Source organism: Diadema setosum, chromosome 7 (genome assembly GCF_964275005.1).
Source record: "Diadema setosum chromosome 7, eeDiaSeto1, whole genome shotgun sequence".
Taxonomy (NCBI): domain Eukaryota; kingdom Metazoa; phylum Echinodermata; class Echinoidea; order Diadematoida; family Diadematidae; genus Diadema; species Diadema setosum.
Window position 1 is genome coordinate 24,121,526 of NC_092691.1, and position 72,089 is coordinate 24,193,614.

Genomic DNA, 72,089 nt, shown 5'->3' on the forward strand with positions numbered 1-72,089 from the left:
TGACCACGGACTAGGAATCTTAAGTTCAGAGTTTGTATCTCGATGGCCGTAGTAGTGATGCCGCTATGTGCCTATAGGTGTTTATTCCTCTCCCTGCTCCTCTGGAAGGAATGTGTAAAGCCATCGGCCCTCATGTTCCTTGCAGATAAGGATTTAGGTGTTTACTTGTTGGCTACTGCATAGCCACTCTTAAACGTAAGTTCAGTCCCCACAACTGGATCATTCCTCTTATTGTTTGAGAATAAAAACTGTCCCTTCATTAGTTTGCAGTCTACTAACTGCGCTCTATGATCAGGAGTTCAGATAGACTGTGGTAAGTTTACTTTAAAAAATATATATATTTTTCTTGACTCTGACTGTTATTATTTGTAAGATATAGTGTCACCTTCGGCTACTTGTACGGTATTAGCTATCGGAACAAACATTTCATAAACAGCTTCGATGCTCTTAACAATGAATTCCCTTTGTTGCAGACGATCACCAACGCGCCAAAGTGGTCCCGCGATGTCTCTAAACTCCTCAACCCGGAACATGAGCATGACTGGCGGTTTCTTGCAGTTCGACTCGGATACTCGGGTGAGGATATCCGTAACTGGGCCCTGTCCCCCGATCCGACAATGGCTATCTTGGCCGAATGGTATACCACACACAAGAGTAGTGACGCCACGTACGCCATCCTGAGTGCTCTGGAAGACATGGGACGAACAGACGCCGCGGAGATCATCACGCAGTCTCTGGAGGAAGCAGGTATATATTTACATAATCCTTTGTAAAATATGTAAGACAGCCATGTTTTCGGTCTCCTAGAGAACATTAATTGTATATCTTTCAAGGCAACCTATCTCGTTATTCTAGAGATGATTTATAACAATTGGGTGACAATAGTCTATCAAGGATATCAACGATTTAACGTTTGTGCTCTCCATGACAGAACTGCTGGTTCCTCAAGCCCCGTCCGACGACTCCGAGAAACCACCTGCCATCTTTCTCAGCTACCAGTGGGACCACCAGCCCGAGGTTAAAGCCATTAGAAAACATCTGGAGATGGCGGGATTCCCCTGCTGGATGGACATCGGTCAGATGGGAGGAGGAGACCAGCTCTTTGCTCGCATCAGTCAGGGGATGCGATCCGCCAAATTGGTCCTCTGTATGGTGACAGAGAAGTATTCTGGTTCGGAGAACTGCAACAAGGAGGTAAGAAATCCTAGTATGTCAAGGTTTATTCGTCATATTGTATTTGTATTTCGGTAAAAAGAATTGTAACTCTCTTCTAAGATTGAAACTGACATTAGAGTTGACACAACCATCAAGGGGACTGACAACTCACTATATCTTCTTCTACCCATTCTCCAACAAGGTAAACCTTGCCAACCTGCTCAACAAACCAATTATACCGATTCTCATCGATCGGACTCCTTGGCCACCGGAGGGCGCAATGAGTATGCTCTTCTCTCAGCTTCTTTACATCCAGTTTTACAACGAGAAGGAGTATGTGAGGGGAGAGAAGTTTTGGGATGACGCAAAGTTCTCTGAGCTCCTGGGACAAATCTCGTATCACGCCAACCCAGACGAAAGCATGGTGACCGAAGGTAAGTGTTGTTTCTAATCCACGTTGATGAGTGAGTGTCAATAGCCGTCATTACGTATTTGCGTGTTGTAACTCTTTTTTTTAATAACTTCCCAAGTTCATTTCTCCCCTTTTGTGTTCTTCTGCTTCAAGATCTCCCATCTCGCATGAACATGAAATATATCTTAATTTGATCATCACTTGTCTTTTTTCTCCATAATGATACCTTTCATTTAATGTGCGCATTACCATGTATTCATATAATGAGGAAGGTCCATGGACCACAATTATCATATTAAGCATTCTTCATCCTGACGTCCAGACTAATGTTATTAATAATCATACGAAGAAGATTACTATGAGTAACATATAATGATTATCACCGTAACTTCTCTTGTTTCATGCATGGATTAGGAATGAATCATGATGATCGTAATAATCATAGATATAATCACACTAAAGTGGTTTCTTGAGGACACTGGCTCCACCAATAAGTATGTCTGGTTCCATTGGAGCAACTTTTAATCTTTTGTTGTCATACAGAGTACCGAAACTGGATCCCTCAAGTGGAAGACAAACCTGCCATCGTGAAGAAAGTTGAAGAAACCAAACCAAACTCCCAGCCAAAGTCTAATCATCAGGTACAGTACAGCAAGAGAAACCTTGATCCGAATTTGATAGAAACATGTGTGTGAATTAAAAGTGAACTGAATGCGTTTAAATCACATGAAGAACAGGCAGAAAACATAGGCACTGTAGCTGACTTTGCATACCATATATTTTTGCGGTATTTTCCAACAATTTTTGGGTATTTTCCAACAATTTTTGGGTAGAAAATATTTGCGGTCTCGATGTTTGCCCTCGGCAACTTTCAGTTGTAAACTTCTGGCAGAATCAGAACAATATGAAACATAAGATATTGTTACTTGATTTGTCAAGAACTGACATTCATCTGTGGTTCCCAATTTGTTATAGATATGCAAAGATTGCGAACTCTACTTCAAATTTCCTCCTGTTTTAATATTGTCATTGTAGTAACACTTACTCCTAAAGGTAATTCATAGTAATAAAAGAAAAATAACATATCAATGGGAAGATGATTGGTTTCATGAAACATTCTTGGCTTGATGATAAGGCTTATACCACGCTTAAACTGTAAAGGCGGTGATCTTCTGCATAAAATCTGCTATTCGTGTTACAAAACGCAACAATTAAGCCACCTGCACTTGTTCATTGTACTTATTTTGTACTCATCAGGATTCTATATAATAAGGTATTCGTCCGTCTTTATTTCGCACCATCCTGAAAATCCTATCACGGAAAGCATCACTCAATTCCTCTGACGTCATTTTCTGTGTTCATTGTTATTTCAATTCATCAGGAACATTTAGAGCATCCGTCCGTCTTCATCTCGTACCAATGGGGCAAACAACCTGAAATCAAGAGACTGTTCTCACGTCTCACCAGTTTAGGCTACCACTGCTGGCTGGACATCAATCAGATGGGTGGTGGGGATCCACTCTACTCCAAGATTGACAAGGGGATCAGGAATGCAAAGGTCGGGGCAGATGACAGCTTGATTACTGCTTAGATATCCCACTCTCAGTCAACGTATAAGTACAAAATAATTTAGAGCCAATATTCATCTTTTGATTACTTGTCACACAATACCAATAGTAAGAAAACACACTAACTGACTTCCCTATAGTTACTGGCAGAGCAAAGGTTACCTTAAAGTTGATAATCCTTTCCTTGCGTCTGATATACTGACATTTAAATTGTTTATGCCCTTGTTTGTCCCTGCAGGTCGTTGTATCCTGCGTCACACCGAAGTACGCTCTCTCTGCCAACTGTCGTCGTGAGGTGAGTCTGTCCGACGCTCTGCGGAAACCCGTCGTGCCTTTGCTCATGGAACAAATGACATGGCCACCAGAAGGACCGATGAGTATGACCTTCACTCAGCTCCTCTACATCGACTTCACCAAAGAGACGAGTCAGGCCAACTTTGACGACGAAAAGTTTGACGAACTCCTGTTGAAGATCCAGGAGCATGCCCAGCCCACGCTCCAGCTGGAAACAGCGGGGGATGAAGCCGACAAGAGCCCTGGTCAGAATGAAGAGGAAGGAACACAAGATGAGGTCAGTCAAGAAGAAAAGCCTGATGAAGAAGGGCAATCCCAGGAGGGAGCCACCTCGGAGGAGTTAAATGAATCTGAAAGGCCAAGCTCCTCTGAGCAAGAGGAACCACAGAGGCAAGATTCTCCAGCTCAGGTGGAGAAAACAGCTTCTTCACCCTCGGTTAAGTCGCAGTCACAGGAGAGCAATGGCAGCACTGGGTCAGGAAAGAAGAACAAGAAATCGTCATTCTGCATCATCATCTAATTTCTTACCTTGGAATCTCGTAGTAAAATAGCTTATTTGAAGCAATAAATGCATACTGCTGCTCTGTATATTGTAAGCCCTGATATTTCTTGCGCTGTACATGGAAAACACTTTAGTGAGAGCATGTCGTGGGTGTGTATGTTTGTTGTGTGTTCGTATTGCAGTTCTGCAAGTACATTGTATACACTCCATGGATCCACCACAACATCTACTCACTAATTAAAGTTGAATACACTGTGTAGAAAAACAAGACATCAGGCACTCCGGGCGTACATTGTAGATTGGATGGTTTATTAGAGGCTCTGCACCAAGTTGTGGGAGCCAGTCACTGATGTGACGACGGTGAAATTGTAACACACTCTGCATCTTTCACACAAAGAGCAATTGGTATTTATACATGTACAGGAGGTGACTCACCTCTCTGGTATCAGACAGTGAAACAAACAAGTGGTCAGTGTTGTCAAGCGGTTACCTTGGAATTGTTTTGAAGAGAACCAGAGGGGAGGATAAATGACCCAGGGAGAGAGGAGGAGAGAGAGTGGGGAAAACGGAGAGATCAGAGCGGAGAGAAGGAGATTGAGGAGGAGAGAGAAGCAGAGAAAGTTGAGCTGCTACAGTAGCTCCCCCCTAGTGAGCTTCTCGAAAGGTGGAAGAGAGAGATGGGAACGATAGAAAATGTAAAAGTATGCAGCGAGGCTAGAGCACACATGGAAATTATAAATTGTACTGAATGGTTTGGAAAACGTACATGCACACATTCGTTATGTTGAATTTCGTGAACCGTTGTAAGGCATAAAACGCGCTATGTAATCGTATACAAGACAATGCCAAAGTGAACGTGGTTCGAGAAATGCGAACGGAACAAATGTTAATTATGCTGAACGTTTCAAAGCAATGAACTTGTCAAACTGTATGCGTCGTGTACAGTTAAAATGCATGTAAGGCAATAAACGCATGAACTATTGGAATTGGCACTCAATAATTCTGTCAATTTACATGTTTTCGTTTCAAGATGACGATACAAAAATAATCACTGGCAGTTGACGCGTGTCATTGCAGGCAGTGTTTATAAACCGTGTTATCGCATATCGAAAGGCAACATATAATTTTAGAGAATTAAAGCATGATCATAGTACAATAATTGAAATGTGCAAGGTGATGCTTACTTGACAGATATGATATAGTAAACATGATACAAACGGTGAAATGACTGTCCAACACGAATGTCCTGAATATGACTGAGTCTTTTTATCGCTTGCGATTATAACGTGCTCGGGTAAAGTCGGGCCATCGCGGTTGACGAAGACTAACTGTAGCCAATAGGACGTGGCGTGGACGAGTGTCGGGATGAGCGGATGGTCGATGTCGATGTCAGATTGTCAGCTACCAACGGTCGCTCGACAGGACAGTGAGTCGCCTGGAGATGTCGTGTTGATAGTTGGCAAGCGCGAGATGGCCAGCGGCAGCAGCGAGTCGTGCCGGTAGAAGCCGATGCGCGATGTGTTCGAGGTCGAGCCAAAGTTAGGCGGAGGGCGATCGAGAGTTCGTGGCGGCCGATGCGGCAACGTCGAGTCGTATCGTGGCGTTGCGAGAGTTGAGCGATTCGTATCGCGGTGTGTCGTATCGTGTCGAAGCGACAGCTGTTGAGCAATTCGTATCATATCGTGTCGAGAGTTCGAGCGATTCGAATGGCGTTGTGCGGTTGAAGGCGGGTCGATGCTGGCAGGTGTCGGTGTCAGTGCGGCGATTAGGCGGTCGTGGATGTCGATCGTGCCTGCCTGCCGAAGAAACCGTCGAGGCGTGCGGTGGGTGAAGTAGACGGCGGCCGGGCGGCATCGTGGCGGGCAAAAACATGCAGCGTGCTCGTTGCGATGGCATGTTCGAAGATGATTGGCGTTGGCACGGCGGGCGATATGTCGTCGCATCGACTGCGTTGTGACGTGCAAAAGATAGGCGTACGTGCCGGCGTAAGTGGCGGGGTCGTACTCGTGAAATAAATGTCAGTTCGTCATGGGCACAATGAATTTCCCTGACAGTAAGCGTAACATGGTTCAGAGAACCAGTTGAGTCGGGGAGTAGCTCATGACCAGAGAAGCGTGGTTGAAATGTCGATAGGTGTGTCGATGAAATGCGTGCACGAGATCGAGGGAAAGTCCTTTAGGTGAATGAATTGACGGAGTGGCCGCGGGCTGGTCGAGTGCATGTCGTGATGTGGCAGCGGGCCGGTGACGAGAAAGGAGCAATCCCGTTGATGCAAAGTTGAGTTGTGCATGTTGCAAGGTAGATGACAGAGATGCAGAAAATTGGCTCCGAGAAAGGGGAGATGGACTTAGGCAATCAGGAAGGCATGCAGCTGCGGCAAGAGTGTCGGCGTCCTGTGTTGAGGCAAGCTCGGGCGTGGTTGGAGTTGACGTCGTGTCAGTCATGATTTGCTGCGTTGTTGTTCGTAATACGGGGTCACCAATTTAGAGAGTGAGGATCGTGGGTGTGTATGTTTGTTGTGTGTTCGTATTGCAGTTCTGCAAGTACATTGTATACACTCCATGGATCCACCACAACATCTACTCACTAATTAAAGTTGAATACACTGTGTAGAAAAACAAGACATCAGGCACTCCGGGCGTACATTGTAGATTGGATGGTTTATTAGAGGCTCTGCACCAAGTTGTGGGAGCCAGTCACTGATGTGACGACGGTGAAATTGTAACACACTCTGCATCTTTCACACAAAGAGCAATTGGTATTTATACATGTACAGGAGGTGACTCACCTCTCTGGTATCAGACAGTGAAACAAACAAGTGGTCAGTGTTGTCAAGCGGTTACCTTGGAATTGTTTTGAAGAGAACCAGAGGGGAGGATAAATGACCCAGGGAGAGAGGAGGAGAGAGAGTGGGGAAAACGGAGAGATCAGAGCGGAGAGAAGGAGATTGAGGAGGAGAGAGAAGCAGAGAAAGTTGAGCTGCTACAACACCTTGGAAATAGATGGATTAACTTTATTCTCACGGACTGAGCATAACGTATGTTATAGGCTGTTTTATTGTGCATTCAACGCGTGATGGTAAGGTAGCAAATCGAGATAATACAACGAAAGGCCCTTGAAATGCATTCGCATGGAACACGATCTAGCAGCTTCAGTAAGGCTGCTGGGATAGACGGATCAGAGAGCGAGCAGCGAAAGAAAGATATTGGACAATCGTCATAAGTACGTTGGAGTTTCACTTCTGGTCCTTACAGTGTTGCGTGCCTTTGTTGGATCATACTAATGTCTTTCATAAGATTTTTTTTTTTTTGGTAACCCTATAATTATCTTTACGAGTAGTGTGAGAGCGCAATCTACTGTGTTGTATTCATTGCCAAATGAAAATGACAGAATTAGGGTAACACGGTAATTCTGTCTTTTGAAGTCAATGACAGTCACTTTCCTGTCTGAACATTCACATCAAAATTATCGAGCCTTTCAATAGGTGACGAGAATATCGGGTTAAATTTTCCCAACAGGTCCTTAAAATGTACAAAACAAAGTCCTCCTGGGAAGCATATTATGAATACTTTGCAGACATTTGAATATAGAATAAATATTCCATTACACGATTCTTTTGCTGCAATATGAACGAAGAAAAAAACAAACAACGGAATATGTATACCTGACAAAAGAAGTTCATATATTATTATATAGTATTTATTCTTTTTAAACTTGAATTGAGCTTTACCAAGAATCTACTTTATAGAATGAACAAAAAAAAAAAAAAAAAAGAGAGAGAAGTCTCAATTGATTTGATGCTTACTATTTTCCGGATCTGACGGGCTGAGGTTCCAAACCGTAAAAGTTTAACAAATAGACGTCTTTACAAGAAATCGGCTGTTTCGACGTGACCCCATTGAAAAAAGGACATTCATAGCATCATATCGCTTTTATTCATAAGTGCAATCATTGTCATCATATTTTATACACAAGCGATATGAAAACAACAACAATGTCATTATGTCTTTCAGGGAAGAAAAAAAAAAGAAACCAAAGAATATGTTCTATGGACAGGACTCATTTCATTTTGTGTTGCTGGGGTAGAATGGGAATATCATTTCTTTGATTACAGTGGAATGTTCTCCATCACATAACAGCTGCTTGTATTAATCAGTGATTCATCTTTGACGTATAACTGTTTGTATGTATGTGTGTGTGTGTGTGTGTGCTCCGTGATTACGCGTTTGTTTCAATTCTTCCAGTAAACCATTGCTTTTGATATGTGGTGATCCCTGTGCATAAGACTATATGGTGAATGCGTTCTACATTGTTTTGATTTTATGTAAGTGTGTGTGCAAATCGTTATTGGAAAACCCTGGATAGTCAGTTCATGTTGACACAAAAACACCAAAACATCCCGAACTTGCAATGTCACTTTATGTTATTTTGTGCTCGATTTGTCACTAATGATGTCCCAGGAATGGCATTTCAAAGCACTGTATGTCGTGTGAAAAAGAAAGCACAGTATAAGTACCAAATATCGATATGACATGACAAATGAGCAAAGAAAATGGGATTCCATCGGGATTTTAATCTGAGACCTTTGGATTGCCAGACCGGTGCTCTTACCAACTGAGCTATGAAAACCTGATTTGTATCATCGGTCTGGCTCGAATAGCAATGAAATCCCATTTTCTTTGCTCATTTTTCATTTTTATTATATTTCTGTTCAGTTTCTCTTTGTTTGCATTCGTCAGATATCATTACTACTACAGTGAAACCCCGTTATAACGAGTTCGGTTATAACGAGGAACCGCTTATAACGAGGTGATCGCGTCGGTCCCGTTTTCCTTTGCGTGTAAACCTATGGCAGAACGAATCGGTAATAACGAGTTCGGTTATAACGACATTCCGGTTATAACGAGGACAATTTCGGTGCATCATGACAAAGAAAAACATAAGCAATTAGTTATTTTGATCGGATATAACGAGGTTCCATTTCTTAACTGAATTGCCGCTTTCAAACACGCGACAAACGAAACATTGAAAACTGAATTCACGCAATCCACGTCTTTTTCCCGTTTTGTAGAGAACTGTTCCTTCCATGTTTTCTTCTAAACCTTGCGATAAGACACAGGAATGCCTTCCGATGTTCCTACTAAATTATCAACATAATCATTCGCTTTTCTTTTTCGCGAGATACGCGTGCGTGATATTAGGTCAGATCACAGCGCATCGAGAAAAAAAAAAGATAACGGATCCAAAAACTTTGCATGTAGCGACACTTGTGGCCAAAAGTGGACAATTGGAATGCGTGTGCAACTCATCATTATATCCTTTCCATTTGTAGTTCCGACTTCCAGTTCTTTTGCTAGTTAGCAAATATGAGTGTGGATGATTAAAGCCGAAATAATTAATGAAAACATCGCGATCCCGCCCGGCTGACAGTAGCGTAAAAATAGTTGAATAACGCATGATATTAACGTAATTAAACGGTGTTCAGAAAAAGAAACAAACGCATCTATTACTTTGAGTAGATCTAGATTTGTTCATTATAATTTAACAAATAAAATTAAATATGAGTGTGTGTGATTAAAGCCAAATAATTCATGAAGTCATCGTGATCTGGCTGGGTGACAGTAGCGTAAAAATACTTGAATAACGCATGTTAACCTATACTTAATCTGTGTTCAGAAAAAGAAACAAACGTATCTATTAATTTGAATAGATCTGGATTTGTTCATTATCATTTAACAAATAATGATTTAAATATGAGTGTGTATGATTAAAGCCGAAATAATTAATGAAATCGCGATCTCTCCGGGTGACAGTAGCGTAAAAGTAGATGAATAACGCATGTTAACCTGCTTAATCGGTGTTCGGAAAAAGAAACAAACGCATTTAACAGTTCAAGAACGGATGTACAAAACGCGAAGAGATTTTCGGAAGAAAATAAAGAACGCATTTTAATCCCTTCGGGCGCAACGATAATACATTGTATAAAATTACAGCCGAAATGATTCATGAACTTATCGAATTCCCGCTGGGCACCAATAGCGTAAAATACCCCGCAAGTTAACGGTAAACAACGCATGTTACTCTGAAATCATCGCGATCTCGCCAGGTGACAGTAGCGTAAAAAATATTATAGAATGACGCATATTAACCTAAATCAGAAAAAGAATCAAATACATTTATTAGTTTGAATAAATCTAGGTTTGTTTATTATCACAATTTTAACACTTCATTTCACAATGAAGATTTTTCTTGCTTTCAGAATGGTCTACCAGGTACAGATTTGCGTAAAAAGGATCACAACCTTCCACATTCAATCCTGTCGCATATTTTTCAAGAACGGATGAACAAAACGCGAAGACATTTTCGGAAGAAAATAAAGAACGCATTTTTGATCCCTTCGGACGCAACGATCACACATTGTACAAGATTACAGCCGAAATGATTCATGAAATCATCTCATTCCCTCTGTGCACCAACAGCGTAAAAATACCTCGCAAGTTACGGTAAACAACGTCTGTATGTTACTCTATTTCCGCTGGTGCTAATAGAAAAACTTAACAAACAAGAATTACAATACAGAAATAACTCATTTCAACCCCTACTTTTTCTTCTAATTCACAAATAATTCCCTTTTATCTCTCAATAATAATGATCCATAATAGTGTAATAACAACGCAAAGGATGTTCTTAAGTTTCATTGATGGGTATGATGTCGTGCTTATGTTTTTCTTTGTTTTTGATGCGTACGGTTATAACGAGGTACCGGTTGTAACGAGGTAATATCGCCGGTCCCATACACGGACCTCGTTGTAACGGGGTTTCACTGTATTAATAAAACTCTTGTAACCTACCATAACGAAGTGTCAGTCTTGATCTATGCAATAAATTCAATTAAATTCTATGTTCAGTTCAACAGAACACAAAATATATAGTGCAATGAATGTATTACATATAAATAATAATAATAAAAAAAAAAAAAATATATATATATATATATATATATATATATATATACATATATCGAGAGAGAGAGAGAGAGGGAGGGAGAGGCAGCGAGACAGTAAAGGAAGACAGGAAAGTGCATTACAATATAGAACAAGACAAGAGAAACACAAGACAGGACATAGCAGTACGTAGTGTGCATTATTCAGACATGAAATAAAAAATGGACAACAATAAATCGAATGACTACAAGCTAACAGAAGAACAGAGAGACAGTGACTGAAAAATCTAAAATAAGCTGGTGCTTACACACACACACACACACACACACACACACACACATATAGAATTAGATATAGTGAACTACAGATGAGGGGTTGAAAATTGTAACAGAACAATTTGTACGTTATGGTACGATTCTTACGTTAAAAAAATCAACTTAGTTTAAAAGCATTCTATGACAAAACAGATTCGATATTGCAGCTTTAACAATTCTAAAATCTATAGGACAAGTGTTATGCTGAGGTAGCAAGGTTTTCAGAGTGAAACTCACTAGATAATCACGAGAAGATCGATTTTCAGAAACATGGACAAGGAAAACAAAGACATGAGGCACTTCGAGCACTGGCTCAAATTGATACGAACGATTTATGTCTTTAATATTCAGGAAATATTATTTCATCAAGTGGGTCCGAATAGACACGCGGGGCGGGACCGCTAGTGATACGAAGAACTTTCCTTGAAGCAATATCATGGAGCATTACTATAATATTGGGAGTTTAGATGTCGAAAATGAAGCTAGACTATATCAAAAGTTGGTGAGAGCTGCACAATTGTTGTGGTTTTTACTTTCACTTGACAATTTCAGAAGAGGAAAATCATGCGTATTCATTTAGAAGAACGCTGTCTTTTTCAAATACATAAATCGCAATGTGCGCAAGTAAGTGGATATTACGTACATAATTATATTGATATTTTATACCATACATTACATATATATCACGCGACCGTCTTGAGTGCCATAAACAATGTTATGCAGTTAATAAGCGTTCTCATTCTCTGTCCAACACATTACTTCTCTTTCTATGTCTTTGTATGTGAAAATACCGAATGAATTATGATAATATGTTGTATGATATGATATGATAATTATGTTGTTACTTGTGACCACTAACCGTCTTGTACGTTTTCTTTGAAATTGTTACAAATATGTTCTGTAAATGTATTGTATATGACTTTCCTGTTTATTCAATGGAAATGAAAATAAAATTGAAATTGAAATTGAATTGAAATTGATTTTCAGGATAAGCACATGTGAATAATAGCATCCTATACACCTCTAGTGGTTGTTGGATAACTCACATGAAAGCCTCTGAGCAAATCACGAAGAGCTCAATTCTGTTATTTCAAGATGAGGAAAATAATTAACAAAAGAAAAAAACGAATAATACAAGCAAAACTAAATATTGATATATTTTCTTTTGAAAAAAAAATGACAACTTCATCAAACAAATCCTATCTCATCCTATCCTAATAAATGTCCCATGAAATATTTTCGCAATTAAAAAACAACAACAACACATATCATTCAATCATATCAATTATCATATAAGTCAATTTATATATTTGGGCCGTGACGCGAGAAAAGGGCCCTTAGGGCATTATATACCGAAAATGAGTTTTCACCTCCATATTGTAGAAGAAACTCTTACGTATTTGGATATGCAAACCTTTGTCTGAAAGTCCACTCCTAAATGCCCCATTTACGATATTCAAAACAGCATGTTTTGTCCAAATTCTGTCACTTTTTGATGCGTCTGTGCATTTCCGCGTAGTTAGCTAGTTGATCTTTTTTGCGCGTATGGCGTTTGCGCGCAGTGGCGCTAAGGGCCCTTTTCTCGCGTCACGGCCCAATATATATATATATATGTATGTATTCCACAAATCATGGTCGTCGTCATAACCAGTTAAATAGTTTGAATTGTAGGGAATAATTGTTATTGCAGGTGAAATCGATGTTTTTGATACGTCCTTGACGTCTAGACGTTCATTACTTGCTTTCCACAGTGACACTAGAAATAGTGGCTTGTGATTGTGCCAAACACCTGCTTCGCCAGTGTTCGCGGATTTAAGTTCATTCTGCCAATTGCCTTCAGAAATACATCCATTCTAAAAATTATTGTCTTATTTTTTTTTTTTTTTTTTTTTAGCGACTGCTATTCAAGTCAAGGTCTGTTTGTCTGTTCAATGTAGTTATGTTGTGCAATCCCTGGTTTTTTTTTCAATACAGTTTGATAAAGATTAACATAACAATCGGCATGATATAGGAATGATATTCGTCAATATGTACCGTAATACAGTCGTGTACTAAGTAGAAAGAAACGTAACTATGATATGCCATGATATCTATTTGCAGCAAAAGTACAAGTACAAACTACAATTACAACTATTTTGCTATTGGAATGTGATTTGCATTCTAACTTTCTTGTCAATTACACATGAGAAATTACTTTCTCTCTATAGAACTTTCTTGTAATTAGGCCTTGCTTTATGATCATGAGAGTCCTTAAGTATTAGCGTTATGTATGGCATACTTTGCACTCTTAAAGGGATCGTATAGTTTTGGTTCAGACATAACTTTAGGTTTCTAACCTACTGTTGGTAAGATAATGAGAAACCTCTTATGAAATATGAAAAAGCATGTAATTCCAAGAGGGATTCTTTCTACCAATACTATGCCTTCCCTTTAAGAAACGGTACAGGGAAAATCAAACTCAAGTGACAAAATAATCACACGGACGTCATCACGTCAAGGTCTATAGAGACCACGTGATAAGTGGACAATTGCATCTCCTCTATTGTCACCCACCAATGTAAACATACAGACGCGACGAAGGTACTAGACATCTAGTTACTCAGGCTTCTTCCACTTTTCACTCGCCTCAGCTGCGTCCTCGTTGTAGTTGTAATGGCGACGCGACGGCAAGAAAAACTGTGCGAAATTCTGTCAAATACATGTAGAAAGATATATTCCCCCATTCCTCTTGATCTTTCTTTCTTTCTCTTTCCTTCTCTCTCTCTCTCTCTTTCTCTCTCTGTCCCCTTATACTGTACATATATTGTAGCCTACTCTCTTAAAAAAATCGAGTGAAAATTTTCACTCTAAAAAGAGTGAATACAAAAAAGAGTGAATTTCGAGTGAAATTGGAGTGAATTTTGAGTGAAAATGCTCATTTTCACTCATTTTGGAGTGACGTCAGGGATCACTCGAAGATTTTGGAGTGATCCCTGACGTCACTCCAAAATTAGTGAAAATTAGCATTTTCACTCAAAATTCATTCCAATTTTACTCGAACTTCACTCTTTTTTGTATTCACTCTTTTTAGAGTGAAAATTTTCACTCGATTTTTTTTAGAGAGTATATCTAGTATATTTTTTGTGTATTTCATTTATATCTATCATAGACATACATCATTATATACATATACTATACTGTAGTATTTATTATATGTGTGTGTGTGTGTTGTGCGTGTGTGTGTATGTGTGTATACGTATGCGTATTCGTACCTTATGTACATCTAACAAGGGAAGATTAAAGAGGAAAATGCGCAGACGTTATATCATGGACAATAACAGACTGATGTGCCAAATACACCTTCCGAAACTCTAATGCCCGTTCACAGAACGTCTCTTTATCATTAAAGAAAACCATAAATCGCTACAAAGGAAATTCATTGCACTGGAAACAGAGAGAGACAAAAGTGGTAAAATTATATATATACTTTTAAAAATGTAGAGTGAAAAAGAAAATTCATTATCTAATACCATGAAGATCTTCACAGTCTCAAACATAATAATACCAACTATAACCATACGTTCCGCCTTTCATTGGAAATGCCTCAATAATGTGCATATATCAAAAAAAAAAAAAAAAAGAGAACAAAATCGAATCTGATGGGTGGACTTTGATCCTGGTTTATTTGCTCACTATTCTCATTCATCAGCCGCGCTATCTGTCGCCATGGGCCCCTGACAACAATACCTCATGCCAGTCATGCTACCGGTTCGGTTTGCATGGTGAGGACACGCTGCCAATACTGCAGTACAGGCTGATAACACACAAGATAAACGTGTGTATGTGAACTCATCCATACCTGCCCCCATGTGTCGTGCACAGTACTGAACGCCCATGCATCCGAAGCAATTATTTCAGGACAGGATATGCCATGGCAACTGTAGTGCTTAGTAGACGTCTATCTTATTTCTCTGGTTTATATCTATAGCAGGTTGGTCTCTTCCTGTTTCGCTTTAGGGGGCCAGAAAATGTGAACGCAAACAGAAACAGCCCATACATACATCTCAGTTTGCAAATGATGATTGCGCTCTCGTGGATCTGCATGCGAACAGGAGAATAAGAAAAGCCAATACCGTGAGTATAAGAGCTATCTACCTTAATACATTTACCTTCTGATGTCCTCATATAAAACAGGATTGAGGTGACTGTGACTTTACGTATTATAACATCATGTCTGTGTAACATGCATGCATCTATATCAAAATAATATGTTATAGGCCTATGGGATACGTTGAATTTCCACCTCCCTGGTTAAATACTTAAAAGCTGTTGCGTATAACGTGCGATATCTCTTATGAATGCATATCTAGAATAACACATTATAACGTTCATGCAATAGAACCATTATAACTTAATCACTTCTAGGCAATAGGTTTACCTCCTTTTTCAAGAAGGCGGTATCTTGTAGATTTAGACCCTTAGGCCTTTAATGTTATACCACAGGCTGAACATACCAACCAACAATAATTAGCACTGAGTCACAGACCAACAGTGCATCTGATGGGCATTTGATGAAGCATTTTGGTTGGATATTTTTCTGACAAACTGATACAAGCTACTGAAATCCTTGCATCTGATTGCCTGAGAGCAAATTTGCTTCATGAAATGCCCCCCGATCTTATTTGAGAAAAGTAGTAATCACATTACACCCTTAGAAGTTTGAGCACATAGTGCAATAATGTTATTGTATTCCAACGATATACATGAAGTGTAGACACTAAAGCAATATAATATGCATGAATTAAGTAATGCCAACGCTGTCACACCTTTGTTTCTCACACTTTCACTAAGCACAACCTACACTAATCCTTCTATTTATTCTTCATATCATCCTTCTCATTTGTGTCCCCAATTCAGCAGTCATGTTGATTGCGTCACTTTGAATGTAGGGCGCACTGATGCCCCACCCCCCTCCCTTACGGCCATGAAAATCTTGCGCTGTTATTGTAAGAATTAGTAAAACAACTAGTTGCCATGGTCATTTCAATTCAATTTAATTCAATTCAATATGAATATCATCAACATCACTTCCTCATTATCATCGCTACTGTCATAATACAAGTTTTGGTTTGATCACTGCACATGGACTAACTTACCAGATAGAGTTGGGGTTTTTTCACTACTATTATCACCTTCATCATTATTTTTCATTATTTATCAGTTATCATTATCATCGCTACTGTCATAATACAAGTTTTGTTTTGATCACTGCACATGGACTAACTTACCAGATAGAGTTGGGGTTTTTTCACTACTATTATCACTTTCATCATTATTTTTCATTATTTATCAGTATTGGTATTAGCAATACAATCATCACGACGGTGTACTATGTATCAAGCAATGAGCAAATTAAATGTTATGTCAACATGTAGGTCGACAGGATGAAAAAAAAATTGATTGTAATGTAGTATTTGTGGCAGTATATAGGAAGAAAAATGCACTGATCGCTGATCACAATCATACATTGACGAGGTCTCAAGGCGGCGTGAAAAGAAAAACCCTTGTCGGAGAACAATTTTTGTCAGCTTTTCCATTTTTATTTCGGAGGAAAATCGCGGAAAGGATGTTGGTAAAGGAAATGCCACAGTGGCTCCTAAAGGAAGGTTTCAAGGACAAGTTATCTTTCTTCAATCTTGATTTGACAAAGACGTCCTGCGTATTCAAAAAGAATCAGGAATTAAGAAGCGCTCATTCACGGTGGATACAAGGAAACACCGCTGCGAGTACGCATGGCGAACAGGAAAGATCAAACGTTTTGTTCGGGTTTCCTGCTATGGACCTCATTGATACAACTAATAGTCAATTTTGTCTAAAACCTCTCTCAATAATTTGCTCACCGTCTCAAGCAGATCTAAGCTCTTTGCGACATCATTACTCAAATAGCTTCAACTAGTGTCCATCTTTTGGAACAGATCGTCGACCTGATCAAAGTGAAATGTAGACATCGAATGGTGAACTTGTGAATGCTGCGGTGGCCACAATATTCAAAAGAGCCTTATCAAATTGACGGGCACTTAAAAAGCCACTTACGAATTTTCCCAGTTTCTATTTTGTGTGCGTGCGGTTCCCAGCTTTCGCTGCAAGAAAGTCAACACATTTGATAATATATTCTGAATACACACAACGAAACTAACACTCCCAACAGCAGCCTTGACAATGCTTTATTAGCACTAACTATAGAGGGAAAGGTCGTAGATAGTCGGTGGCTACGGGCAGTCGCTCCTCCCATGCCATGGTAACGCGTAAATATTGAGCTTGGTGAGTGTAGAATATGACATGCAATCATGTCATGCAATGGACGCTGCCGCCATTAGCTCGATATTATAGTGATGGGGGCAACCAAGACAAAGTGGGGCAGATAATGATTTGGTCAATTTGTTCTCTTGAAATCTATATGGAAGAGGACACAAAATTACTACATGCTACTTTAGCGATTTATACGGGTGAGATGTAGACTGGGATAATGCGTGTATATAATCATTAGTATAATCATGTTCAGTTCAGTTCAGTTCAGTTTTTATTTCTGCATTTCAAAATCAATACAAATCCACAAATCAACAAAATACTTACATAGTCATTTACACAGCTAATATTCGTAACGTTTGGATCTTACATACATTTTTTTTTTCAAGAACGAATATCATATATGAAAGGAAGCAATAGGAAATGATAAAAATGAAATGCAGGGGACCATCATCATAAGCTAAGCTTGACGAGGAAGATGGCCCCAGGTCTTTTAGTTATATGCATGATTGTTTCAAGAATGATTAATGACTGAAATTTTGAGTTGTGTCTGCAGTTTCTACCTGTGCCATATGCATTTTGATATTTGGAGTTGATATATAATATATTTGTGATCATATACATATTAATTTTATTAATTTGATTGTTATTGTTACCATCATTGTCATTACAATCAGGGACATAACCATATTTACTAATATGTCCATCAAAGATGCTAAAGCACATAAAGAATTGTACACTACATCGCATGCATGCATAATCATACTAAATATCTATGTCTTTAAATCGTGCTCTGCCTCGTGGTAATACCCGTAGAGGCCGCCTACTTCCTGTTCAGAAAAGGCAACAACAGGATTCAGGAAACTACTTCTTATAAAAAATGGGGCAAGGCTGGCGGATAGATTTAACGCTCATCATGCACTGATGCCAAGCACACACGCAGTGCCGATTCATTGAAGAACGGTTAAACAGTATAGGATTGTACGGTGCCAAATTTGTGACAAAGGTTACTAAAACAAGCAGCCCGTTTTATCTCTTCAGTACGTAATTGTCTTTCCACCGTATGAGGTAATCGCAATATTGATATACATAGTCGTGTGTCCATATATTATACGGGAATAGATCACCCGGTGCCGGTCTTGTATCTGACATTGAACTTTTCCCTGCCGTTTTACGCACGATTGAGCTCTGACAGTGAGAGGAATGTGGTTTCAAACAAGACTGACCAGTTTCATTTTCTGCCAGATCTGTCTGATATTTAGGGTGCACTAGCAGTAGCGTTTTTAAAATAACACTTCCATAGAATCGTTTCCCTTCGACATAATTTTGAATACAACCATACCTCCCTGGCAGGAAGTTCCTTATTACACTACGATAATAGACACAGGTTAGTGGCAGATGATGAACCGCGCAGATTCATAATAAACTGTATTACATGTATATAGAATTTTGCTGTGGATATTGAAATATGTCTATCTTGCTTTACCGAGCAGACGATTAGGAAAACATGGCGACCGACTTTAAGGCACTCAAGAAGGAGTTCATAGAGACCCCGGAGGACCTGCAAAAACATCTACCTAAAGTGTTGGAGTGCATCAAAGCTGACCCGGGAGGCAAGGACAGCTTCGAAGATGTGTGCCTGTGGGAAGTGGAACGCAAGCTGTTCTCGAAGGTGAAAGAAGCGTAAGTCTGGGGCTTTATATCTTTTCCCCCTTCCCTGTGAGAGCAATGTGACATAGTCGAAATGATCCGAAGTCTTAAACGTGTCATGTTCCTCTTTATACGTTTGAATCCAGTCTGATATGTACATCCCTCGACTAGGATATGTTGAATGATATTTTGAAAGGTTGAATCACTTTAACAACATATTTGTTGGTGTGTTAGTATAACTGAACAGTGTTATCTTTCTGGGATAGGGTTGTAGTGTAATAATCGATTTAAAATACATAATTTTCATGGTATTATGTCTTATTTCTATTTTCATAAGTTGACGAGAAAGTGATGACATAATAACATTGATGCCGTTCACACAAATATGCAGACACACACACACACACACACACACACCAGAATGATAGATTTTTGAAACTAAAGTTTGGCATTGTGATGCGCAAACCTTTAAATTTGCGAGTGAGCAACAACAACAACAAACAACAAAAACATTTATTCTCGCAATCCGCATTGCGATACGGAAATCGATCCCTCTTGTTGACTCGTGTGTGAATGCGGCCATGATCACGTAAGCTAATTTGTCTGCGATCGGCATCAATGTTCTGTGAAAACATGTGACCTTTTACACTTTTAATGAAAAAACAACAATCATCCATTATTAAAATCAAATGAATATGGTATGGATTTGCATTATGGGAAAAGAAAATAAGGAATCTCACAAATCCCATGTTACTATAGTGACTATAGGGCATTTGGGTCATAAGATTAGTGCGAAAGAGGGCCTGTCTCTAACAATTACTTGTTGAAATAATCCCTCATGAGAGTCCATAACATACTTAAGACTTTAGATATACGATCAGGAAGCATAGAGTCTTTGAAGGTTTTATTTAATAGCCTACTTTTTAGCTCTCATTGTGACCTACAAGAGAGAATCGTAACAACAATGTGTAGAGGTCGTTGTCCAAGTAAAGCGATTTGGTTATAGATAACGGTCTCTTCCACCCGTATACTTTAAATAAGATATACAATGTAATATATGTCCGTATTATTCACATTATCGTATATATTTCTAATGATAACTCTTGCTTATATTTTCTTGTCTTGTGAATATCTTTGATTTTGTCATACTGATTTTTTTTTTATACAAGTGGGGAAATAAAACTTACTGGATCGAACAAAACGAAACATCATCAAAGTACGATCCTTGAAATTTATATGATTCAAAATGACTAACCCTTAAAGTTGGAGCTATTGATATCCCGTTTGACGTCGAGGGGGTTAATTTTTCGGACCTGTTTTTGTTTTGTTTTTGTTTCGTGTCTTTTTTTGTTATTGTTTTTTTTTTTTTTTGTTTCTCTACATCATTATAATCATGTGAGCAAACCCGGACTCAAAACAGGAAGTGCGACATATTGCGGGCACCTTGACGGTAGTGAGCTTCCCGTCTCATTGATTCTACTCTGACATTGTCTTATAATTGCAAGTCACCAACTACCATCTTATTTCCATGATCAGTTTACCAAGAAAGCCAGTATTGTTTGCACTAATGGTCGCTACCCAATGACAACCTAGTATTTCCTGTAGGCAGGTCTCGTAACCTGTTGACCCAGAATGAAGCTGAGAATTTTCGTTTTCCTTGCAGGAAAAACAAGCATGAGGCTCTGATGGTAGAAATATGCATCGAAAGCATGAAGAAAAAGACGAAATCCTACTACAAATTGGTGGAAGACATCCTCAGAGAAAAGTTCTACGTCAAATGGAAGGTACTTTATGTAGTCAATATTGCTCAATACATTACTCTCGAAAGTGTCTCTCAAATATAGGCTCTTATATACCGCACACCAGCCAATTGCAAATTGCACAACGACGCCACACATTATATACATTTACTTATAAATCAATGGGTAAATGCGACTTAACATTTCAACAATTATCGACAAACATCTCCTTCCCTGTGAGCTATAATTCCGAAGTGCACATGGCCTGGAAGATTGGGGCATCTCGGTGTGGTTGATACGGCCCTGGATTCTATAAGGTAAATGATTAAAGGTCTAAGGAAATGTTTGAACGCCGCCAGGGGCGTTCATCCTCGATTGAGCCAGGGAGGTGGGACCCACCTTCCTGATTGAACTGTTCTTTCTAAATCCAAATATAGAAATGGTACCTATCACTGTTATAATTGCAATGATATCTATATCTATAGTCTAACTTGGTAATTTTAGGAATACAACACTATTATCACTCCATTGTTATGATTATGGTTAAGTGCATCATATATTCCTGCCATCCCACACCTGTGACACCCCCTACGTCTTTCAGCTCTCTTCTCTCACAAAACCTTCAACTTCACTGTCTTTATTGATATTACTAATAAGGGTCACGAAGATGCAATAAAGAAGATGATTGAAATCCTAAAGGAGCCGATCGAATGGGTCCCTAAGAACGACAAGGAGTGGGAAGAGAGGAAAAAGCACCTGTCGTGGTCCGACTTCGGGGGCGCCCTGCAGAGTGCAGTGGATTACTCAGTACGAGCATGCAGGTAATAATTATACAGTAACAAAGACGCCATTTGTTATAATGGGAGGAGGGTAGCATTACTGGAAATAGTAGGCTTGGATAAGGGTGACATTTTATAAATCAAACAAAGCAATGTGGCTAATGATATCATATGTCTCATTGTCCTGATTTATGATATCCATGAGATTTCAGAATGGTAAGTTATGATTACATTATAAGTTATGACTTGTATATAGAAGGGAGATTAAAAAAAAAAAAGAAACCTCCCCGAAGAAACCTCTGGGGCTAAAGCAGTGTGTGGCTATCTCTTCCCCACTACGAATTCCTCATTTGCTAATTTAAAATCGCAAATCGTACAACAGTCAGGTATAACTAGACAACCCTTGAGCAACATTTCATGGTGTAATGGCTTCCAAAGATTGGAGTTTCAAGTTGTCAAACTCTCTGGGAAAATGTGTGATTCAAGAGACCTGTCGACGCACAGGCTGATTTAATCGGACTTGGCAGCCAAGACTGGTATACTTCGTTGTAGGTAAATTCTACCCTTACGGATCAGTGAAAGTGGAGGGGTGAGAATCAACTTCTGAACTTGGTACACATTCAGTGCAGAAGTTGGTGAAGCTCGATATTCTGCTGGTAGATTTGCTGCACCGGTTGTGATGCTGGAATAATTTTCACTATGCCAAAATGATGGCGGTACTTGTTTGTGATTTTTTTTTTTGGTCTGTTACAATTTATTGTTTAATTGTTTTGTTTGTGTGCTCTTTTTTGTTTGCTTTGTTTGTTTTTTTTTTTTTTTTGCTATCCAGCCGAGACAAGATTGTGAAGAAAGTCAATGCAGCATACGCTGAACTCGTGACGTCATGTTTAAAGAGCGCCTCACCAATGCACGTCATAGTTGCACTGACGGTAATCGAGGCCAGCGACATGAGCTGGGAAGTAAGCACGCATTGCATTTAAATCTTGCATTATACTACTATACTTGCAAAATTCAATTATTGATAAAAATCCCACATCAACTTAATTTTTTGATTGAATCATTTCTTTATTCAAGAAAATGTTTATACATAACCAGGTCAATTATCTCTTTAGATAATTGCAGGTACACATCGAACATACAACACAAATAACATCCATGAAATTAATGTGCCAGTATCAACAATAATATTTAAAACTAACAATCATTATAACATTTACATCAATTCTTTCATATATATATATCGGACGTTTATAGAAACTTCACACTCCGGGCGGACCAATAATCAGTCGATGTTCTGCTTTTTTGTTTTCTGATTTCGTTTTGTACATAATCAAAAACTCCATTTACTTTCCCATTGAAAAAAAAATATCCGTGGTCCTAAAAACTGTAATAAACCTTCTTTCGGTGTATCTAATTCATTATTACATATACAAATATAAAATATTACACATATACTATACTAATCAACAGACTTCAACATTTTGCATACTATAGAGATAAACCCATGAACTGAGAGTGAGAGTTGAATTCTGATAAAATGTGTATCTATACTTTTTGTTTACTTTGATAATGACGTTTATTCGTCTGCATAAAGGGTATTAATGATATTTTGTCCGTTGAGGTCATAACCATATTTACATTGAAAAAAAAAAGAAAGAAATTATATATTCCAGGAGAGGGTTAAAACAGTAAAAAAAATATAACTGGGGATGGATGGTCGCCTTAAAAAAAAAAGAAATAAAAAAAAAATTGTTCCCACAAAGGGCCTGACACATATCTCTGAAGCCTGCTCTACAATCAATTGATGTAATCTACCTGGGCCCCGCTGCTAGAAACTTTGCGTTTAAACGCAACTTGCAACTGATTGTCACTGGCCAATCAAAATCATTATTGCATGCATGTCTTCTCAATAGGGCAGACCCTGAGCCAATCAGAATGGTTGTTTCAAAATTAGCAATTATTTGCAATTGATTGCAATTTTCTTGCAACGGGGCCCAGGAGGGTGCCCTGAATCTACTAAACACCTGGGTACATTGTAGCAAAGGAAAAAAAAAAGGCAATGAGATCGAACTTTCTGCCGCCAAATACTGTATATAATATTGTATATTAGCGTGATTTTCATGAACGCTTACTGATATCATTCACTTCATATCCTTCTCTCTATAGGGATGTGAGAAGCTCGTACCAAACATCCTGGATGCATACGACCAGTGGATGAGACGAGATGACGTCGATTTCGGGGAGAATCGCGACCACCAACGCCTTGCTGACTACGCCACCAACCACAACCTTTTAGGTGTTGCTGGGTAGGGAGAGCTTAGTGCAAGACAGAGATGTTTAGAATGATGTTGACATTTCAATTGATAATCTCCTTTATTCTTCCTCACTTGTCCTCTTCTTGCTATGTTGTATATCACTGTTTCATTTCTGATGAATATCATCGTTACGTTATCGTGATAGCTTCGACTTTTGTTGTACCCATTACTACCGGTATAGCAGGGGTGATTATAATGCAAGCTATGTTGTAATGTCAGTACTGATATTGATGTTGTTTTCCAGTGTCAGAATCAGTTTTATGTGAAAAGGTTGGAAGTTGACAATATTGTAATATGCATGCAGACATCGCATCGTTGTGCATGTCTTTCATTTTTAGTATCGTTATCATTGTTATCACTATATCATTATTCCCATCTAGTAAAGACTTAACTTGTGCTCTTTGGCTAGCTATTCATTAAACAATTCCAATGTTTCAGAAGGCACACCTGATTGTGAACACGACTGCTTTACCAGGTGGCAATCAATCCACAACCATATCTCTATTTGCGTACGTTACTTCTTGTCGACATTCACAGAAATTAGAGAGGATATACAAAATAAAATAATGACTTTCAACGGTTTTGTTGTTCAGTGTATCTGTGTAGTGCTTGTCTCATTCACGCAAATGCATCATTAACCTTGTGACATTGAAAGGTATATCATGCCGTAGGATGTATGGTTCTTTTTAGGTAATTCATTTTTACAGGTGATTATTCATCGAAATCTTGCAATTTTTGTCTATTTCGCTCTGGGAATACAGGAAAGCGTGTGTGAAGTCCCTTGTGAGCATCGCAGAATACTGCATGGAGCAGGAACTAGAAGGGGATGAGACCGATCTCTCGACACATGGTACCATGTTACGTAACATCATCTACCACTTCATGATGAAGGTTTGCACCTCACTTCAAATACATTCATTCCCGAGATCAAAGTCATTGCTGCGTTGCTCTGTCCATTGGCACACTCTTCTGATAAAGTTGCTATAGCCAGTGAAACACATTATGCCCTGGGAATGCCACTCTATTCTCCTTTCTCTTACCTTATTCCGTAGTAAGTTTGAGGACTATTGAAAACGTGGATAGGCATCATACTTCCTTAGAAAATTGTCGAACACTGGTAAACATAAAAGAACTAGCCATTATTTAGAGGTCAAGGGTTGCACGCCCCCTGCTCAAGTCCAGTAATCTGCATGGATGTAACCTCACATCAAAATCTACGAGTTTCATACTGATGATTGGTCATGAATCATCACAAAATTTTGCTGCTGTTAAAGGTAACAAGACATTGTCTTGTGGAAAAGATATTTTAGACATGGTAATGTTGCAGAACAAGACACAGGAAGAAAAAGGTATTATTGCTCAATCTCCCAAGAATGCATTGCATATTATAAGCTCTAATTACTTTGCTGATTATTCAGATACAACTCTGATTCTATTCAAGTCTTATTCCACATCTTAGATTTATTATTTAGGAATAAATAGTCATTTACATACTAATTTCGTGTCTGTATCCTAACTGGTTTATATTTGATTTTCAAATGTTCTTCAATAATATTTGCGAAGCATCTACATGTATTTCTGATTTCCTTCAGAATTACGATACGCCAAAGCTGATCAGCGACTTGATTCCTTACGCAGTCAAGCTGCTTACCTGTGACGTCACAGAACTAGAAAGTGCCGCCGGCTACATCATCGGCACGCTGTATCAGAAAGGCGAACTGCTTGCACCGCACGGTGAAGCTATTGTGGAGGCCTGTCTGAACAAGAAGTGTGAAGGGTCAAATCTAGGAAGTAAGCTACAGCAAATTCTTACTTGACATCGTAAGACATCATTTTAAGAGACCATCTATTATTATACATAATCATAATTATATGAAGATACATTAAGTTCAGAATGATTCTTGTAAGAAACCGATTAGACATAATCAATATAAAGATACATTAATCTTAGAATGCTTCAAATACATGTACTTTTATTATTATGATGTAGATATTATACACAAATAAATTGTCGACACCTCTCCCCAAAACACACAGACACAGACACAGGCACCCACGCACAAGCACACACACACACACACACACACACACACGACCGGTAATTGCAGGAAACAAATTCACTTCACTTCCTCCTGTTTTGTCTCTCATAATTCTGTTATGTCTGCATAGGGACGAATAAGGTAAATTTTACTGGAAATTTAATGCCACATTATTTGATGTCAAACGTTTTAGAACAGAAGGAGAATAAGTATAATGGACAATCAAAGGTCACAAATTTCATCTTGCTTATCGTGTTGCTATAGTCCTTTTTGTTTTCACCTTCATGAAATTTCTTTCGACACAGTGGCCCTGAAGGGAATATTCCAGTATAACCCAGATGTGATTCTCTCTCACATTGACGGCCTCGTTCAACTACTAGAGGACATGCCAACGTCTGACAAGACGTATCTGTACATGCTCTTTGGCGATGTGGCCAAGAAGAATCCAGAGGTGAGTTTGTAATATATCTAACCAATGTGATCATCAACAGTGGCAATAGTGGAGCTATGTAGTTTTATCATAATTGCCGCAGAGCTATTGTATAATAGCCCATTGACCTTTCACCTTTATGAGTTTTTAAAATGGTTTATCAACCCGCAATTGTCATTTTCATCATTGCCCCGATGAACGTTAGGCAGCCCTGTCACTGCCTTGAAAACACTTTGCTGCTATCGATCTCAAAACGTTTTCATATTCTGAACCACTTCATGGACAAAATTAGAATTCCCATTTCTTGACGGAGTTTATCAACTTTCCTTTATGTAGGGAAAAAAAATTAAACACCTGAAAATGCTATCTATATCAATGGAAATGAAAGAAAAAGACGATATATAGACTGAATATGCGCTTTAAGAAATTGGAATGCACGTGATCTGGAATATTTACGATGGCAAGTATGAGATTTGTTGAAAAAGTAAATCTTTTGTAAGTCTATATTAGTTCCTGGTTTTAATTTTCCTGAAACGTCGAACCATTCTACAGTGAATTATTTTCCATGAAGTTTTTATAGTAATCTAATCTTTTCAGATACATATATTGATTTGGAATTGTCTCTGCCAGAAGAATATATTTTGTTGATATAGTGTTTGTGCCATCGTCATTTTAGGACTGACTTAATTTGACGTTTCTCATATGGCTGGAACAGTCAAGCTATTGCTTTAAAGGGATGGCTAGTAAGTGATCAGTGGGAATCAGTGGGAATACTGGAGGATGATTGTTCCAATCCTTGTGGGATTCATTTAAGAGTACATTATGTATCTATTGTTGTGTGAAAATTATTTGCTTCAGATTGGTCCCATATTCAAGTAATGTGCAGTACAGTGTTTCCAAATTAGCATGACTGTACAGTGTCGGGGCGATCGTTAACCGCCCGACAGTTGTCAACAGATAGCGAAAAGGACGTAGAAGTTAATCAATAAAACGAGAGAGAGAGACAGAGAGAGAGATAGAAACAGAAGCATGATAAAGATAATCGTATGCCAATAAATTTGACTATATCGATACTCCTTGCAGGCTCTCGAAGCCCATGTTGATGTTCTCATGGAGGATGTCACAGATGCCACGCTTGCCGCGGTGTGCTTCATGGCCGTGGCCGATATATCGATTCCCTACCCGAAGCGATTTGAAAAGCATGTAGACAAGTGTATCAGCGCATGGGAGCAGATCCCCTACACCGTAGCGTCGGCCTGCAAGACCATAGCGAGTGTGGGTCGCATTAGCAAGGTAAGCCGGTAGTGGCCGTCCACGAGATTACATTTTCCCTCAAAAGTTTTGCTTGTTTGGAACAGAGCAAAGACGAGTATTAACTGCTTTATGTTGCCCCAGAATGGACATCTTGTAGAGACATGCCAAACACTTTCATATATGACGTAATGAGGATTTTTGTGGTATTAGCATCGCGCTCTTTCAAGGGGTCATTGGAACCTTATTACACCCGAAATTTATTAGACGCACTGTAAATGCATTTTTAATTTCTGTGACAAACATTATTATGCTAAGATCATTTTCTTGGTTTTCATCTAAATCTGTCAACCTATTCTGTCCTAAGGCTAGTATAGGAGGCCAACAGGCAATTTAATTGATATTTTCATTTTTCATTTTCTGCTACTATTCAAATGTGAAGGGTTATACTGAATATGAATATGCACTTTCAACATGACAATATGAGCGTCTTGGAAAGAAAAGATAAGCCTGATATGAAATCTCAACTTATTCCATGGTTCCAGCAACATGCGGACAAGAGCCTCAAGATTCTGTTCGGTAAGCTCGAAACCATTGATCCGATGTGGATCAGCGTGATCATTATGGAAGCCAAGCGGGTGGGCCAGGCGTACAAAGAGTCCATGGAGCCGTACCGATCACAACTCGAGGAGCTGAAGAAGTGTCAACAGATGGGCGTTCCCGACTTGGTGCAGTCCGTGCTAGACTTTCTCGATGATAGGAGGTTTGTCTTGCCACCCGAAATTCCTTCTTTTCAATAGAGAAATAATTTATTGCGCATGCAAGAGAATTATCAAACAAATTCATTTTGGTGTGTAAGTGCATGTGCCACTATAACAAATTAGCAAGTGATCTATTTAGACTTATGTTCAATTTTCACTGTAAAGCTTGAACTGCAATCCAGCACATGTGCGTTTGAGAGCAAGCGTCATTATGTACAGACAGTAGAAATTATAACTGTGTGTACCTAATATAGCAGTGTGTTTAGATCTTTGTAAGATGGTAGCGTGCAAATGGAGAGAGCCATATTAACGAAAATCTCCTTTCAAAGTAATTAGGTAAATTGGCTGCCGGAAGATGATGATGTGATCTGGGCTGATTCACTTCTGTGAGTCCATGCCAGTGTGCCTAACCCAGTTTAAAGCAAATCACGCTATACTTAAGCTCGATTTACTCACGGATGTTTGGATGCATCTCTCGCCTTCAGCTTGAAGGGTCTGAGCGAGGACATCGCCGAACAGCGAGAAGACATCGACAACTTGGACTCGCGGGTGACGACCACGGAAAACGACGTCAAGAGACTGGACGAGACGGTAGAGCAGCAGGGTGACGACATCAAGAACGTGAAGAACGAGGTCCATGAACAGGGAGAGAAGCTGGAGGAACTGAAGGAGGTCGTCGACGAAACGGTCGAGAAGGTGGAGGAAATCGATCACAAAGTGAGTATGTTCTTTCAAGGGAATACGTCTTGCGCATTTGAATATTTCTACAACAGATGTATGGCGCTATACTAACGCTGTGGATCATCATCATCATCATATCCCCCTCGCCTTTACACGTCCTCACATTGGCCATGTCTGGTCTGGCCAATCGATGGCGATGGACATGAGAAAAAACAAACGGATAGCTCGACTTGCTCCGGTAGATAAGACTCTCAATTCATCCAAGTGATTTGTAAGATATGGTATCGGCCTTCATCTACTTCTACTGCAAAATTGTGATAATATCTGGACAGATGTTTGCAACAAGTAGGGACAAAAGTGAGGTACCATTGTGTCCAGCTTTAGGCATTCTTTGCATCAACGTACACCCAACGTTGAGACTCCGCCATCCAGTGGCATATTTTGTATGATCACAAAAGTTAAGTTCCACATAAGGCCATAGCATTCTCAACAGTAAAACACGTAAACGCTCTTTGTTGCAGACGATCACCAACGCGCCAAAGTGGTCCCGCGATGTCTCCAAACTCCTCAACCCGGAGCATGAGCACGACTGGCGGTTTCTTGCAGTTCGACTTGGATATTCGGGTGAGGATATCCGTAACTGGGCCCTGTCCCCCGATCCGACAATGGCTATCTTAGCTGAATGGTACACCACACACAAGAGTAGTGACGCCACGTACGCCATCTTGAGTGCTCTGGAAGACATGGGACGAACAGACGCCGCGGAGATCATCACACAGTCTCTGGAGGAAGCAGGTAAAGTGATACAATTCTGTGGTAAAAAGCGTGGATGTAGTTATTTAGATCCAGTCTCGTGAAGAACGACAATAAGCATTTGTCCGAGTCATTTCAATTCAAGGTAGTAGTTCTCATTTCTGGAAGTTGACAAATAATCTTTAAAGGTTGTTACGACGCATGCGGCTCTTTGCACGTCATCAATTCGAAGATCTGCTCTTGATTCATTGGTGTTCTTCCAAAAAGGCGTTATGCGGAGATTTTCTCACGAAGCAAACGTTATGAACAATGTCATTATGTTGACAAGTTGTCACTGCGTGCGATAGAAAGATAATTAGTTCTGTTCTTTAATCAAAGATGTAAGAGTAAACATCTGCAAACTCCTGATGATCATTGCTGTGTAGGAGCACATTTGGTAAAACGTATTTTCTTTCCTGCGATAAAACTGTGCTCTTGGTGTTTCCTTACAACAAGTATGCGGTGTATTATTCTCCGCTCATGTTCTCCTTGACAGAACTGCTGGTTCCTCAAGCCCCGTCCGACGACTCCGAGAAACCACCTGCCATCTTCCTCAGCTACCAGTGGGACCACCAGCCCGAGGTGAAAGCCATTAGAAAACATCTGGAGATGGCAGGATTCCCCTGCTGGATGGACATCGGTCAGATGGGAGGAGGAGACCAGCTCTTTGCTCGCATCAGTCAGGGGATGCGATCCGCCAAAGTGGTCCTCTGTATGGTGACAGAGAAGTACTCTGGTTCGGAGAACTGCAACAAGGAGGTAAGAAATCCTAGCATGTCAAGGTTTATTCGTCTAATTGTATTCATAAATGCCGAACAGATTGTAATCTCATCAAAAACTTGGAACAGAAATGTGCATTTATCACTCGTAAAAAATCCACTGACCACGCTCTGAATCAATATTCTTCTTCTACCCATTTTCTGACAAGGTAAACCTTGCCAACCTGCTCAACAAACCAATCATACCGATTCTCATCGATCGGACTCCTTGGCCCCCAGAGGGCGCAATGAGCATGCTCTTTGCTCAGCTTCTTTACATCCAGTTCTACAACGAGAAGGAGTACGTGAGAGGAGAGAAGTTTTGGGATGACGCAAAGTTCTCTGAGCTCCTGGGACAAATCTCGTATCACGCCAACCCAGACGAAAGCATGGTCACCGAAGGTGTGCTTCTTGTGTATTTGGATGTTGCAACTCTCTTTTCTGTTTCCTCTGTTCATCTCTCCCTTCTCTCTCTCTCTCTCTTTCTGTCATTGTCTCTCATAGTTACTACCAGCAACTAGTACAAAGTCTGCCAAAGTTTGTGCATCATTTGTAATTTTGGTTCAATATAGATTGTAACTGTGCTAAAACATTACCACTTCGTAAGCATTGTTCCGGATGTGGGGACTGGGGAGGAAATTCCAGGACCATGTATAATGATAAGGTCAACCGTTTCTGCATTTCGGCTCCCCAGACTTACGTTTATGATAATCGTACGAAAAAAAAAAAAAACTTCCTATGGTCAACATTCTATGTTTGTCATCGAAGCTTCGTGTGCATGTGCTTATCGGAAATGAAATGTCGAATGACTCACGCTGATTGTCATTTTATAAGCAACTAATCTCATGAACTGGATTTGGCTTTGGTCGATTCTGGAGGAGACTTCATCCTCTCAAATTGACAAGGTCCATCGAATCAACTTTTACTCCATCATCTCCTCCGTACAGAGTACCGAAACTGGATCCCTCAGGTCGAAGACAAACCTGCCGTCGTGAAGAAAGTTGAAGAAACGTCATCAAATGCCCAGTCAAAGAGTAACACTCAGGTATGGATCGGTAATCGTTTATTAACCCTAACGCAACCTGAGAATTCATCTAAACCAAAGGCCAAATCTAAGTGAGCAATTATCCGTCAAGTCATGAAGATATAATACGTGTAATGTAGACTTATTGACGCAAGCTCGTCTTTTAGGAACGGTGTAAACCAAACAATACCTGAGGCATCGATGTTGACATTTCGTAACATCAAAGCGGAAAATTGAACAGTAGAGTAAAAACAAACAAACAACAACAAGCAAACAAGTCAAAATCCCTGGTAAATCCCAACTTATTCGTCTAGAGATATAATCCCATGATCTTAACTTTTCGAGGACATGCATAACATGTGAACTTGAGAGGAGGGTATTTGCCTGCAGATTTTTGAATCACATGTTTTGATCATTACTATTTTTACGTCCCTTGCAACATTTTCAATCTGTACAAGTGGTAAATTTTAGGCTACTTGAAAATTAGTGCTTTTCATCTTATCAAGCCTTTGATATATGTCCATTTTAACACTGAAACTTTTTTGATGACTCTTGATTATTTGAATGTTCATAGGAGAAAGAAATTATAGCAAGGTACGTCACGTACGTGGTCGAGATTACATAACACTTTGATGGAGAATGACCACTTGCGATATCCCAGTCTCCCAAAGTTAGGCACTGGTCTTCAATCTAATATCAGATGGACATCATAACACAGAAAGCATCACTCATATCTGACTTCACGTTTTGTGTTCATTTTTTTCACATTTATCAGGAACCTCTTGAGCATCCGTCCGTTTTCATCTCATACCAATGGGGCAAACAGCCAGAAATCAAGAAACTCTTCTCACGGCTCACCAGTTTAGGCTACCACTGCTGGCTGGATATCAACCAAATGGGTGGCGGGGATCCACTCTACTCCAAGATCGACAAGGGGATCAGGAATGCAAAGGTCAGAACAGACGACAGATTGGTTGCTGAAGACACGATCTCAACCTTTACGGAGTCAATGAGTTTGCATGAAACAAAAATAATGAACACCTGCAGGGATATTGATGGATATCCCATCAGTCAGTAATGTCTATTTAACCAAGCTACAACACAGGTTACCATTAAGCCGCAATTCATTGATGCTTTCACTTGTCAGTCATTTCTTTACATCTTACAAATGTCTTATAAATTGACTTACCCTTCAATCATCTTTCTCTTGTTTCACCTCCAGGTCGTCGTGTCTTGCGTCACACCGAAGTACGCTCTCTCCGCCAACTGTCGTCGAGAGGTGAGTCTGTCCGACGCTCTGCGGAAACCCGTCGTGCCTTTACTCATGGAACAGATGACATGGCCACCGGAAGGACCGATGAGTATGACCTTCACTCAGCTCCTCTACATCGACTTTACTAAGGAGACGAGCCAGGCCAATTTTGACGACGAAAAGTTCGACGAACTCCTGCTAAAGATTCAGGAGCACGCCCAGCCGACGCTCCAGCTCGTGGAAGCAGCAGACCAGAGCCCTGATCAGGAAAAAGAGGAAGAGGAGGCCAGTCAAGAGGAACAGCCTGATGAAGGAGAGAAAACGCAAGAGGAGAACACACCGGATGAGAAAGAAGAACCAGAAAGACAAAGCCCCACTGACAAGGAGGTACCTGAGAGGCCAAGCTCCACTGAGCAGAAAGAATCTGAAAGGCCGCCCTCTGCTGAACAGAAACAACCCGAAACGCCAACCTCCACTGGACAGGAGGTACCAGAAAGACAAGACTCGCCAACTCCGGTGGCAGAAGCAGATCCTCCTCCTCCTCCTCCCCCTCCACCTCAGGTGACGGAGGTCCAACCGAAGCCCCAGGAAGCACAAATTGGTGGTCCGACAGATAACTCACAGGCACCAGAGAACAAAGGACGCGCAGGGTCTGGAAAGAAGAACAAGAAATCGTCGCTCTGTGTCATAATTTAGCGACGAAATTGTACATTTGATTACCCTTTGAAATAGTTCCCTTGATTAATATATGCAAATCTCTGCTTTCTAAATCGCAAGATTATCTGATTTTCGTGAGACTGTACCATTGTATATAGAAAATATGTAGAATATTTTCAAATATGTGGCTGAATATTTCCTGAGGGATCAGCATGATCCCTCAGTGGAAATCCTGTAAGTGGAAATCTTGTAGAACATTTTTCAAGTGTATGGCTTGATTTCTCAGATAACTCGGCATAATGATCTTTTTAAGCTGTTTCTCTATGACTGCCAAGCAGGTCGACAGATTATGCGGCAGCAGGGTGAAATATTTGAACATTTGCTAATCGTCCGAAAGGAAACGAAAGGTAGGCTGTGCGTGTTGTTTCGTATATAGCACAGATGGAATGGAATCTTTGAAACATTGTCATCTCAACGTTATAATAATATGAGTATGGCGTCTGAAAAGACAGAACAAGTATGTGGAGGGAGAAGATATATATATATTATAGAGAAAGCGAGAGATAGGTTGATGGAAGAGAGAGAAACAAAAAATTGGTGAGGAGCGAAAAATAGAAGAAAACGCAATTCATGGATTGCAGTTTCATGTCTGTCCCTTACCGTCAATAAGTACATTAGATAATAAAGGTTTATCCTCTCAGGTTGTGTGTATGTCTTTCATCAAATTCTCGACAGTGTGAGATTTAAAAAAAAAAATGTATTGTTTTCTTTGTCATTCATGAGAACTCTAACATGAAAGGGACAGATGTTGGAGTAAATCGGTAATGCAATCTTTCATAATCAATAACAGTTACTGGAATGTTTTAGATGAATTGCATTAACATGGATTAGACCGAATTATATCTTACTCTCTCATAAGCTGAATGGTTGCTTTCATGTATATCACACGCGTTGAGTGGATTTTACTTCTGAACGGAACCATATCAACATGATGAACAAGGCTGACGGGAGTCGGCTTCGGCACACTTCTCGTCACTCACAACTGTCAGGGCCTTAAAAAAAACACAGAAAAAACCCCAAACAAAAACAAACAAACAAAAGCCTAGCCGTGGCCCAGATCTGACAAGCCGAGTATCTGGTCGTTGTTTTAAAGATAAAAGGACCAAGAGTCAAGAGGGCGCTCCTAGGTGGCGTTATGATTGCCGCCATATTCATTTTGACGACGTAAAGCTATTTAGCCGTCATTCAAAGTAGATCACGTATTTACACGCAAGTTTCTACTACACGCAAGCAAACAACATTGTCTTTAAAGGATTGATATGTAGGAGGAGGAACCAGCCAGGAAGAACGGCCGAATCGAGAGACGAACTGAAAGTGACACTATTTCAGCCATTCAACCATGCTCACCATACGAATCGGTTTTATTCGAACTTTCATGACGTGGCAGATGCTAAGCTTGGGTCCGTGTTACAGCGCCCTCTTGAATCCTGGTTCCGTTCTCCTATAACAAGAACGCATGAGTTCAATTTTGGACCCCGTCTCACTGGGCTCTTGTCGCTTTTTAGTTCTTTGATTGCGTGCAATTGTGGTCTTCATATCTTTGTATGTACGGACATAGTATAATTGAGAAATGCAACGTCATCATGTCTTTCAGGGGACACTGGGGTTAATTTCCAGCCAAAGAAAATGTTTCTTTTGTGGTTGTATGTGTTACCATAATATTTCAATGTAAAATGGAAAGATTATGCCTGCAATTTTAGTGGAATGTCCTCCATGATAAAACAGCTGCTCGTGTAGTCAGTCTGTGATGGTATTATTTTAATAAACTCTTCTCGTGTTGAACTATGTATTTGCCTTGTTTTGACAACCATCTTTGATCTTTGTAACGCGTTAGCTTCTGAGATGTGATGATTCCCTGCACATTGAATACACGCTAAAACCGATTCCAGTTAACACTGGGTTAATTTCGACAGCAATTCGTCCATACATTTTACATCCACGAGTTGCATGTTCTCGTTTTTTTTTCTCTCTCTGTTTTGTTGTTACTGCAACCACGTGAAGGAGGTGAAACTCCACGCCATATTCATTTCGTGAAACAAATCAATCAACCAACAAACGAACAAAAGAACAATAACTCCCCCAAACACACACACACACACACACGCACACACACACACACACACACACACATTATGGCAACCTCTAACAAACAACCTGGAAGACGGTGTTAAAGTAATGATATAGGAAATAGGAGGATGGCGGCATTACCTCAAAATTATCCAGTTGGTTTGTATAAAAGATATCAAGTTCACCTTTTTTTTTCTTTTTAGTCGACACTTTGGGGTAATTCCAGCGGCCCCCCCCCCCCCCGAATTTGAGGTCATTGTTACAAAATTAGTTTTGCAATGTCGTAATAAATTGGTATATGAGATGTGAATTCTTCTCTTTGAAATTATTATGAAACAGGACATTTTATGATGGTTCGCTTTCAAGTCAGTGGAAGAATAGCACGGCTATGACATTACCCTACCATTACCCTATTTATAGCTTTCTGTGACTTTGACCATGTCATTATCGTGTATTAAAAATGTACAGTGTATATATTTCAAAGTTTTGTTATTATATGACTAGGTCCTATACTTAACCGGGAAATGACAGTTAAATGTACAAACATAGTAATGTACATATAAAACATAATAGTTAGTAGGGCTTACTCATGCATGCATGAGTAGAGAGACAGACAGGTTAGACAGTCACTGGTACGACGAACAGAATAAGAACGGACGCCATCTTGCGACGAAGAGCGTACCGCGCCTTTCTCTTTCTCGTCTGTGACAGACTTCCATATAGGTTCAAGCGCAGAAAATCATGTCAAAGGAGAATGCCACGTGGAATGAAAGCACTAGTATTGAACAATGACAGTTGACACAATTTGAGGTGTCATTATAATCGCATTATCGAACATTTGCTGAAATTTGTAAAGTCAATGTGGATGTGCCATTTCGTGCATTATTGTGTCTCATTGCAATTTGCACACAAAACCCCTAAATGAGACTTAGTGCACAAACACGGAAATAATATTATTCTCCTAGTCTGCCTCGAGAATGTGTGCAAGAAAAAAAAGAAAGAACTTCCCTTAATATACTCTAAGCGGACAGAGAGAAAGAAAAAAAGGTGAAACTAGTGGCATAACAGGCAAAAGATAAGATATCATATACATCACCGACTTCGCAACACCGAAATCCCAATCTTTCATTTCATTTCTTTTTAGACAAATCATGCATCCAGAGATCAATGAATAATAAGACGAAAATCTTTGCACATCTCTGTCAAGAGATACCTCTTATAATGAAATGAATTGAAACGACATAAATCACCAGTATTAGTCATGAAAGCATCCATTTTTTTATTTCTGCGATCATGTCATTCACAAAAAAAAAGAGAGCCAAATGAATAGCAGACTTGATGAATAGGTGCAAAGTTATCTTCCTTCAGGACCGGTTTGATATAAAACGTTGTAACTTATGGCACACAAAATCAAAGTCGAGGAAAGCTACAGAATTCTGTTTTTGTTTTGTTTTGTTTTTGTTTTGTTGTTTTTTTGTTGGTTTTTTTTTTTTGGGGGGGGGGGGTTGCGCGCGTTTTGAAACATGAGTGTGATACAGAGCAATTTCAATCCATAAAAATGTGCCATATAGGGTACAGTCATAACTGAAAACGACGCCCAACACGTAATAGCCCCTGAATCCTTTGAGTCGCGGATTTTCAACCATTCTAGAGACCAAGTCAATGACACAAGTAACATGCCTTTAAATTAACACAATAGAAAGAATTTCGAAACAGAAATTCACAACTTCATGTGATCACTGTTCTCGCGACGAGACAAATTTCTTGGAAACATTGAGAGTTTCTTTGCCCAGAATAGCGCTAGACTTGATGGCGACTATGTGCTAAAATGCCGGACCATTCTACAGCAAACATCTCACTGGCTTCATGCAGGAAGGCTGTCCAGCAGAGGTGCGGATTTGATGACGAGAACTAAGGGTATTCTTTTGTTCCTCGTGCCCGCCGATTCGTGTCATAAGGCACTTAGTTTGGGTGGACAAAGACGACTTTAAGGAATGAAACAGAAATGGCCCTAAATAGAGTGACTAAAAATCACTTTAATGAAAGTAACGACTATACTGACCTACGAACGTTAAGGCGCATTCTGGCTTATAACGCTGGAACTTGCTGAATGTCGGCATTCTATCCAAAATACCACGTTCCCTGAATATCTACCTGTTCTGGTCCTGGTTAAAGGGACGATATAGTTTTTGGTTGAGATAAGGCTTCAGTTTTTTCGTTTTTAGACAAAATAATGTGAAACTCTTATGAAATATGAAAAGGCATACAATTCTAAGAGCAATTCAATGTGTATTTGATAAAATTGATTTAGGTATCGCTGATATCTCCAGGAGTAAAGGGAACCTAGTAAAAGGTGGGATCCACCTTTCATTAGGACCACTAAACTTTGTTTTGTTTGTTGTTGTTTTTTTTATATCTCGGCCATTTCACAACCAATTTTCATCAAGTAAAGTTTCAGTTCCTTTTAGAATTGTATGCTCTTTAATATTTCATGTAAGTGATTTACCAAAAGTTAAAGCCTAAATCCCCATCTCTACCAAAATTATACTATCCACGTTGATGGTTCTGTGAAACATTCATTTTGCTCAAATACCAGTGCACGTTGTCTTTAATTCACATGACGGAACATTATGCCCTTTTATTTCATTATAATACAAAATATTAAATTAGTGAAGTTCTGTGACCATATACAGAAACAAACAAGGAACTAACAAACAATCAGAATAACATGGGCATAACAGCTTTCTATGAATGCCTAATATGAGTTATTTCGATTGAACCCGTATTTACTATGATCTTTGTGGCACTTTTTTTTTTTTTTTTTTTTTTTTTTACTGATCTGTACGCTTTGTTTTCATTATTTCACGCAAACCGAATTTCTTTTAAGGATTTTTTTTTCTCTGAAACCACGAAAATAGTCTAGACTGTGGGTACGGGATAATGTAAGTGGAGTGTTGTTGCTAAAAAGAAGAAAGAAAAAGAAAAAAAGACAACCTTTTTGTTAAATCAGTCAATCTTATCAAAGGATCGATTGTGCTTTTCGCTGCGCGCAATTGAGCGGTCATCAGCCCTTATAACTCTCTTAAGCTGTTTGATAATTGAGTAGAGTGTTTCACGGTCTTCCTTATCCAAGCATATACACGCATACCTGGGCATGGAACCACAGGGAAATAAAATGTTGGTTTGGGTACTGTTTTTATGGTGATTATTTCTAACTGGGGGCTTCAAGTGTGCGTACAACAAAATATAATTGCACTGACATAGCAACGCACCTGGCTCAATGCATAACCCATTGAAAGTGCTTTTGTTCTTCTTTGGAAGCCCCCCCCCCTCCCGTTATATGGCCGCCATAATTTACACTGCTCTGAAGTCGGATTCATCTATTCGTGCGTCCCACACAGTTAGGGTAAACGATTCAAAGGACTGCTGTATGTAAACAATACGAGTACCAATTGCTCGTTCGTTCGTTCGTTCGTTCACCTCAAGCGCATGACGTGTGCGGCATATACATGACTTTTTTTTTTCATTATTCGCTAACCAGACAGAGGTATCACGTACATTTCTAAGCTTTAAAGCTTTGCGGCGAGAATGGATTTAAGGCAGTCATCAAAGGGTTCATTAAATGGGTTAAAATGGATCAAGTTTTTTTTTTTTCTCTCTCTCTCCCCCTCTGTCTTTCCCTCACTGTGTATCTCTAACTTATTTTCTTTCACGAGATTGATAGCTTGGATGAATAATTGGGCTTGAGGTACATACATAAAGACAAAAACAAAATAAATACCAGATAGACCAAAATGATTATCAAAGAAGAAAGATTCTGACCTGGAATATCACGTGAATCTTGAAAGAAGAACGGGAATAACCTTCAATGATCCAGTACTGGTTTCGTTCAGGCGCCGTCTTGGTGTCTGAATATAAGGAAGTAATTTTTCACGGCAAATTAACCATGCCCTTCATACTACTGCACACATCAAAGACTCGATAAGAACGGATTCTATTACGTAATACTCGTATAAGTCTTCAGAGGTTAGCATTTCCCAGGTGTTTAAGGCAGTGAAGTCACATAATGAAATTCAAAGTAGGTAAAAATTCCAGGCAGTCCCAGTTGGCTATAAATACCCGTGTCAGTGAGCAGTAAGCATCTTTTTCAAGTGTGACGGCAGTGAATTATACCAGGGAGGTGAGACACCTCCCTGATTATACATCTCAAACTCCAATGTCTAGTGATCAGGAAGACGACGCTACCTCTCAGCCCCCATCCCCGCGGGGAGATCAGGGCATGGAAGGCCGCCTTGAAGCTCAACTAGAGAGACCGAGATACTCTCCCGCTTCATGGATATGGCGGAGCCACACCGTGGTAATGACAAACGGCATGCGAGCCATGCCAGCTGGTGCAGGAGAGCTTCTCCTCCCGGCGATTAGTCCGGACATGCGAGCCATGTCCGCGGGGACAGGGGCGCTGCCCCGCCCATCGAAGACTTCAGCGAGCTAGCCATCCCCATCGGCAGCTCAACAGACGACGATATTCTCATGTCAGCCTCCTTCCTGGCAAAACTGATTGCGTTGCCCTGTATGGGTGACCTTGACTCTGCCCTTGTGGTTATGGTCATTTTGACAACCGAATTGATCCGGATGCCATGTCCTTACAGCCAAACTCTTTCAAAGCCTGGTACCAAATTTGATTTTAACTTAAATTCTGATCTCATTTGGGCCAAATTTAAAAATTGGCTGATTTGCTAATGACGGCAGTCACACTGCCCATATCAGAAGGTAAGTGCTCTATAAAATCGCGAAGCAAATGCTCAATTGCCATCGAATGCCCAAGCAGTTCTCACACCAAAAATTAAGAGCAAAATTTGGGCGATCCTCCTTCACGAGGCCTTGGGTCTTGTGAGCTCCCAACTTCTACAACAAAATGTAGTGAAAGGACTTCTACCACATAGATAAATCCTTTCTGAAATCCACAGATCATGCACGGATAATCATCCATGCAATTTTATTGACACAACGAGAATTTTAACAACTCATGTCACCATCGATGGCCTGACACTCCCGGGCTTTGCTTATCGTATGATCTGAGCATGCACCATCGAGGTATCTTGAAACCCCTTCTCAACCCTTCTCAACAACACTTGCGCAGCAAGTCGATTCCACTTGGTAGAAAGTTGTTCAGAAAGACATCTGAGAAAAATTGACAAGTGTCACATAAGCATACATCGTGTGTCATGAATGTCTCTACGCAAGCCAGCAAAAAAAAAAAAAGTAAAAAAAAAAAAAAGGATGAGTACTGTCCAAAAACGTTCAGTGCTGGAAATCTCAAGCTTTCCAAAGATGACTGGTCAAAATAATTCCCGAGCCTTGGATATTGGCCACAATATTTGGCTATGAAGCCAATAATTTCATTTAACCCCATACCAATAAATTTTTCCTCTACAAAGTGTACATCTAGCCGAGGAGGAAAAGGCAACCCATGAAGAATTGTCTCCGAACATTCTCGCAAAGCAAGCTATTAGAGAGATTCCTCACATGGAGTATCAACTCTATTCTAGCGCTACCAAAGACTGGCGGCCTAAGTCCAATCATAAATTTGAAAAACTTGAACAAATTTGTAACATACGAACACTGCAGAGTGGAACAGTTTCGCTTTATTACGGCCTTAATTTTGCCCCTCCAAAGGGTGCATATTTATCCGTATCCGTTCACCTTGTTCATCAAGCTTTCAAATGGAAATACTAAGTAGTATTTTCACTGCATTCCTTCAGTGCCTTTCATCTGGCCTTAATTCGACCCCACAGAATTTCCTTAAAGTTATGAAACCTGTCTTTGCCTCGGTGAGTAGTGGCATTAGAACAATCACCTATTTCGATGATATCCATATTCTTTCTCACACCAGAGAAGAGTGTCTTGACAAAGCCAATGATCAACTTGTCACCCTTAAAGAGTTTCAGTAAGGATTTCGACAAATCCAGTTTCAACCCAAAGCACGTCGAGACCTTCCTTGGTTCTCATATTAATTCCCAGCAAATGATTTTCAGTTTTTTCCTCAGAACAAGATTGACAAGGTTACTGCCCTTGGAAATTCAATCTTGTATGGCAACGAAACCAAATTTCGGGATTTTAATGCCTTCCACAAAGAAATTTGCATTCTCGTCACTTGGGACTAGAAAAAATAAATCAACTAATGCTCTGCGTAAAGCAGAAGATGACATCGACGCGAAGTTTGGTGTCGTTATCTAGTCATGCGATACAAAACATTCTTTGGTGGTGGCTGTCTCGCAAGACAAAGAATTATTTTCCACCTTCATTAGCATGATAATTTCAAGCGATGCTTGCATCTCAGTATGGAGAATAGTTAATTCTGAACAATGACAATTCCTTTGCCCAGAGAGTCTGGAGTGCCAAACAGAATTCCCCGCATAGCAATGTGTGTGAACCTCAAGTGACCTCTTGCAATTCAGAACGGTCTTGAAGCCCTGTGTGGCTCGTGTACAAAAAAATGTGCTTATTCATAATTCGGTCAGACATTTCTACAGCTAGTAGCATACCTGACCCGAACGAATTCACGGCCAACATTGGCATTGGTGTCTAGCAATTGGATATCAGCTTCACATTCAACAGATGTAGATAATTCTGAAGTTTTCTGCTTGTCTCGCAGAGACATGAACAACTAATTACTATTTTACATGTTTTTCACCACACAACCCACAAACTCTACATATGGATTAGCAACACTCCTCATGGCAATGGAAGCCAAGTTTTATTGCCATGAATTTTGATGCCTTTTTCCTTACCCTAGAATGTTTTCAGTCCCCCACAAGCTTCAACTGAACAAGGTGACCTGAGCAATCCTCACTGCCCCAATGGTGGCGGCAGCCATGGGTCTCATTATCGCTCAAAATGCGAATAGCCCCACCTCTATTACTCCAAGAGAAAATTCTTGCCCCACACCCTCACCCACCGACGAGCCTCCAGCTCACACTAGCCGCCTGCATGGGTGCTCTCTGCTAGCGATGACAAGTGGCAGACACATCGCAGCACATTGCAAAACTCCTTTCATCGTCATGGCGAGACAATACCAATAAACAAAACAAATGAGGGTGCTTGAAGACAGTAGCAATGTCTGTATTCTGAACAATCTTGTGATCCTTTTTAACCCGTCTACAGAACACGTTGTCAACATCTAAGCCAATAGCATAGCTTTCAACAAAGCCCACTCCACGATTTTTTTTTTTACTCATAGACCTGCTCGGTCTTCCATACTACCTGAAACCGAGAGCTATGACATAGGCAAACAGCCCCTATAGTCAGACTTATGAAGGGCGTATCTAACCCTCGCAAGCCTAAATACAACAACACTTGGGATGTCTCAATTGTATTGAATCACTTTTTATCGTTTCAAGATACCTATGAACTACAGATTCCTTCAGTGCCTTGAGCCAAAAACAATTTTCCTAGCTCGTTTCGGCAAAACGTACACAAATGCTGAGACATCTAGTTCTTATGGCATTACCGGAAGATGATGCCACGTTTGCACATTAGAGATATGGAAGGTATATCTCTAACCAGGTAATTAAAGTGCCTTCTTTTACCTCCAACCCTAAACTCTGTGTTCCGATCAACTCTTCATGAGTATATTAAATGCACAGAACATCTCCAACGAGCAAGTTCAGAAAGCAAACTCATAATTTCTCCGAAACATCCCAACAAATCGGTGACGACAAGCACCTTGGAGCGGAGGCTGAAAGCCAGTCCCTCGCAGCTGCTTGTATAAACACTTAAAATATAACTAATATACTGTCAATAGCTGTACGTATACATCCCTGTACACTGTACTGACTGCTGCATACAATTAGGTATGAATGTATTGTTGCTATGGGAACATGTACCGAGTTTGTTCTGTCTTCGAGATCAGTATGATAGGGTACCACAGGACGTACCTCGTGTTCATATACATAAGGATTTGGGAGCACAGTCATCCCGCGTTCATCCCAGACTCTGGTCTGGTAAGACATCCACGGATGCTAATATGAAAGTTGTATCACATTCTCAGCTCATAGCTACAGAAGCGCCGCAACTTCTAAACTTTCGCGCATGAAGTATAAAGGTCATAATGAAATCTTGTCCACAACTGACTGGACGAACGCTGGTACATTTTGCACCTTCTACCTTCTAACAATCGATTCCACATTAGTTCAACAATTCTCAGTTCTGCTGAGTTAGAAAGATACATGTAAATTGTGTTAGTATGTGTATACCTGTATATTAATATCTCAGTTAAGAACAATGTCATAATACGAGTCAGATAAGACACAAGACCATAAATCACGTTACGTTGTGCATTGGAAAATGGCGACACATTATTCGGCCACTCGTTTAGGAGATTCGGTCCACCAAACTGATGAATTTAAACTCTAATATCAACCCAAAATGCAATGGACTTGCCTCTAATTATTGCTGCAATATTACTATGCCGAGTATGAACTGGTTAATGTCTAATTCTTCCTTCAAATGTACATGAATATTAAGGAACATGATTAGGATTATGTCTTGATTGGAAAATCGGTACAAGAGGCCCATTGTATTTGATTAATTTGTCTGTGCGCTATCATGCTTAATCCTGCTCCAGTTAAAGCACGCAAGGTATCAAAATGATATCATACTCAAAACCTATGCCTTGCACCTTATACTAGTAGGTTCTCAAGCAAACTTTGCTCGAGTTCTTCTCTTGTTTGCGACAATGTGTGTCACCATCGATAGACATTCTCTATGCATGAGGAGTCATGACCAAAGTTTCAACCTTGTTGTGAAAACTGTCCATCATCCTTCTTGTCCTCTTGCCCTCACTCATGCCACTAGACTGACTTCTGTACGGAACTTTGAACATGCTAACCTCTGAAGACTTATACGAGTATTACGTAATAGAATTCCTAAATTATACAAGTAATAAGAAGTATAATTAGAATTCTATTAGTAATAATGAAGTATAAGTCGAAGAGGTTCCCACCCAGCATCTCATTTGATCGATACTCTTCAGTTCTGAACCCTCCCTTTACAACACTGTACAGAAGTCAAAACTGGTGGGCCCTTATACTGTATGCTGATGTTCTGCTTAATTGCTTGACTTGAGATGTCCATACGTATAAGAATGCTCCGTGCCTTTGGAACAGCAATGATTGTGCTTTATTTATTGCTTGTCTGTATGATGAGAAGGACCAGTGAGCTAATTGTCTGCATTGCACCCAATACTGCATGGTGTTGCTGGTCTGTCTGTTTAAAGCCGTATTCCCTTTGAAAAGATGCTTACTGCTCACTGACACGGGTATTTATAGCCAACTGGGACTGCCTGGAATTTTTACCTACTTTGAATTTCATTATGTGACTTCACTGCCTTAAACACCTGGGAAATGCTAACCTCTTCGACTTATACTTCATTATTACTAATAGAATTCTAATTATACTTCTTATTACTTGTATAATTTAGGAATTGTCTGACACACCTGCACACTCGTTTGTGCATGGTCCTTTTTTTGTTCAGATTTAGAATAAGAATTCCGATGTAGAGAATTATTAAGTAGCAAAACAGCCACAACAACGACAAAGACAACAATCTATAACTTGAATAATGTGATATGTACGTACGAACACAAAAATCGTTTTCGCTTTCCTCGCGATCACGCACACACACACACACACACACGAACAAAATACTTACACAAACTCACTCACTCACACAGAAACACACATACTCTTTCACACAAACAAATTTTCATAGATCAACTCGCAAGACGCCACGAAATAGGCCCCCTCATCGTCTCTCTTAAAAAAAAAGAACAAAACAAAAAACAAAACAAAAACACTCATGGTATCAGAAACTAGGCGACAGACAGGTAGGAGAGAATCAAAACTTCCATGCTTTTACAAGTCAAATAAATTTCTTCACAAAATGATCATCACGCCTTTAATGAACAGACTGCCGCAGGTGGTGTCTTATCAAAATCCTTGATGACAGTAATCCGTGGCCGGGTGCTTAATGGGCCGATAATAAATAATGCTATCTTAATCCCTAAACCCGATTATGCTTTGTGTAATCTCATCGAATTATGGCGACCTATGAGCTAACGAAATTATAGTGTGGTAGGCCTTATACACGAACATACACACCCTGACACACATGCACAACATACACACATATACATACAAATATACAGACACACATACTCACACACACACGCACGCACACACACACACACACAATACACACATAAGCTGATATGCAGTGACGAGCGTGCAAAGAAACATAAGTTCCTGGTGGTGCATGTACTTGATGGGGAGACGCGGTTGTGTCGCTATGACAACAAACCGGACCGTTAATCACGTTCCTCCACTTCAAAAAATGGGAAGCTACATACACTTGCTTCGCGAAACCCTGTAATGAGAAGACATTCACCCTTCATTACAATCCCAAGAAATACACAAAATAAACAGAGGCAAAAAAGAAGAAATTTACAATTATTTGATGGCTATACAGTTTAAAGACAGTTTGACAAAAAAAAGAAAAAAGAAAAAAGAGAACATACAAACGTATATTGAGAGAGATTGACCAAGGCACACATTATATTTTGACTGAAGCCTTCGGATTTTGCCTTATTCTTGACAAAAGACTGACTTTACAGCATAAACTGTTCCCAGACCAACGGGGGAGTTTTGCGATGAAGTCTATCATCACTAACAGTCAAATTCGTATGATCAGTAATTGTTCGGTGGGAATGTAGAGTCAGCTGTTTGTATTCGTGACTAAATCACTTCATAACTCCATTCGCGAAACATTTTAACGTTTCTCTCTGCTTGAATGTTACTATCCTTGCGAAAGTAAACTCAAACAGATTAAAGTTTTCCTACAACACCCATAAGTTGCCCATCAGTCCCTTCCTCAAATCCCTCCAGTTGTGCCTTCAAAACACACTTAACAAGCATATTTTCGGTTACAGTTCATTATTCCGAAGGTTCGTTAATCTGAAAATGAAATAAGGTTTGTAATTCCGGTGGTGCGCACCTTCTTTCCGTTTTCTGATTAACAATCCCTATTTCATTTTGGGATTAACAAAAATTTAATCATAGTGAATTAGTGTGTTTCGGAATGACGAACCTTATTTCATTTTGGATTAACGAACTTTTGGCATAACAAACGTTACCAATATTTTAATCTGTCCGACTGAAATCATTTCTCTTGATTAGTTTGCAATAATAAATTACGATAAGTCACGTTAAAAGACAAACACACTTGCATAAAACCGTTGCTGTACCATAGCATAACATCTTAGATGGAAGAATATGAGTAATGGTGATAACAAAACATACATAAATGATTTATTTTGCTAGTCTCGTGAGCAGGGCCGTAGATAATACAGCCGTGGACATGAACTGCCCATTATTTTAATTTTCTTTATTACTGCACTTTAGATGGTACATAAACGGTTAGTATAAAAGCTGTGTAGAGGTAAACGCCCTGTGGAAAGTATCAGGGAAAACTATATTAATGGAAAGCTGTTTTACCCCGATTCCCTTATTTCTAAGCAGATTGATATGCTAAACGGTCACGGGTAATCCCGTTTAAACGGCTATTAGCGTAAGCCGCGGTTTCAGAGCATTGTTCAAGGCGCATTGGTAATCTGTGCTGAAGAGGCTCCCCCCCCCCCCCCCTCCACCCTTTCTTACTCAAGTCAAGACCACAGCAGCGGGACAAAATGTGTACTTGTATACTTACTTTACACACAATGCCATTAACAGTACAAGGCCGTTCTGTCATGATTGTTCCTTTGAACCTGAAGTGCTCCTGTTGAGACCCATTCAATGCCGAAGGCGTCGATCTGATGAGGAGACTAATCCCGGCTGCTAACCGACTGGTCGCCTCTCTTCGTTGACACAAGGGTACCTGAAATCCCTTGGTCAAACACGGGGAAGCTTAGGAAAAACCGACACACATTTACTTTGCACAGAAGGGGGTGAAAAAAGACCTAAAATCTAAATATTCATACATTATAAGCCATTATTTGTTATGGAACTTAAAAGCACAGAAAACCTAGTTCTTGTCTGGTTTTAAAGCAAAACAACACTGCTAACAAGGATAAGACATAATCAGCTAAACAATGTGTATACTGTAATCATTTTGTCAAAAAAACATATGTAGTTCAGTGCGAAATCTACGTGGCATGTAATCAGCGGCACAAACAAAACAAATCAATGATTATTATTTTCTTTTTTTAGCGAAATTGAACATATAATAATCATGATGAAAGTAAGACACATTGTGGTTTAAAGGCCACCTCAACACAGCCATCTTGGCCACCCGAATGTGATATTAGTTACTTTTGAAGCTAAAAAAATAAAATATGTAATTAATATATATTATATATTTCGAATTTAAAAGCCAAAATTTTATTCCTCTGTGGTCGTCAAGCTAATAATCTAGATGGTTTCACACATAAATTAAAACATCTGTTATAGACGAAATGTTTTACAAAGTATGGAAATGTGATTATAGGGGCCACCTTTAATATCCTACGTACTCGAGAGGGAATGTAACGAGGCAAACGACAATCAGTGCATGCAATAAATAATCCACACCCGCTTTCGCAGTGTCTTTTCACCTTTCATTACCTGATGGGACACGAGTTAGAATGTTTCCAGTCATCGATGTTTCCTCATCAAGTGAGTAAATGAAAAAAAAAAATCTTTTAGATGCATAATGTCAAGAGGTAGCATCAGCCCTCATCGTTGAGAGGAGGTAGGTTGGACATAAATCAAACAACACTGCACCGCATACCGGGCTTGGAACAGCCGGGGAGATGTCATTATTGCTAAATGTCATGACTAAACATCTCGTTTATCAAATGTCCTCCTGAAATTGAACAGCAAATTGCAGATATAAGGTGCAAGTCAAATGAATCCTGTATTGTATGTGGATGTTATAGAGAGAAAATGGTATATATACACGTTTGTGTTGAATAACATCCAAATAGTAAATATGACAGAAATGACATCATAAAGTTTGTCATGTCGGACTGCTTTTTTTAACTTTGCGCAATTCACAAATACTACGAAGTTGAAAGAAAGAAAATGCAGATGTGCAGTTGCTGTGACATATTGATTATCAACATTGTCACCCTATGTACAAATAACATTGGTAAGATCGCAACTGCTGATCTACATAATTATTCTCAACAAACATGTCAGGAAAAGGAACGAGAAGGATTAGAACGTGTCATCTGTATAGGGCTTACTGCTTTCCGGGCAGCGACACAACCACCAGCAGTGGCGTATCTAGGGAAAACGGCGCCCGGGGCAAGCACGAAAATTGCGCCCCTAATTTCTGAAAAAGTGTTCAACCCCAACACCATCCCGGTAGGGACTTTAAACAAAGTCCACATGATGCTTTTTCAAGCACTTAAAATGGATCTTTAAGGGTGATTTAAATGTAATGAATTTTGATAGATTTTGGCGAGCAAGCGTAGCGAGCGAGCCGAAAATTTTTGTATTTGAGCTTACAAAACATGGAATTCTTGTTATTTTTTGCTTACCAAATCTTACAATTCTAATCAAGATATAGTGACGGCCTTATAGATAACGATTTATACCAAAAAACTGAGGACTTTAAAAAATACTCTAAATTAGTACGAGCGAGTGAGCTGAAATTTGTATATGTCCTCGTCATCATCACGTATTGTTCTTATCTTTTTTTATATAAATTTTGGCGAGCGAGCGCAGTGAGCGAGCCGAAAATTTTTGTATTTCAGCTTACAAAACATGGAATTCTTGTCATTTTTTTTGCTTATAATTATAGTGACGACCCTATAGATAACGATTTATACCAACAAACTGACGACTTGAAAAAATACTCTAAATTAGTACGAGCGAGTGAGACGAAATTTGTATATTTCTGCGTCATCATTACGTTTTTTTCTTATCTTTTTTGATTTTTTTTTGCGCCCCCCTCCCCCGTATGTTCGAAACCGTTGGCGTCCTCTTTTGATCCAATCGGCGATCGCTTCAGAACGAATGAAATTGCAGTCGCTGCTCGTGTAACATTTTTCCTGCTAAATATAAAATGACATGAGTGAACACAATAGACATTATCACTTTGTCCGCGTAATCGTCACGTTTTGTTCTTATCTTCTTCTCTTTTTTTTTTATACAAATTTTGGCGAGCGAGGGCAGCGAGCGAGCCGAAAATTTTTGTATTTCAGCTTATCGAAACTCTTGTCATTTTTTGCTTATTAAATCTTACAATTCTAATCAAGATATAGTGACGGCCTTATAGATAACGATTTATACCAACAAACTGAGGACTTGAAAAAAATACTCTGAATTAGTACGAGCGAGTGAGCCGAAATTTGTATATTTCCGCGTCATCATTACGTTTTGTTGTTATCTTGTTTGATTCGGGTTTTTTTGCGCCCCCCCCCCCCCATGTTCGGAACCGTTGGCGCCTTCTTTTGATCCAATTGGCGATCGCTTCAGAACGAAAGAAATTGCAGCCGCTGCTCCGTGAAACATTTCGCCTGCTGGATATAAAATGACATGTGTGAACACAATAGACACTGTCATTTTGTCATCATCACGTTTTGTTCTTACATTCTTTTTTATATAAATTTTGGCGAGCGAGCCGAAAATTTGTGTATTTCAGCTCACAGAACATGGAATTTTTGTGTGAACACAATAAACATTGTCATTTTGTCCGCGTCATCATCATGTTTTGTTTTTATCTTGTTTTGTTTGGTTTTCTGCCCCCCCCCCCCCCCCACCATTCTCCCTCCCCCCCTTCCGGGAGAGTTTTTTTTTTTTCCATTCTTCTTCTCCTTTTCTTTTTTTCTTCTTCTTCTTCGTTTTTTTTTTTCCGTTTTTTTGCGCCCCCAAGGAGTGGCGCCCGGGGCACGTGCCCCCCTTGCCCCCCCCCCCCCTAGATACGCCACTGACCACCAGGCTATCTCCGGTTGCCACCAGTGTCACGATGAACTTGGAGCAAATACTCAGGCCTCGAAATTCCGACATTGTACGTTGAGTAGTCTAAGGCAGACAAGGCTTATTGAATGAAAGAAAGAAATAATTAAGAAAGAAAGAAATAATTAATGAAGAGAGTTGGAGATGTGCAACTACAGATTCCCTTTTCAATTGTCCCCCTCTGTACAAATGTCTATTTGTAAGATCCCAACTGCTGATCTACATTTTAAAAAAATCTGCCATGACAAAGCCAATAAAGTTCTTTGGTACTTGTCTGCCTATTTGGTTTCATGATACTGTATTCCTTCGTTCAGGGTCTGAAGTTTTCCATCAAACCTTGCTCGAGTGGTTATTTCTGCCCCCCCCCCCCTCAAAAAAAAAAGGAAAAAAAGAAAAAGAAAGAAGTAATATCAGACTATTGATTGGCAACTTTCGTGCAACAAATGTCTGTAAATGAAAAGAAAAAACATCACTGTGAAAAGAGAGACTGCAGCCATCACGAACAATGCGAGACATTGCACGCTGTATACACTTTGTGAATTGTAGGGATTATGTCCCCTGGATCTTTACGTCTTCAGGATCTATAACATGAGCACACCAAGTAAATTCCAGCAGCTGCCAGAGAACGATTCAGAATGGAAAAAGGTCAAAGACCTGAATACTTTTTGAGAAGGCAAAGCGAAGTGGTGAAGTGGGCAAACTCTCTTTGAAAGTCGGGCAAACACGATAACTTTTCCTTCACTATACTCCACTTTGCCAGTTCTGGAGCCCACAAGACGCGAAGGTTACTCATGGAGTGTACAACGTCTGCTGTCCCACGACTTGGACAATACCTCACCTAATGAGCGCTTTGGCTCTTTGCGAGTCCGAGAATGAACCCCTTTGTTAAGAAGATACACTGCAGAATATAGAATAAGGAAAACAACTTGGCAAATCAATAAGAGGGAATCTGCATTCGCGCGACCGGTCGCTTCGCACAGTGGGATTCTGGGAAGAGAATTCTTCTTCGACGGTGCTGTGGGAAGAGTGGCTTTTGTCTCCGTTGTTGAAACACAGACGCTCTTGCTGAGGAATGGAGTGCGAGTGACAATATAGGTAGCGGATAAAAAATGACACAAAGGATTCACCTGTCTGATGGCAAGATTTGTCAAGGGTACTCGAAAGCAGCCCAGGGGAGCAAGACAATCATGATATTTACAGTTTTGGTGAATAATCACAGCACACACATAGATGTATATTTATATAAATATATCAATACAGATAAACAATATCATAATAATGAATAATGTATAGTGTATTATGTGTGTATAGTTATGTGTTTGCATGTACTCACCATGGAGTAACATTCCCTTCCTACGTTGTTGGAGTTCTAAAAGCAATTTGTTATAAACTCTTTCGAAGAAAAAAAAAAGTATCATTAAAAAAGTATACATTCTTCTCATTTCGTGATCCTAACCTATCCCGTCTCACCCCTTAACTATGATTCGGCTCATATGACATACGAGTTCCTTGAAGACTGTGTCACGAAATATAATCCAGCGACAGCTTTTCTTCACCACTGACCTTACGAGAGGGAGAGAACGATATCAGTATTCGTCTATAGAGGTCGCCCTACATGCCTCTTCCCTCCGTATGAAGCCCAGGGTTGGTGACGAGTTATTCTGCCAACGGAGAGACCATTCAACCGCATCGCAGCCAGAAAGCAGAGAGGCCGACTCGTCAGTGTCGCTACTCCAGTCTCCAGCACAATGTAAAGTCACCTGTATTCAGCGCACTTCAACTGGCCTATCTTTAGCTGGAGGACGCCTCTCTTCGATGTGTTGGCCTACGCGCCATCCGGACGAGCATCATTTCTACAACGCTGATGGTTGACCGAAACTCATCTCCTATCTTGACGCCAAATTTCAGCTGGCGGATTGCACCCGACGCAATTTTACAGTGGACGTCGTTTTTTCGATTCAGTGCGTGAGCACAGAGTAAATCAATTATACCTGACTTCTCTGCATGTCTGTAAAACTTCTCTAAGCTGAGACATTCATTCATGTTCGCATACTTCAAACATTCCCCTCTTCAGAGACAAGTTTGGACGAACAGACTGCGAGCATTTATCAAATGTTTACTGACCCACAAGCAGCCAAAGTCTCGATAGCCACTGCTAAGAAAAAACGACCTACTCCCAAAAGAAAGACGGGGTGAGATCGCGGCCTTTGTCAGTGGAAGAGTATATTTAAACAAGCACGTCTGAAGGAACCACAGATATCTGGAAACCATTATTTTCCTTCTTGGAGTGTCTCTCGGTTTCTCGAGTATAAGAGGGATTTAGTGTACAGGTAGACATTGTGCCACCGGGACTGATAATAAAGGCTTACGGACGGCATAGAAATGGCGTATATTGTGTTCGCGAGGGGTGATCAATAGTTAACATGAGCCTAGGCATCATCGGTTTTTGACGTGGAGGCTAGAATAGGGTCACACCCCATAATGACGTCATAACACACCTGCAAATATTATACCCTCGTATCATCTTTGACTCTTTGGAGCTGATCGTTCTCCATTAAATCAACCATAGGTCCTAATAATGGTATCATATCTGCACGACTACTGAACTGCGAAAACATCTAACCATAAAGGATTTCTTTTTAACTCTGCAATTTCAGCACCCGGTTACTTAGCTTATTTCACGGAAATACCATCATCTGAGTTTGTAGAGAAGGAGCCTCACCTGGGAGACTCGGACAGCCGAAATAGAGTGGATTTGTCGAATTTCATGCTTCCTGAGCAAACCTTCTTTGAGGCAGGAGCTGCTATCCCACGGCGGTTATCGTGTGCATCACATGAGCTTGTTGGTGGGCCACTGACCTGACGTGACTCTTTTGTGAGCCGCATCGTAGACGCTAAATGACAGGTAACAGTGCTAACAGTTTGGGTAAATATCGTAAGAATTACCTCCCTACAAAACCTTCCTTGGATTGCTATACGCCGAAAAGTGTACACAGCGAAACTGGCTCAATCACGTTAACTCCACTAACGACTCCTGGACGATTTCATTTTGACATTATATGGACATTCCTCCAAGAGGACATTTTCTTTCAGTCTGTTAGGATTTGAAGAGGATTTCTTTTATTTCGTGCAGCTATTGCTGTCGTTAATCTCCACCGATTATTAAACGCAAAGGTCGATCTAAGAACGCACCAGAGAAAGAAAATCCACATGACCTGGATTTCTGTATTCAGCGAGAGCATGTCGTGCATCGACCTTAAAATAAGTCAAACATGATACCACCTTCGCCCGCCTCCGTGAAGCTGGATTCTTGGCGGTTAGCGTGGTAGGTAACGAATTGATAGGCACCCCGTGAATCTTACGCGACCTTGGACAAGACAAGTGAATGATTCTGAAAGGAAAGGACAAAAAGAACCAATATTGTCTTCTCGGCTGGTGGTATCGCTTTGGGTTTATCCAAAGTACAATTCAGCCTATTGTGTGTGGAGACCCCTGCTTCTTTTTTCTTTCTTTTCTTTTTCTTTGTTCATTGTGAGCTCTCGATTCTTCTAGTGCCTCCCGGCTGGTCATTTATCTCCAACACAACCGCAGAACATTAAACAGTCATAGCATTGTGCGAGTTCTCAATGGCACATCCTTCTCCATACCATTAGCAAAGACCAACTGACTTGCCTCTTGTCGCGTAAAGTCCACAAGTTCAGAGTAATATTTCTCGTCTGACAATCCCCGCCTCTTTTCTCCTCTTTCTATATGTGTCTGGAGTAGTTTGGAAGGAACGACGGCACCCGCCGACATTTAGCGGACGTCCGCCCGAAGAGAAACGGTGACCCGAGAGACCCAATAATCGTGCAATATCAAGTTTTTATAGTCCGCCTGTCGCCCGTTCGTCTCGGGCTTTGTTCGACTCGCATGCCTCCGCGACCCAAACCCGCTTTTTTTGGGGGAAGAAGAATAAGAAAGGAAAAACAGAATCACGATTTTGGGGCCAAGAAATCACATCCTGCGGGGCACGAATGATCCCCAGATGAACAGTTTATTCTCTCCGTGAGCACATTTTGGAACATTCTGAGCTGCCTCACATTCCCCAACCCACCCCCTTCCATTCCCTGACTGATCGTTCGATTTTTGACGCAGAACCCGGCTCCTTCCACGGTTGACACACTTATTGTATCCGGTGGCACCTATCACGATGGATTTATCGCACTTGGATAAGTGATTGATGTTATTTTCATCAGGAGTATCAACTTTCTTTTCTCTGTTCTTTTAAAATCATCCCGCTGGCTTATTGTCTACGACTGCAGCGGATGTATAGAAGACTATACAGTGACGGAACAGTTATTGAGATGTAGGACATTTGCTACGATTTCCTTTTCTTTTCAATTCGATGCCATTCCGCGTTCTCTGCCAAATCTACCACACATGGCCTAGCTTGTTTTGAGATTAGCACAGGGGGAGTAATGTTATCGATTCTCTGGGTTTTGCAGCTGTATAACATCACCCAGCGCAGTCTCGGTCTATAGGAAAGGACCTTTAAAGATGTCAACAAAAGGAACCGCTTCAATAGAAGGTTAAAGGCGTAAATCGAAGACGGCAAATATCCGCAGGTGAACTTTACATTATACGAAAATAGCAGCACACTGTCTGCCGCTCACCACGGAAGAACCTCAACGCGATATTCCTGTTAACAGACAGGTAACACTACCTGGATTTACCCCGTACGGGAAGCCGGTATCACATGTTGTGTAGCTTTTTTCCTTAACTTCAATACTACAAGCAGGTATATTTTCATATGGTCATTTAAGCGATGTATAATAACGGAAGGCGGCATTCCATGTGATCGCACACGCAAACTTTACCCTCTGCTACTGTGGATGTTTTGTGACCACAGTGACCAATGAGTTGATGACCCTTTTCTGTGACCAATCCGAGGACGCATTTTGTACGACATACATATCTGCACATCTTACCAACGTCGTGGGTGATCCACTTTTCCGGGTCTAAATGCACGAGAACTCCAAGATGACGTCACGTAATATACGTCACCGTAGCAACGGGACAGTCGGCATGATTCCCGAGTGCAAGATCGCTCTGCTGGGTAGTCCCGGAGTCGGGAAATCAGGTGAGATAATCATAAACATTTAAATATGTATACGTGTGTGTCTGTGCGTCTGTGTCTGTCTGTTTGTCTGAGTCTGTCCGTCTGTCCGTCTGTCTTTCTGTGTCGATGTATGTGGGCCAGGGCCTGATAGCTGATATTAAGTAAGCAAACATACGGGCATTCAAAGAACCATGATGAGGACACTCATTGTCACATGAACACACAGGCGCACAAAGCACACACAAGACGCGGACACACACACACACAAACAAACACCACATGATTTCCCAGCAAAATATGGTAACAGCAGAACAGTAATGAGGCATCACTGCTGAAAGTAGAGTTTGATTTATTTCATTTTGTATTGACTTCATTAGGAATCATTGTATCAATTATCAATTATCAATTATCAAATGAAAGAAGATGAAGGAAAAACACTTTGTATTCTCTCACACCTTTTCTGCAGCAGGGAACGATGAAAATCTAGGAAGGGTGGAATAAATGTTATTCATCACACATCAAAATCGAATTCATGAAAGTTCTGTGATTTGTTGAGAGCCAGAAGGTGTTGATTCCCCCTAAAAATAGTCTATATATGGGACATTTACACCTTTCTGCCTCTGAATCGATTAGGGTCTTGTTTGTGTAACGTGGTATGGTAGCAACACGATCAAGCAGACGTGATGTAGCAGTAAACCATGAATGTCGTTGAGCTGCTGTTACAAACGACCTAGTCACATGAGTTATATTTCTGTGATCAGACCTTTCGACTGCAGGCGTATGACGGGGTGCACGTATTAATGACTACTCGTGTGTACAGGATGTGACACGCGGATTTATTTTGACACACTTGATGTATGTCCACCATCGTTTATCATTGCAACCAAAACAGCAGCGCGCTACGAAAATAACCAGGACGTGACAACTCAATGCTTTTCTCTAATAGCTTTCTCTTTCTGTTTCTCCCACACTCCACCACACAAGCACAAATTCACATACGAACATACGCACACGCACGCACACACACACACACACACACACACGTACACCGCACAACATACACACACATACGCAACTGACTTGTAAATACGTTTACATTGTAATACCACTTCGTATTAGTAATTAGCTGTACAGCATGCACAAAGATTATTGTGGATGTTTTCTACCTGTTCATTACATTTATTATGTCCATTCAGAGCAGTAGGCTACCCCCAGAATATGAGGCCATAATTTCTTTCTTTTTATTTTTGCTACCATTTAGATTTTTTTTTTCTGTATTTCCATGGTCCTAACTCTGCACATGGCTGGCATATAAGAGAATATACAACGCTGACTGAGTGTCGTATTCAACATAGGAATGAAATTTCATCTTGAGGATTTTTTTAGAATACAATTCCGTATACATTTCATGATTATCAAGTATGGTTTAAAAGACGACTTCTAGTCGTTAAGTATAAAAAGTATAAAGCGTGTCATTAATGAGTACCATTTACAGTGACATAATCATTGCGTGTTGTGACACCATGCTGGATGAGTTATGAATTAAGAGCGTGACCATGGGGACACTGTTGTATACCATCTACAGTTTAGGAGGAGGAAACCGACACTCCAAGCAGCGATGCGTTACATTCAATTCAATTCAAATTTTATTCCATTTTTTTTTTCGAAAAGAACATAGACATTTCACTTTCCTTGGTAACAGAGTATAAAGGTTGCATATGCAAAACAAAGTAAACTGAGAAGAATATAATTGTGGAACCTTTGTAGTAATAATACGTTGTCATGAGAACTGAAGTGATAAAGACCCATTATACATGCCCATTACATCTTCATATCAAAGTGTGCAGTATTAAACCATATGACACCAAAGTATCACACACACACACACACACACACACACACGCACGCTCACACATGTGCACTCCTCGCATGCAAGCAAAGTGACAAACACAGAAACACACACACTTATACACACCAAGAAGTATAGGAAGGCGCAGTGCAACTTGGCAAAAAAAAAAAAAAAAAAAAAAAGAAGAACAAGAAGAAGAAGAAAGAAAGAAACAGATTAACATTACGATTAGGTAATTTCCGGAGAGCCCAAAAATTGTTGTAACTTACAGTTTTCCATTGGCTCATAACATATTATCTACGTTGCGTCCTTGAATCTGCATGTGCCATGATGCGGGTTTCACATCATGAGCAGCGTTTAGAGCATCAGTTACACTGTATTTTTATTTCTACGCTCGAGCAGCGATACTTTTCTACACATCAATTTGGCGCCGGAACAAAAGCTCAGAGACAGCAGGCGATATGTGAGTTGGGGGTCTTCGCTCAACGACTGATAACAAAACAAAATGCAAGGTGCAATTTGCTGCACGGTTAGAGACGGGGAGAATGGTGAGGCAGGGGCGAGTTTCTACCACTCCTTTCTCCCTATACCTGCTCACCTGAATTCCACGAACACGTAATGCGTTGTGTTCTGCATGAAAAGTTATAAAGGTGTTACACCATTCTTCTCTTGTTTGGGCAATGGGCAGGGGACCAATTAGCCCCTTGTACAATGACTTATTTTCCTGGCTGAAAAGAACAAGAGTTACACAGCAGGACTGCAGGGCTTCTCGCATGCTTTCCTTTTTGAAGGCTCCCTCCTCCTCGCTCTCTTTATTTCACACAAATACACAACGACAAAAACAGCGCAATTATATCCTTTTATTGGCAGAAACAGTTTACTCCAGGTCATGTCGCTGGTCTTGGATGTGTTCGTACACACCTCGTTTTTCCAATAGAAGTAATGAACAGGTCTCTTTACAGGAGTGACCATAAGTCTCATTACATGCGTCCATATATCAACAAACCCACGGATACAGACAGGTAGGTAACTTGCGATTGGCATCGAGCGCTCAAAAGCATCAAACTAATTTCGACATTTATACATTCACACATTGATTGATTATACGCTCATATTCTATATGGAAACATGCATGCATGCATGCACAATGTGTACATAAACATTGGTACGTTTGGCTCTCCCGTCTCCCGGGTCTCACCAAGGCACTGGAGTTTTTACGCCGTAAGACTTTATCAGAGGCAAGTCGAGATTGGATTTATCTCTGAACAGGCAAAAAGACCCCCCCCCCCCCCAAAAAAAAACAAAACAAAACAAAACAAAACAAAACAAAAACAACAACAAAAACAACAACAACAACAACAAAACAAAACAAAACAAAACAAAACAAAAACAAAAACAAAAACAAAAACAAAACAAAAACAAAAACAAAGCAAAACACAATTTTAAACGAAATAAGCAAACCTTTTATCCATGAATAATACTTGACTGATCTTAGTTTAGTCAGAGAGGGCAACCCTCTAATTGTAACACTTTACGGATTCTCTTTGAGTCTTATTGGCCATCGGTAACAGAGTCATCGCTTGAATTTGCTCTCGTCTTTGTCGCGAGATGAAATTGAACTGATTACCACAGCCTAGTTCCGTCGTCCAGTGAAGATTGAACGCAAGATATGATTGTCAGAAATAATGAGCTGCATGGGTTCAGTCTCGGCATGGTGTACTTTGTGTGACGAGAGCTTTGGAAGGAGGGTAATGAACTTGGTCAGTTGTCATTCGTGGGAAAAAATCTACGCGACAGCCATAAGTGTGTCGTAGCATTCTTCACTTTCTATTTAATGTTGTTTTGTTGCAAAATTAATCGTCGACAATGTTTTGGTGGTTTTTTTTAAGTTTAAGTCAGGCATCAGTTGAACAACTTTATTATTCACCCTATATAAGCAAAGCAACCTGTCATCTCAACATATGTTGCTTTTTTTTTCAATGATAGAATACATTCTAAAAACTGATATACCTCAGGCGAGTCGTGAAAACGGAAAGCAATAGCACTACTGTAAAACATGATATATTCGCGAATTGGAGCCGACGGCCTTTTTTGTGGCATGATATTTTCGCGAACTGCCTCTGGCATTCAATGCATATAGCGTAGACAAGGACTTTCGCGTGCATTTTAATTTCGCGAATCTTGGCGCTTGCGACATTCGCGAAATTAAAATGCACGCGAACATTCCTCGTTTTACAGTATCTGAAACCCCCGTATCTTGTAGAGGGAAGGGAGACTTCACCCATTTCTTGCTCCCCCCTTCTCTCTCCTAGGTGATAGAAAGGTGTGAGGTTCTCATCTTGCGCTCGTCACCCTTTGTCAGCAAACCACAAGCAGCCTTGCGTTTTGAATACATGTACATGAATTGTATTACAATGTAACCCGGACAGACGTGCATCGCGTGTGACTCCAGTAAAACAGTAACGCCTCATCAGAGGAAAGGGTCCACCTAAGTCCATGTGTCCACGTGGACGCCAGCTCTTTTTGACGTATCCATGGAACGTCACTGTATTGGTATTACTTAAATCCATGCTTCCCAACCAATGGGCCCTGAAGCTCCTTCAGGGGGGTCGCGATGTCGGCCAAAAATTAGGTAAAAAGATTCGTATTCGATCAAGCTAAAGGAGCTAAAGTGGGCCTCGGGGTAAAAAAAAAAAAAAAAAAATGAGAATCGCGGGCTTAAATGACTGCTATATTTTGTGTGATTCTCAAAGCTTTTGACCGATTTCGCAGAAATGACATATTAATACGTGTTTACTGAACTGATGTTATAGTGTGTCACATGCCACCGAAACATCTTCTTTTATATGAAGTATGCATCCCTTAAGCGATATTAGTATGTGAAGAATATTACTTGAACGTTGGTGTCTGGAGTGTTAAGGTCATTCTTGTAGACTTGAGAGAGCTGTATATAAATCTTGCTCACTTTGCAAAATTCGCCCGAAAACGCGTGAAAACATCGTAAACAATTTGCCGACTTTCGGAAAGGGTTTTATGTTATGACAGGTTATATCAAGGCTTTGTAGAATTCTTTTGATTGATTGCAACTTGATGCTGACATCATAACTTTGAGGAAAAAAGACAAACGAATTATGAAGTGATGAGAGACTGGTTATCGCCGATGGTAATGGAAAGGTCGTGTCAACTTCATGGGTGAGGGTGTTCGATTAAAGAGCTTGTAGTGATGTCTCGCATTACAAATATATTTTATTCATACACACACAGACACCACGCAGGCACACACACACATACACAAAATACATACATACATACATACATACATACATATACATAGTGCCTACATAATCGTATTTATGATTTATAACATTATGTACCTGCAGCTCTGCAGGTGAGTATTAATCAGGTGATTTAATGAAGCACACTATTTGTAATTCAATTTTGAATTGCTTCCTTTTTTTCTTTTGGTATGAGTAATTATGAAGCGCTAGTTCTATTATAAGTATATTTTATATGAAAATGGCAATGAATGAAAACAATAACTCGCATAAAATGAGTTTGTCGTCTCCCTCTCATATTTTTATCAACTCTCGGGTCGTATATGACCGAAGAGATCGAGTCTCCAATTTGTTCATCTTCTCAGAGCGAGGTCATGGATTGATGCGTGCGCGTCACTCATTCACAACGTGTGTGCAGATTGGCGGCATGCCTGCGTCCTCACTGCGACCCTGGTTCTCATCAGGTGTGCAGACCCCGTGTAGAGCCAGATGTTATTAGTAACCCAACGTGCAATTGAAGCAAAAAGGGAGCCAGTTTAGCGATGCCGTAATCTCGACCAGGCCGTGCATAGGCAGGGCAGGGCGGAGGAACTGTGTCGAAATGATTAGCGTTGCCGTCAATGTCAGTTCCACTCTCACATTCCCGTCAATTAGCATCCAGCCAACATCTGCCCATGTGCGCAGGGCTGAGGGATATCGACGCTGCAGCATGAATGGGAACGTGGTATTTTATCTATGGACCTCAAAACTGCTGGTAAGATATTGGTAATAACGCAATGCAGTAACAAAAAAGAAACAACAACAACAACAACATTATTTTGAACACAAAAATTTACAAAAATTGGCAACACATTGAAAAGGCGAAACCCTGACGCATATATTTATAATGAAATTCCGTCGAAGTTACTCATTGTTTGTCAATAAAGCAATATGTTTAGGAGAGGCCTACTTCTGCGGGGTTGCAGAATTGACCTAATTTGTCGCTGAAAGAATTCCAGTAGCCGTTCTTTGGTTTCTTCGAGCCTTTGCACGAAACAAAATAAATCGGCAGTCATTCCTGAAGTGGGATCGAATCTGAAATGTAGAGTCAACATTTATTACAAAATTAACGCACCGTTTTATGTACCATTCAACAATCATTTTATCACTATTGGTGCAAAGAAATGGTCCCGCTTTATCTTGCGACATTAGCTGCGTTTGACGGTGACCTTTGAAGAGCGGTTCATTGCGTACGTGAAAATTTGTCCCGTTCGTTTACATACCGTGTTCTGAAATGCGTGATCCAAAAGACTGCCATAAAACTGTTGACGGAAGGCTTCCTTTTCAGTGATTAATGGGACGGCGTAGCAAGAAATGACAGCAGTCAGCCCCGACTTCCAAGTTCATCATCGTCAAAACACCAACAAATGTGTCATAAATGATAATATATGCGTTTATCTCATTGTAGGCAGATAACCTCATTATGGCTTTGTTTAGTCTTAACTCTGTATGTATGTGTGTGTGCGTGTGTGTGTGCTCTATACACGGGCCAGCGCATACCTCTCAAACGAAAGATGTATAAGATCTTGGTGATGGAAGTGGATTTCATGAACAGCTGTTTGAGACTTGTCGTGTATGATTGATTATGGAGTGAATGAAAGTGGACTAAGAGCACGATAGTCGAGAGTTAAAATGTGGAAGAATTTGTTCTCGTTCTCGTCATCATAATATTTATCTATTCATCAAGTTTTCCAAATTCATGATTCTCTTCCGTCGAGATGTTTTCATTGCAACTGATTGACAAATTGCCCTACATCGACGTAAATAAGCACTGAATTGATCAGTGTTTTAGTAGTAGCCATGATAAAAAATCATGGGCGTACATACTCGAGCAGGATTTGAACCTACGACCTCCTGATCACCGGACAGGCGTCATCTCCACTAGACCACCGAGCTTTCGCCCGAAAGCAAGTGTTGGTTCTAATCCTTATAGCATGCAGCGGGTACTGCTTTGTTATTCAAATTCATGATTCTCTTCCGTCGAGATGTTTTCATTGCAACTGATTGACAAATTGCCCTACATCGACGTAAATAAGCACTGAATTGATCAGTGTTTTAGTAGTAGCCATGATAAAAAAATCATGGGCGTACATACTCGAGCAGGATTTGAACCTACGACCTCCTGATCACCGGACAGGCGTCATCTCCACTAGACCACCGAGCTTTCGCCCGAAAGCAAGTGTTGGTTCTAATCCTTATAGCATGCAGCGGGTACTGCTTTGTTATTCAAATTCATGATTCTCTTCCGTCGAGATGTTTTCATTGCAACTGATTGACAAATTGCCCTACATCGACGTAAATAAGCACTGAATTGATCAGTGTTTTAGTAGTAGCCATGATAAAAAAATCATGGGCGTACATACTCGAGCAGGATTTGAACCTACGACCTCCTGATCACCGGACAGGCGTCATCTCCACTAGACCACCGAGCTTTCGCCCGAAAGCAAGTGTTGGTTCTAATCCTTATAGCATGCAGCGGGTACTGCTTTGTTATTCAAATTCATGATTCTCTTCCGTCGAGATGTTTTCATTGCAACTGATTGACAAATTGCCCTACATCGACGTAAATAAGCACTGAATTGATCAGTGTTTTAGTAGTAGCCATGATAAAAAAATCATGGGCGTACATACTCGAGCAGGATTTGAACCTACGACCTCCTGATCACCGGACAGGCGTCATCTCCACTAGACCACCGAGCTTTCGCCCGAAAGCAAGTGTTGGTTCTAATCCTTATAGCATGCAGCGGGTACTGCTTTGTTATTCAAATTCATGATTCTCTTCCGTCGAGATGTTTTCATTGCAACTGATTGACAAATTGCCCTACATCGACGTAAATAAGCACTGAATTGATCAGTGTTTTAGTAGTAGCCATGATAAAAAAATCATGGGCGTACATACTCGAGCAGGATTTGAACCTACGACCTCCTGATCACCGGACAGGCGTCATCTCCACTAGACCACCGAGCTTTCGCCCGAAAGCAAGTGTTGGTTCTAATCCTTATAGCATGCAGCGGGTACTGCTTTGTTATTCAAATTCATGATTCTCTTCCGTCGAGATGTTTTCATTGCAACTGATTGACAAATTGCCCTACATCGACGTAAATAAGCACTGAATTGATCAGTGTTTTAGTAGTAGCCATGATAAAAAAAAATCATGGGCGTACATACTCGAGCAGGATTTGAACCTACGACCTCCTGATCACCGGACAGGCGTCATCTCCACTAGACCACCGAGCTTTCGCCCGAAAGCAAGTGTTGGTTCTAATCCTTATAGCATGCAGCGGGTACTGCTTTGTTATTCAAATTCATGATTCTCTTCCGTCGAGATGTTTTCATTGCAACTGATTGACAAATTGCCCTACATCGACGTAAATAAGCACTGAATTGATCAGTGTTTTAGTAGTAGCCATGATAAAAAAATCATATTTACGTCGATGTAGGGCAATTTGTCAATCAGTTGCAATGAAAACATCTCGACGGAAGAGAATCATGAATTTGAATAACAAAGCAGTACCCGCTGCATGCTATAAGGATTAGAACCAACACTTGCTTTCGGGCGAAAGCTCGGTGGTCTAGTGGAGATGACGCCTGTCCGGTGATCAGGAGGTCGTAGGTTCAAATCCTGCTCGAGTATGTACGCCCATGATTTTTTTATCATGGCTACTACTAAAACACTGATCAATTCAGTGCTTATTTACGTCGATGTAGGGCAATTTGTCAATCAGTTGCAATGAAAACATCTCGACGGAAGAGAATCATGAATTTGAATAACAAAGCAGTACCCGCTGCATGCTATAAGGATTAGAACCAACACTTGCTTTCGGGCGAAAGCTCGGTGGTCTAGTGGAGATGACGCCTGTCCGGTGATCAGGAGGTCGTAGGTTCAAATCCTGCTCGAGTATGTACGCCCATGATTTTTTTATCATGGCTACTACTAAAACACTGATCAATTCAGTGCTTATTTACGTCGATGTAGGGCAATTTGTCAATCAGTTGCAATGAAAACATCTCGACGGAAGAGAATCATGAATTTGAATAACAAAGCAGTACCCGCTGCATGCTATAAGGATTAGAACCAACACTTGCTTTCGGGCGAAAGCTCGGTGGTCTAGTGGAGATGACGCCTGTCCGGTGATCAGGAGGTCGTAGGTTCAAATCCTGCTCGAGTATGTACGCCCATGATTTTTTTATCATGGCTACTACTAAAACACTGATCAATTCAGTGCTTATTTACGTCGATGTAGGGCAATTTGTCAATCAGTTGCAATGAAAACATCTCGACGGAAGAGAATCATGAATTTGAATAACAAAGCAGTACCCGCTGCATGCTATAAGGATTAGAACCAACACTTGCTTTCGGGCGAAAGCTCGGTGGTCTAGTGGAGATGACGCCTGTCCGGTGATCAGGAGGTCGTAGGTTCAAATCCTGCTCGAGTATGTACGCCCATGATTTTTTTTATCATGGCTACTACTAAAACACTGATCAATTCAGTGCTTATTTACGTCGATGTAGGGCAATTTGTCAATCAGTTGCAATGAAAACATCTCGACGGAAGAGAATCATGAATTTGAATAACAAAGCAGTACCCGCTGCATGCTATAAGGATTAGAACCAACACTTGCTTTCGGGCGAAAGCTCGGTGGTCTAGTGGAGATGACGCCTGTCCGGTGATCAGGAGGTCGTAGGTTCAAATCCTGCTCGAGTATGTACGCCCATGATTTTTTTATCATGGCTACTACTAAAACACTGATCAATTCAGTGCTTATTTACGTCGATGTAGGGCAATTTGTCAATCAGTTGCAATGAAAACATCTCGACGGAAGAGAATCATGAATTTGAATAACAAAGCAGTACCCGCTGCATGCTATAAGGATTAGAACCAACACTTGCTTTCGGGCGAAAGCTCGGTGGTCTAGTGGAGATGACGCCTGTCCGGTGATCAGGAGGTCGTAGGTTCAAATCCTGCTCGAGTATGTACGCCCATGATTTTTTTATCATGGCTACTACTAAAACACTGATCAATTCAGTGCTTATTTACGTCGATGTAGGGCAATTTGTCAATCAGTTGCAATGAAAACATCTCGACGGAAGAGAATCATGAATTTGAATAACAAAGCAGTACCCGCTGCATGCTATAAGGATTAGAACCAACACTTGCTTTCGGGCGAAAGCTCGGTGGTCTAGTGGAGATGACGCCTGTCCGGTGATCAGGAGGTCGTAGGTTCAAATCCTGCTCGAGTATGTACGCCCATGATTTTTTTATCATGGCTACTACTAAAACACTGATCAATTCAGTGCTTATTTACGTCGATGTAGGGCAATTTGTCAATCAGTTGCAATGAAAACATCTCGACGGAAGAGAATCATGAATTTGAATAACAAAGCAGTACCCGCTGCATGCTATAAGGATTAGAACCAACACTTGCTTTCGGGCGAAAGCTCGGTGGTCTAGTGGAGATGACGCCTGTCCGGTGATCAGGAGGTCGTAGGTTCAAATCCTGCTCGAGTATGTACGCCCATGATTTTTTTATCATGGCTACTACTAAAACACTGATCAATTCAGTGCTTATTTACGTCGATGTAGGGCAATTTGTCAATCAGTTGCAATGAAAACATCTCGACGGAAGAGAATCATGAATTTGAATAACAAAGCAGTACCCGCTGCATGCTATAAGGATTAGAACCAACACTTGCTTTCGGGCGAAAGCTCGGTGGTCTAGTGGAGATGACGCCTGTCCGGTGATCAGGAGGTCGTAGGTTCAAATCCTGCTCGAGTATGTACGCCCATGATTTTTTATCATGGCTACTACTAAAACACTGATCAATTCAGTGCTTATTTACGTCGATGTAGGGCAATTTGTCAATCAGTTGCAATGAAAACATCTCGACGGAAGAGAATCATGAATTTGAATAACAAAGCAGTACCCGCTGCATGCTATAAGGATTAGAACCAACACTTGCTTTCGGGCGAAAGCTCGGTGGTCTAGTGGAGATGACGCCTGTCCGGTGATCAGGAGGTCGTAGGTTCAAATCCTGCTCGAGTATGTACGCCCATGATTTTTTTATCATGGCTACTACTAAAACACTGATCAATTCAGTGCTTATTTACGTCGATGTAGGGCAATTTGTCAATCAGTTGCAATGAAAACATCTCGACGGAAGAGAATCATGAATTTGAATAACAAAGCAGTACCCGCTGCATGCTATAAGGATTAGAACCAACACTTGCTTTCGGGCGAAAGCTCGGTGGTCTAGTGGAGATGACGCCTGTCCGGTGATCAGGAGGTCGTAGGTTCAAATCCTGCTCGAGTATGTACGCCCATGATTTTTTTATCATGGCTACTACTAAAACACTGATCAATTCAGTGCTTATTTACGTCGATGTAGGGCAATTTGTCAATCAGTTGCAATGAAAACATCTCGACGGAAGAGAATCATGAATTTGAATAACAAAGCAGTACCCGCTGCATGCTATAAGGATTAGAACCAACACTTGCTTTCGGGCGAAAGCTCGGTGGTCTAGTGGAGATGACGCCTGTCCGGTGATCAGGAGGTCGTAGGTTCAAATCCTGCTCGAGTATGTACGCCCATGATTTTTTTTATCATGGCTACTACTAAAACACTGATCAATTCAGTGCTTATTTACGTCGATGTAGGGCAATTTGTCAATCAGTTGCAATGAAAACATCTCGACGGAAGAGAATCATGAATTTGAATAACAAAGCAGTACCCGCTGCATGCTATAAGGATTAGAACCAACACTTGCTTTCGGGCGAAAGCTCGGTGGTCTAGTGGAGATGACGCCTGTCCGGTGATCAGGAGGTCGTAGGTTCAAATCCTGCTCGAGTATGTACGCCCATGATTTTTTTATCATGGCTACTACTAAAACACTGATCAATTCAGTGCTTATTTACGTCGATGTAGGGCAATTTGTCAATCAGTTGCAATGAAAACATCTCGACGGAAGAGAATCATGAATTTGAATAACAAAGCAGTACCCGCTGCATGCTATAAGGATTAGAACCAACACTTGCTTTCGGGCGAAAGCTCGGTGGTCTAGTGGAGATGACGCCTGTCCGGTGATCAGGAGGTCGTAGGTTCAAATCCTGCTCGAGTATGTACGCCCATGATTTTTTTATCATGGCTACTACTAAAACACTGATCAATTCAGTGCTTATTTACGTCGATGTAGGGCAATTTGTCAATCAGTTGCAATGAAAACATCTCGACGGAAGAGAATCATGAATTTGAATAACAAAGCAGTACCCGCTGCATGCTATAAGGATTAGAACCAACACTTGCTTTCGGGCGAAAGCTCGGTGGTCTAGTGGAGATGACGCCTGTCCGGTGATCAGGAGGTCGTAGGTTCAAATCCTGCTCGAGTATGTACGCCCATGATTTTTTATCATGGCTACTACTAAAACACTGATCAATTCAGTGCTTATTTACGTCGATGTAGGGCAATTTGTCAATCAGTTGCAATGAAAACATCTCGACGGAAGAGAATCATGAATTTGAATAACAAAGCAGTACCCGCTGCATGCTATAAGGATTAGAACCAACACTTGCTTTCGGGCGAAAGCTCGGTGGTCTAGTGGAGATGACGCCTGTCCGGTGATCAGGAGGTCGTAGGTTCAAATCCTGCTCGAGTATGTACGCCCATGATTTTTTTATCATGGCTACTACTAAAACACTGATCAATTCAGTGCTTATTTACGTCGATGTAGGGCAATTTGTCAATCAGTTGCAATGAAAACATCTCGACGGAAGAGAATCATGAATTTGAATAACAAAGCAGTACCCGCTGCATGCTATAAGGATTAGAACCAACACTTGCTTTCGGGCGAAAGCTCGGTGGTCTAGTGGAGATGACGCCTGTCCGGTGATCAGGAGGTCGTAGGTTCAAATCCTGCTCGAGTATGTACGCCCATGATTTTTTATCATGGCTACTACTAAAACACTGATCAATTCAGTGCTTATTTACGTCGATGTAGGGCAATTTGTCAATCAGTTGCAATGAAAACATCTCGACGGAAGAGAATCATGAATTTGAATAACAAAGCAGTACCCGCTGCATGCTATAAGGATTAGAACCAACACTTGCTTTCGGGCGAAAGCTCGGTGGTCTAGTGGAGATGACGCCTGTCCGGTGATCAGGAGGTCGTAGGTTCAAATCCTGCTCGAGTATGTACGCCCATGATTTTTTTATCATGGCTACTACTAAAACACTGATCAATTCAGTGCTTATTTACGTCGATGTAGGGCAATTTGTCAATCAGTTGCAATGAAAACATCTCGACGGAAGAGAATCATGAATTTGAATAACAAAGCAGTACCCGCTGCATGCTATAAGGATTAGAACCAACACTTGCTTTCGGGCGAAAGCTCGGTGGTCTAGTGGAGATGACGCCTGTCCGGTGATCAGGAGGTCGTAGGTTCAAATCCTGCTCGAGTATGTACGCCCATGATTTTTTTTTATCATGGCTACTACTAAAACACTGATCAATTCAGTGCTTATTTACGTCGATGTAGGGCAATTTGTCAATCAGTTGCAATGAAAACATCTCGACGGAAGAGAATCATGAATTTGAATAACAAAGCAGTACCCGCTGCATGCTATAAGGATTAGAACCAACACTTGCTTTCGGGCGAAAGCTCGGTGGTCTAGTGGAGATGACGCCTGTCCGGTGATCAGGAGGTCGTAGGTTCAAATCCTGCTCGAGTATGTACGCCCATGATTTTTTTATCATGGCTACTACTAAAACACTGATCAATTCAGTGCTTATTTACGTCGATGTAGGGCAATTTGTCAATCAGTTGCAATGAAAACATCTCGACGGAAGAGAATCATGAATTTGAATAACAAAGCAGTACCCGCTGCATGCTATAAGGATTAGAACCAACACTTGCTTTCGGGCGAAAGCTCGGTGGTCTAGTGGAGATGACGCCTGTCCGGTGATCAGGAGGTCGTAGGTTCAAATCCTGCTCGAGTATGTACGCCCATGATTTTTTTATCATGGCTACTACTAAAACACTGATCAATTCAGTGCTTATTTACGTCGATGTAGGGCAATTTGTCAATCAGTTGCAATGAAAACATCTCGACGGAAGAGAATCATGAATTTGAATAACAAAGCAGTACCCGCTGCATGCTATAAGGATTAGAACCAACACTTGCTTTCGGGCGAAAGCTCGGTGGTCTAGTGGAGATGACGCCTGTCCGGTGATCAGGAGGTCGTAGGTTCAAATCCTGCTCGAGTATGTACGCCCATGATTTTTTTATCATGGCTACTACTAAAACACTGATCAATTCAGTGCTTATTTACGTCGATGTAGGGCAATTTGTCAATCAGTTGCAATGAAAACATCTCGACGGAAGAGAATCATGAATTTGAATAACAAAGCAGTACCCGCTGCATGCTATAAGGATTAGAACCAACACTTGCTTTCGGGCGAAAGCTCGGTGGTCTAGTGGAGATGACGCCTGTCCGGTGATCAGGAGGTCGTAGGTTCAAATCCTGCTCGAGTATGTACGCCCATGATTTTTTTATCATGGCTACTACTAAAACACTGATCAATTCAGTGCTTATTTACGTCGATGTAGGGCAATTTGTCAATCAGTTGCAATGAAAACATCTCGACGGAAGAGAATCATGAATTTGAATAACAAAGCAGTACCCGCTGCATGCTATAAGGATTAGAACCAACACTTGCTTTCGGGCGAAAGCTCGGTGGTCTAGTGGAGATGACGCCTGTCCGGTGATCAGGAGGTCGTAGGTTCAAATCCTGCTCGAGTATGTACGCCCATGATTTTTTTATCATGGCTACTACTAAAACACTGATCAATTCAGTGCTTATTTACGTCGATGTAGGGCAATTTGTCAATCAGTTGCAATGAAAACATCTCGACGGAAGAGAATCATGAATTTGAATAACAAAGCAGTACCCGCTGCATGCTATAAGGATTAGAACCAACACTTGCTTTCGGGCGAAAGCTCGGTGGTCTAGTGGAGATGACGCCTGTCCGGTGATCAGGAGGTCGTAGGTTCAAATCCTGCTCGAGTATGTACGCCCATGATTTTTTTATCATGGCTACTACTAAAACACTGATCAATTCAGTGCTTATTTACGTCGATGTAGGGCAATTTGTCAATCAGTTGCAATGAAAACATCTCGACGGAAGAGAATCATGAATTTGAATAACAAAGCAGTACCCGCTGCATGCTATAAGGATTAGAACCAACACTTGCTTTCGGGCGAAAGCTCGGTGGTCTAGTGGAGATGACGCCTGTCCGGTGATCAGGAGGTCGTAGGTTCAAATCCTGCTCGAGTATGTACGCCCATGATTTTTTTATCATGGCTACTACTAAAACACTGATCAATTCAGTGCTTATTTACGTCGATGTAGGGCAATTTGTCAATCAGTTGCAATGAAAACATCTCGACGGAAGAGAATCATGAATTTGAATAACAAAGCAGTACCCGCTGCATGCTATAAGGATTAGAACCAACACTTGCTTTCGGGCGAAAGCTCGGTGGTCTAGTGGAGATGACGCCTGTCCGGTGATCAGGAGGTCGTAGGTTCAAATCCTGCTCGAGTATGTACGCCCATGATTTTTTTATCATGGCTACTACTAAAACACTGATCAATTCAGTGCTTATTTACGTCGATGTAGGGCAATTTGTCAATCAGTTGCAATCATCAAGTTTTTATTGTAAATATCTATTTATTTATTTATTTATTCATTCATTCATTCATTAACTTATTTTTGCAGTCTCAAATTCCACTACACATATGATCAACTTGAGGACAATCATTACTAGTATGTCTTTTACTTTTCAGCAGAAAAATTGAATTTTAGTCATTTTGTGCGTGTGTGTGTGCACAAGCAATGGACAATTGTGAGTTGATGACATCATCTGCTCGCTCATTTGCATATTCACAGATTGAAAATTGTTTTGTCACAATCTGCGAATCTTCATTTTCATGATTTCATAACTTCCTCACTTTTTATTCGATTTTCACATTTTGATCAAAGTTTAACTGAAATTTATGCTTGCAAGATTTTACTCTCCCTTTTCCGAGTAACTTTAAATAGG

General features: G+C 40.5%; 3 protein-coding genes across 3 annotated transcripts in view; all 3 read left to right on the top strand.

Annotated features, from left to right (window-relative positions):
• Positions 1-617: 617 nt before the first annotated feature.
• On the top strand, positions 618-34,040 carry LOC140230465 (uncharacterized). Its single transcript, XM_072310620.1, has 18 exons — positions 618-747; positions 18,968-19,157; positions 20,788-20,908; positions 21,521-21,684; positions 22,472-22,601; positions 23,809-23,948; positions 24,719-24,848; positions 25,550-25,748; positions 26,302-26,447; positions 27,510-27,719; positions 28,223-28,440; positions 28,924-29,155; positions 29,641-29,914; positions 30,408-30,670; positions 30,840-31,071; positions 31,617-31,714; positions 32,469-32,645; positions 32,916-34,040. The coding sequence occupies exons 2-18, from the start codon at positions 18,982-18,984 to the stop codon at positions 33,639-33,641; spliced, it is 3,636 nt and encodes a 1,211-aa protein (XP_072166721.1). The 5' UTR covers positions 618-747; positions 18,968-18,981; the 3' UTR covers positions 33,642-34,040.
• LOC140231126 (uncharacterized) lies at positions 925-3,949 on the top strand. The gene is made up of 5 exons (XM_072311277.1): positions 925-1,194; positions 1,358-1,589; positions 2,111-2,208; positions 2,949-3,125; positions 3,374-3,949. The coding sequence occupies exons 1-5, from the start codon at positions 925-927 to the stop codon at positions 3,947-3,949; spliced, it is 1,353 nt and encodes a 450-aa protein (XP_072167378.1).
• Positions 34,041-55,727: 21,687 nt separating the features above from the next.
• Positions 55,728-72,089, top strand: part of LOC140231040 (ras-like protein family member 12) — a 74,386-nt gene continuing 58,024 nt past the window's right edge. Inside the window, exon 1 of the mRNA XM_072311195.1 lies at positions 55,728-55,845. Coding sequence (XP_072167296.1) covers positions 55,728-55,845 — 118 coding nt within the window. The remainder of the gene's footprint in view (positions 55,846-72,089) is intronic.

Excerpts from the sequence above, each read along its gene's own strand:
- LOC140230465 (XM_072310620.1), top strand. The coding sequence starts at position 18,982 with ATGGCGACCGACTTTAAGGCACTCAAGAAGGAGTTCATAGAGACCCCG. Across the intron at positions 23,949-24,718 it reads AACCTTTTAGGTGTTGCTGG|GAAAGCGTGTGTGAAGTCCC; the intron begins GTAGGGAGAGCT and ends CTGGGAATACAG. Across the intron at positions 29,156-29,640 it reads TGGAGGAAATCGATCACAAA|ACGATCACCAACGCGCCAAA; the intron begins GTGAGTATGTTC and ends TCTTTGTTGCAG.
- LOC140231126 (XM_072311277.1), top strand. The coding sequence starts at position 925 with ATGACAGAACTGCTGGTTCCTCAAGCCCCGTCCGACGACTCCGAGAAA. Across the intron at positions 1,590-2,110 it reads CGAAAGCATGGTGACCGAAG|AGTACCGAAACTGGATCCCT; the intron begins GTAAGTGTTGTT and ends GTTGTCATACAG. Across the intron at positions 3,126-3,373 it reads AGGGGATCAGGAATGCAAAG|GTCGTTGTATCCTGCGTCAC; the intron begins GTCGGGGCAGAT and ends TTGTCCCTGCAG.